The following is a 72089-nucleotide window of genomic DNA, read 5'->3' on the forward strand; positions in this document are numbered from 1 at the left end:
TGATCATAACTTCTCCGCTCCACGTACTCCTCAACAAAATGGGGTTGTGGAGTGTAAAAATCGAATTTTGGAAGAATTGGGAAGAACAATGATCAATGAAAGTGGCTTACCAAAATATTTTTGGGCTGACGCCATTAGTACGGCTTGTTACGTTCTGAATAGGGTGCTCATTCGCCCCATTCTAAACAAAACACCGTATGAACTTTTAAAAGGGCGAAAGCCAAATGTTTCTCACTTACATGTCTCTGGTTGCAAATGTTTTGTATTGAACAATGGAAAGGAAAACTTAGGGAAATTCGATTCCAAGGCCGTCGAAGGTATCTTCCTCGGATACTCTCAATCTAGCAAAGCATATAGAATATACAACAAGCGATTACTTACTGTAGAAGAGTCTGTACATGTCACTTTTGATGAATCCAATCCGAGAAATGTCGGAAAGGGTAGTGTTTTACATGGTGCAGGTACATCTACTGAAGACATACTCAAAGGTGGCGAGCCGGGGATTGATCAACCCGACATAGTCAAAATTGAGGAGGACAAAGATGTACACCATGAGGAAATCGAGGTAGTTCATCCGCCTTCAAACGATGATCTTCCTCAAGCTTGGAAGTCTTCCAAAGACCATCCAATAGGAAACATTCTCGGGGACATATCAAAGGGTGTAACAACTCGATCTAAGCTAAGTAATTTCTGTTATCACTTCGCTTTCGTTTCGCAGATGGAACCTAAAAACCCTAAAGAAGCCCTACTCGATGAACACTGGTTTTTATCAATGCAGGAGGAACTTAATCAGTTCACCAGAAATGAGGTTTGGGACCTCGTCCCTCCTCCGCGAGATCATCGAGTAATCGGCACCCGATGGGTGTTTAGGAACAAGCTGGACGAAAACGGGGTAATAACCCGTAATAAGGCGCGTTTAGTCGCGCAAGGGTATAACCAAGAGGAAGGCATCGACTATGAGGAAACTTATGCGCCGGTGGCCCAACTCGAGGCTATACGCCTTCTTCTTGCTTTCGCTTGTGCGAAAGACTTTAAGTTATTCCAAATGGATGTCAAGAGTGCATTCCTTAACGGTCACATAAATGAAGAGGTTTATGTCGCACAACCTCCGGGTTTCGAATCCCATGAGTATCCTGATCATGTTTATAAACTAAAAAGGGCTTTGTATGGCCTCAAACAAGCTCCTAGAGCTTGGTATGAGCGACTAAGCAAATTTCTACTCGATCAAAGTTACTCAAGAGGAAAGGTTGACACAACCCTCTTCATTAAACGTCAAGGAAAGCACTTGATATTAGTGCAAATTTATGTAGATGATATCATATTTGGATCTACTAACATGAATCTTGTGAGAGAGTTTTCTGACCTTATGCAGGGCGAATTCGAGATGAGTATGATGGGGGAGCTCACATACTTTCTCGGTCTGCAAATCAAACAGCTCAAAGAAGGAACTTTCGTGAGCCAGACAAAGTACTGTTTGGACCTTATCAAGAGACTTGACATGGCAAAAGCTAAGGCCATAGACACCCCCATGCCTACGTGTACAAACTTGAACAAAGATGAAGACGGTAAGGAAGTAGATGTAAAACGGTATAGAGGTATGATTGGTTCACTCCTTTATCTTACTGCTTCTCGTCCCGATATTATGTTTAGCGTATGCATGTGCGCAAGATATCAATCATGTCCCAAGGAATCCCATTTAAAAGCCGTCAAACGAATACTTCGATACCTATCCGGTACTCCGAAGTATGGACTATGGTATTCCAAAGGTAATGACTGTTCATTGGTAGGTTTTTCCGATTCCGACTTTGCCGGTTGCAAATCGGATAGGAAGAGCACCAGTGGCACTTGTCACTTATTTTCAAACTCTTTGGTCAGTTGGCATAGCAAGAAACAGGTTTTTGTTGCTTTGTCAACCGCCGAAGCGGAATACGTTGCCGCTGGTGGTTGTTGTGCCCAAATCCTATGGATTAAGCAACAACTATTGGATTTTAACCTCAAACTTGATCGTATTCCCATTTTTTGTGACAACACAAGTGCCATTAACCTAACCAAGAATCCTGTGCTACATTCTCGCACCAAACATATCGAAATACGACACCACTTTCTTCGGGATCATGTAGAGAAAGGTGACATTGTGTTTGAACATGTCAATACTGAAAATCAACTAGCGGACATTTTCACAAAGCCGCTAGCCACTGAACCTTTCTTTCATATCCGCCGAGAACTTGGCATTCTCGATATTTCGGAACGGGGACTATAATCTGCTGCTTTACCTTATTCCATATAAGACTTTAATCTTGTACCTCTAACCAATATATGTTGTTGTAAGCACAAGTCTACCGTTCACTAAGTCACTCCGGCATTGAGGTGATATTGTTCCTCTCTCTCTCTCTCTCTACAAAATCTCATGACTACAATAGCTATATTTCATAATGATGTTGTTTATATATATATATATATTTATGATCTCTCCCTTTGGATGTTTATTGCTGTATGGTGTGTTAATTATGTATCAAACCTGTCATCGCATGTGGAAAATAGTGAAAAATTGAAATTTGGACTGTATGAGTCGACCGCAGCAGGGCTATGGTCGACGCAAGCAAATAAATTTCTGCATTTTCTCAAAAACCAAACAGTATGCGTCGACGCATACAGGGCTATGGTCGACGCATCGCTCGAAAATTTCGTTTTTCTGCAGAAAAATTCAAATCGTTTTTTCATACATTCCCATCCAAAAATCATCATTAATTGTGCATTTACATTCCATCACCTTTCAAACTACCCACTACTTTGTAACTTGCATCTCCTAGTGGCTATTGTTCTTTGATCTTCCATCTTCCCAAAACCCTAACCTTTCCACTATAAATTGGGAGAACCCTCTATCTAGCAGAATCACTCTCAAAACCCTTCTTAAACCTTCTCTCTATACCCAAACACTCCGTTTCAAACTTGCTCAAATGGCTACCACATCACGCAGACCTTCCGGCAAGAGATCCCGAGAATCATCCGCCGCATCTCTACCCATATCTGCTGTATCACTCGTTCCACCCGCTCGCGTCGAAGTCTTCAACAGAGACATCAGCAAAAGAGGCGTTGTGCAACAACATGCGTTCTACAAACTTACCGCTGAACGCATGCATCTTCCTGAAGTCCTGGCTCTACTGCAGCATCAGGGCTTTATCAACTTCTTGGAATGTAATTCCAAATACAGTGAAGACCTTGTTCGCGTGTTCTATGCTGGCCTTCATGACAACTTTCACGGGCACAAGTTTCACTCTAGAATTGGTCCGACAAAGGTACCGCTTAAATCAAATATCTGGAACCAATATTTTGATATGTCTGTTGATGATGATGGAAACCCTCTACCTGAGGTCACTGACACTCACCACGTAGCTGGCTATGAGTTTAAAAATGCATTGAATGACATGCTGAGACGACCCTATACTGATCAGTTTGTGAACAGTGACGCGTTCCCACGAACTGTCACTGCCGGCAAGCTGAAAGCCGGAGAAAGGATCCTTCAGTGGGTTGTCTCACGAATCCTGCGCCCAAAGAAGGGAGGCCTCTCCAGAGTCGAACCGGCCGAGGTTCATCTGATTTACATTCTGAAAAATAAGATAAAAATCAACTGGCCATACTACATTGCCAGTAGAATGTTTGGGCTACGTGACTCCGGACGAGGAACGACGCTTGCCTACGGATCTTTCATTCAGGAGGTCCTGACTGCAGCTAACGTTCATCATCCGTCTTTCAAGTATACTTCCATCTCATCTGACAAAGAGTTCAGTACAAAAACCATGTCTATGATGGGATATCTCTGGTGCAATGAGCGGAGGATGTATAAGTTTATTCGGAGAGCAAATATTCCTGCAGATGATGATAGTGACGAAAGCGAAGACCAAGAAGATGAAGAAGAAAATGAAGAAGAAGAAGTCAGGCACGATGTGGATCACAATGGTGGAGATGATGATCCTCCACCCGTTGACACTCAAGACTACTCGGACTCCGCTTGGGCTCAGCAGTCGCATTCAAATGAAGAAGATGCTCCACGCTGGGGTGGCTGGGGTGAATGGAAACACAAGGGCTGGTCAACTCAGCGTCAATTTTACCAGCCATATTACCAAGATGAGGAAGAATCTCCTCCGTCCCCTCCACAACAAGCTGATTCTTCAGAACTGTTGGATATGATGCATAATATGCAGATAGCTCAACAGTCCTTCATGCAAGCTCAAGATGAGCGCTATGCTCATATCAACGAGCAAATTCAAGCCCAAAATGCGCGTCTCGACTCCTTCTCTACAAGCATGAATGACCGGTTTGCAACCTTTTCGGCTTCATTTGAACTTCAAGAAAAGTCAATCGACGAGAGTCTCAAGCATCTGAACGGTGTCACCGAATACCTATCATCTCTGGCTGACCCTTACAAAAACCCGGGAATTTGTTATCATCCAGGACACCGCCACTAGGACATAGACATTCACATGCATTATGTAGTTTGACTGTCATTTTGAATGTATCTCTATGTTTTACTTGTTTTCCTTATAAATGACTATTGCTCAGAAATGACATTGGTGTGTTACTATTATCTGTTTATGTTATTTCCTGTGAAATTTCCTTGATATCTTGAAAAATCACTTTGTCTCTCTTTTTGATGTTGTCAAAGGGGGAGAAAGGTGCACAAAGCAGGCAGACAAAAATGCCCACAACTAACAGTAGCTTTCTGCAGATAGCCTTAGATTACAAAAGAAAGGGGGAATGTGGAAAATGTGTCAATATCACATGCTGTTCGTCATGCTGAATTATACAGGTTGTCATCATCAAAAAGGGGGAGTATGTAAAGACAAAGAGTCAGACAACATACGATCGCAAGTTTCGATGATGACAAAAGACCATCATGCACGTCTACAAACAAATGAAACACATCATCCACCATATCCTTTTCTACGTTTGTCTAAATCTATTATAATGATCAAAAACATATGTGGACAAAGTGTAATCATGACGAAATGCATGAAAATCATAAAACACAGTCTTATGCAGATTTGAAGGCTTTGAGTCGACCATAGGGGTCAGCTCAAAGCTCACGGGTCAGCGCGAAGCTCAGCCCAACTGAAGATGGTCAGCGCATGATGCCTTGCGTCGACCATAAGGGTCGGCGCATACCTCACGGGTCAGCGTAAAACTCCTTTGAGTCGACCATAAGTCAGTGCTTAGCATAATGATGCTATCCTGGCTCAGCGCATGGAACAATGGGTCGACCATAGGGGTCGGCGCATCACTCACGGCTCAGCGCACGCCGACCTATGGTCGACCGCTCGCGCGTAAACTCAGTTTTCTGAGTTATTTTCCATGTTTGAAATTCTGTTATTTTTAATTGGTTTTGTCTGTTACTATATATAGAAGTTAAAACACTTTTATTAACCAACATTTGCTAATTTGAGTTCAAGTGTTCAAGGAAACAAGAAAGAGTGAAAAAGGTGTCCAAGACTCATCATTTTCATCTTTAACATTTCACAACACATCAACTGCACACAATTACTTTTGATGTCGTTCGTGATCGATTAAAGGTGATAAGGTTCGAAGCTGTGATCGAAGAATCCAGTTCGGGTTGAAGCTTGTGGCAGTTTCTTTCTTGAATAAAACCATTAGGGTTTTGTCCTCCAATACGGGTTTGTGTTTGGGGGTTTTTGGACGAATTGCTTCATTAACATTCAGCTGAGCGAAGGTGACTGATAAGAGAATGTCTTCATCAGTTTAGTAGCGGATTCGGTGTTTGTGTTGTGAAGGATTCGGGTTTGATTCGTTTGTGTTTGAGATCAGCCGGGCCGAGGGTTTGAAGAACGGAAGATTCTTCAACAAAGGGGCTGGAATCGGAGGTCTAGCATCAACGATCAAAGGTCTTGATTCATCTTGAATCAAGGAGCAAGGATAAGAAGTATCATTCAACACATTGGAAGTTTTGTTGTTTACATACTTTGCAATCCTTGTATAAACGATTAAATCTCACAGGTGATATCTAATTAATCATCTCAATTCTATTTTTAGAATTGAGGGCAGACGTACCCCGAAGCGAGGATGGCGGGGGAACTGCCTCATCAAATCTCTGTCTTCTTTAATTTTCTGCATAATCTGTTTTTCAGCTTAAAATTTAAGTGATTTTAGTTTAAGCAATTTTCACCAAACGTTGATACAAGTTGAGTAAGAGATTAAAACTGCTGTTTGAATACTAAGTACAATAATATATTGTACTAGGCTAAATTGAATTACTTACTCAACTCAAATATCACTTGGAGTGTTTATGCACACAAAGTGTTTGTGAATTTGCATAAGCCAAAGTTGTCTTAAGTTTACACTCAGTTTTATCTGGTATTTTGTATCATTGGAACTAGGCTTGCTAGTTAGTGAAATATATCAATTGAGTGTGCAAATAGTGTAGTAATTAGTATTTCATTTTATCTCTAATCCATTAGCTTAACGCATATCCGGTTTTCCAATAACGGTTCGTTTTAGACTAAAATTTTCCTCGGTTGCTTCCGCACTTAAAACAATTTTTAAAACCAATTTTCTTTTAAATTGGTGGCGCCGACTCAAGTTTTTAATTGGGATCTATTCAACCCCCCTTCTAGATCCGTGCCATAGTCTAACACAAATCATCCCGACCTCTACTAAGTTGACAACTTCCTTCTTTTTTAGCACTCACATCAATCGATTCTCCTCTTTTGTGGACAATGTATTACTAACGACCACCGGTTTAGTGCAGTCATCACCAAGGAACGAATACTTCAAATTTGGCTCTAGTTTTGGCTCTTCCACTTCCTTTGTCATATCCAAGCCTTCGTTTTTGGTCAAAACTTTGTAGACTCCGATAAGAGATTTCTCTGATGGATTAGAAAGATGAACCTGGTCTGCGATATCAACTAGTCCCTCTTTGGTGGCATCGATTCGGAAGGAGTCACACTTACCATTGAAATGCTTTTTGGCTTCAAAAAGATTGAAGGCTACCTCTTCATATTGCACCCTCACTTTCATTAGTCCATCATCAATATAAATCATCATTCGGGCCGTTTTCATGAATGGTCTTCCAAGAATTATAGGAACATCACGATCCTCATCCATGTCTACTATCACAAAATCTACCGGAAACAAGAATTTGTCCACCTTCACTAACATGTCTTGAGCAATTCCATATGGTGAAGTGGTAGACTTATCAGCTAGTTGTAAAGTCATCCTTGTAGATTTGATCTCAATATTTCCCAATCTTTTGACAATGGATAGGGGAATTAAATTGATGCTAGATCCCAAGTCAATCAAGCCATTACCCATGTAGGTGTCTCCAATAGTTACCGGTAAAACGACTCGGCCCGGATCGGATTCTTTCCTTGGGAGAGTCTTTTGGATGATGGCACTACACCGTGCATCAAGCAATATGGTTTCGTCTTCCACATGTCTTCTTTTCTTTGTGAGAATATCCTTCATGAACTTTGCATACCGCGGCATTCGCTCTAATGCATCGGCAAATGGAATATTGATTTGAAGTTGTTTGAATATGTCCATAAACCGTGCATAGTGTCTAGCATTATCCTTCTTTGATGGTGCGTGCGGATATGGTAAATGTTGAACTGGGCTGACCTTCACTCCTTTCTCTCCTTTCTTCTTCTTCCTTGGTTCGATTTCCTTATTCATTTCCGCTTCACACTGCTGCTCTTCCATCAATTGCTGGTTCTGCTGTTTTCGCGGCGCGAAGGGAGATCGCGGCGCGAACTGAGCAGTTTCTGCCACTTTCTTCTTTCCACAAGCCACATACTCATTTTCCAGCATAGCATCCATATCATTCTCAACTGTAATCTCCTCACTTTTTTTACTTGTCAACTCTTTACCGCTTCTAGTAAAAATTGCTTTACAATGCTCCTTTGGATTGGGTTGAGTGTTAGCGGAGAAAGAGGATCCTGCAGTTTGTTCCGACAATTGTTTTGCAAGCTGACCTACTTGATTCTCCAAATTCTTGATTGCTGCCTCGGTGCTCTTCTGATTTGCCATGGAGGTTTGCATGAATTGTTGGAGAGTGTCTTCTAGCGTTGAATTTCCTCCTTGCGATTGTTGTCCTTGAGAATTTGGGTGTTGATAAGGACTTTGTTGCTGAAAATTCTGGTTGTTGAACCTTGATGGTTGATAACCTTGATTGTTCCTTTGATAGCCTTGATTTTGATTGTTCACATAACTCACTTCTTCTAGTGGAGGGCAGAAACCAGTAGGATGATCTCCTTGACATAATTCGCAACATGCTACTTGATGTCGAACTTGAGAACCTTGAATTTCCTTCATTTGTTGTGGAAGCTTGGCCATTTGTTGAGTAAGCAACTCCACTTGTTGAGAGAGTAGCTTATTTTGAGCAAGAATGGCGTCATTGGTATTTAACTCAAGAACTCCCGGTTTACGTTGTGAAGGACTACGGTCATGTTGACTTTGACGATCATTGAGTGCCATCCGGTCAATAATGACTTTAGCTTCTTCCGCATTCTTTGACATAAGAGAGGCACCCGCGGTAGTATCCAAAAGTGTTCTGTGAGTTGATTGGAGCCCATTTAGAAAAATATGGATTTGAGTGAGCTCATCAAAACCATGACCCTTGCATTTTCTCAACATTGACTTGAATCTTTCCCAAGCCTCATTTAAAGACTCGTTGCTTCCTTGAGTGAATACTGCAATAGCCGTTTTGGCTTCCATGAATCGGGATTGAGGGAAATATCTTTCTAAGAACTTTTCTTCTAACAAATTCCAATTCGTCATCACTCTTGATTCTTGATCAAGGTACCACTCTTTTGCCTTTCCCACTAAGGAGTGTGGGAACATCCTCTTGAATAATGTTTCTTCACCCGCTTCGTCTATTCCCGTAGAACCCGCAATCTCATAGAATTTGATGAGATGGGTATACGGATCTTCATGATCCATTCCGGTGAATGGATTTGCATAGAGAAGTTGGAGGATTCCGGTCTTCATCTCCGTATTTCTTCCTTCACGGGCAAATTGAGCATTTCTTCTTGGACTATTAGCGGACATTTCGGTACGATTGTCATCCGCCATGTTTCCGTCACAAGCCTCTACAACCACTTCTTCGATTGGAACAAGTGCGAAAGTAGATGCTTCTTCTCTCCGGTTCCTCTCTTCGGCTAGTTTCCTTCTTCTTCGTGTTTTGCTATTGAGCTTCCGAAGTGTTCTTTCAATTTCAGGATCGAATTGAAGTTGCTCCTCGGTTGCTTTTCCTCGCATGCACTAGAATCTACAAAACTAACAAACCAAGTGAAACAAAAGAGGGATAACAATAAAAGTAACACAACTTAAAACAAAGAATTATTGCAATGCTTGTAATATCGACACCAATCCCCGGCAACGGCGCCCATTTGTTGAAAAGTATAATTTCGGCAAATATTTTTATATCGTATCCACAGAGATTGGTTGATATTACCGCCGTTCTATAATCCAAATGTTGTAAGTTTAGAGAGTAACAAGGTTGTTTTGGTTGGAAAGTTATCTTGTGAGTAAATGTCACTAAAAACAGTAAAATGGTTTTAATCTAATGGAAAAATTTGGCAAGATTGGAGTTCACTATTTCAAATGTTTAAGCTTCCTTATGATAACTATATAGATTTAAGATTATTGATGATGTTCAAGTATCCTCTCAAAGTCATTTATGTCTAAATGATATTGTGATACTCATTATATTGATCCTTAGACGATCTCTCCACCTAACTATCAATATAGCAATCTTTAATGTTTAATACCAAAGAAGAGTAATGAATAAATCTATCTCTACAACTTATTCACTACTTGAAAATCTGTTTTATGTCAAGACTCAAATAATCTCTCTCGACAACTACTCAAATCTGGTTTTCAACTTAGGGCAAAAACAATATTCAATACATCAACAATCTTTATCATATATATAAATCAAATGGAATACATAAACATATGAGAATAGCTACTACCTCCAATCTTGACAAAAGGGGATTTAGCTCCTCATCATCATTGTTCAAAGCAGAAAGTTAAAGAAGAAAAACTCTGTTTTTCTCTCTTACAAAATCTCTCAATATCAATGTGAATAATAGTGAATGAATGCCCTAGAATAATGTATTTTTCTTTACAAAAAGGGTTGACATTTCCCTAATTGGTCATTCTCATCCAAAGCAGAAAAGCTATTCCAAGGCAAACACCAAAATGGCAAAACCAGCTGGCCTTCAAAACAACACTTTTGACCCAAAAATCAGATTGCTGGATTCGCAGGGTTCGCGGGGCGAACTGATGTTGTCTCATTCAGTTCGCGGGGCGAACTTTGTTCGTGGGGCGAACTGAAGCTGCCTCAGTTTCCTTGCTTTGCAAGCTTCATCCAAAATCTTCCAAATTATGATGCTGCAATCCAAAGCTTTCTCATCCAAAAATTCTACAAAACTAATAGAAATGTGAAATAACTATTCAAAACAAAATAAATTAAACGTAATTGCATTTATACGAATTAATAAGTATAAAAAGTGTGTAATTACATCAAAACTTGGTAAAAGGGACCAATAAAATGATATAAAAAGTAGTACTAATTGGTCCCTAACATTTGTATCAATAAACTTTAAAGTGACTACCCCTTTCTGAACATAGTCTCTAGTGAAATGATGTTTTATTTCTATGTGCTTAGCTCTGGAATGCAAAATAGGATTCTTACTTAAATAGATGGCAATAGTATTGTCACAGAAGATAGGAATGTTACTCTCAAAGATTTGAAGATCTTCTAGTTGATTCTTCATCCAGAGCATCTGTGTAGTGCAAAGTGATGCTGAAATATATTCTGCTTCTGCAGTGGACAGAGCTATGGTTGATTGCCTTTTGCTGCCCCAAGATATCAAATTCTTTCCCAAGAGCTGACAGTTCCCAAATGTACTTTTACGTTCCATTCTGTCCCCTGCGTAATCTGCATCACAGTAACCAGAAAGTCTATACTCTGATGTTTTCTCATACATCAGGCCCATGTTAGGGGTTCCTTTCAGATACCTGAGTATTCTTTTAACAAATGTTAAATGATATTCTCTAGGATCTGATTGGAATCTGGCACAGAGACATACACTAAACAGAATATCAGGACGTGTAGCAGTCAGATAGAGAAGGGAGCCTATCATACCACGATAGAGCTTTTGACAAACCTTCTGGCTAACTTCTTCTTTTTCCAGAATGCAAGTTGGGTGCATAGGTGTCTTAGCAGGTTTGCATTCCGCCATTTCGAATTTCTTCAGAATGTCTTTAATGTATTTACTTTGATGAACATAGGTGGCTTCTGAAGCTTGATTGATTTGAATTCCTAGAAAGAACTTTCGTTCTTGCATTAAGCTCATTTCAAATTCTGCCTGCATTAGCTCAGAAAATTCTTGACATACATAAGGGCTAGCTGAACCAAAAATGATGTCATCAACATATATCTGGCATATCTTGAGGTCATTACTAATGTTTTTAAAGAAGAGTGTAGAGTCAACTTTTCCTCTAATAAAGTCATGTTCCAGAAGAAAATTGCTTAGTCTTTCATACCAAGCTCTAGGAGCTTGTTTTAAACCGTACAATGATTTCTTAAGTTTAAAAACATGTTCTGGACAATTTGCGTTTTCAAAACCTGGAGGTTGATTGACATACACTTCTTCTGATATATAGCCATTAAGAAATGCACTCTTGACATCCATTTGATATAGTTTGATTGAGTGATTTACAGCAAATGAAACAAGTAAGCGAATAGATTCTAACCTGGCGATTGGGGCAAAGGTTTCGTTGTAGTGAATGCCTTCTTGTTGACTGTACCCTTGTGCCACCAGTTGAGCTTTATTTCTAACAACTTCGCCTCTTTCTTTCAGTTTGTTTCTGAACACCCATCTGGTTCCAATAATGTGAGTGCCTTTGGGCTTAGGAACAAGATCCCAGACGTCATTCTTTGAGAATTGATCTAGCTCTTCTTGCATGGCTAGAACCCAGTCATTGTCTTGAAGTGCCTCATCACAGGAAGTAGGCTCAATCAGAGATACTAGTCCTAGAGGAATTTCTTCAGGTACCTTGAATGTTGACCTAGTTCGGATAGGTTCATCCTTGTTTCCCAAAATCAAATCTTCAAAGATGTTGGGGTGACTTCTTGATTTCTTTTGGATAGCTGGGGCTTTCGTACCATCTAGACTTTGTTTATCAGATACTTCTAGTGCTTTGGTATTTTCGTCAGAACCTGCAAGAGTAATCTCCAGATCTGCAAGTTTCTCAACTAGCTTTGACTTTTCAGGGTCAAGCTTATCATTAAATCTAACATGAATTGATTCTTCCACAATTTTGGTTTTTGTGTTGTATACTCTGTAGCCTTTAGAGCATTTTGAGTATCCTAACATAATACCTTTTTGTGCTTTTGAATCAAACTTGTTCAAATGTTCTTTAGTATTCAGAATAAAGCAAGAGCATCCGAAAGGATGAAAATAAGAAATGTTGGGTTTTCTTCCCTTACACAGTTCATAGGGAGTCTTCTCCAGAATAGGTCTTATAGAGATTCCATTTTGAATATAACACACTGTATTTACTGCTTCAGCCAAAAAGTGCTTAGCCACATTTGTTTCATTGATCATGGTTCTGGCCATCTCTTGGAGTGTCCTATTCTTCCTTTCTACAACTCCATTTTGTTGTGGAGTTCTACGATAGGAGAAATCATGGGATATTCCATTAGAATCAAATAGTTCCTCAAAAAATTTATTTTCAAATTCTCCACCATGATCACTTCTGACTCTGATGGTTTTAGAGTCAAATTCGTTTTGCACTTTGGAACAGAAGCTAGTGAATACAGAGTGAGACTCACTCTTGTGTTTTAGGAATTTTACCCATGTCCAGCGACTAAAATCATCAACAATAACTAGTCCATATTTCTTTCCATTGACTGATGTTGTTTTAATAGGACCAAACAGATCAATGTGAAGAAGTTCCAGAGGCTTAGAGGTGGAAACAATATTTTTCTTTTTAAAAGATGATTTTGTAAATTTTCCTTTCTGACATGCTTCACATAGAGCATATGAAGAAAACTTCAGCTTGGGTAGACCTCTGACTAACTCAAGTTTATTTAGCTGAGATAGTTTTCTCATGCTAATGTGGCCCAAGCGTTTATGCTATATCCATTGCTCTTCATGAACAAACATCAAACATTTTACATTTTGTTCTTTTAAGTCTGAAAGATTTATTTTGTAAATATTGTTTTTCCTCTTGCCAGTGAATAGGACTGTTCCATTGTTCTGATTAATTGCTTTACATGTTTTTTGATTGAAGATTACATCATAGCCGTTATCACTTAATTGACTTATTGATAACAGGTTATGCATTAATCCTTCTACATAGAGAACATCATATATAGAGGGAAGAGTACCATTACTAATAGTTCCGAATCCTCTGATCCTTCCTTTCTGATTTCCTCTAAAACCTACGAAGCCAACATCTTTAAGTTCCAAGCTTTGGAACATATACTTTCTTCCCGTCATGTGTCGCGAGCATCCAGAGTCCAGGTACCATGACTGGCGTCTTAACTCTGCTGCATAAGATATCTGCAACATAAACAATCTTATCCTTTGGTACCCATAATCTTTTGGGTCCTTTGTGATTAGTTTTAGAGTTTCTTAAAACCATGGGTTTTCTGGCATTATCAAAACATTGTGCTTGTATATGTGTGTAGTGATAAGAAAACGGAGATTTAGGTTTATCATTAGTGGAAGATTTATCTTCACTAGGGTCATACCCAATTCCTCTTCTATTATTCTGACTAACCCCATAAATCATGGATGCCATTCTGCTTCTCTCTATCCCATTCTTCAGAAACTTTTGAAAATATTTTTCATATTCATAAGTTACTGTGTTTGAAGTTTGTGGAGCTTGAGATAACGCTTATTCAAGTTTTAAACATTGTTTATTTGTGGAATCTCTTTCTAATGTCAAAATTCGATTTTCATCTTTTAGATCTGAAACTGTTATCTCAAGTTTACCACATTCTTCGATGGTTTCTTCAAGAACCTCTTTTACAACTTTAAATTTTTGTTTAAGTTTCTGATATGAGTTTAGAGTTTCAGAAAGGAATGATTCGAGGTCAGAGCAAGAAAGATCAGAAAATACCTCTTCAGATTCAGGTTCTCCATCTGATGTATTCCTGGAGGTGGTAGTCATAAGTGCAACATTTGCCTGTTCATCAGAGTCTGATTCTGAGGAATTAGATCCACTGTCATCCCAGGTGGCCATCAGTCCCTTTTTGGTTCTGAAGGAACTTTTCTTGAAATTTTCTCTTCTAGAGCTTTCTTTCTTCAACTTGGGACATTCATTTCTGTAATGACCTGTTTCCTTACATTCATAACATGTTATATCTTTGTTAGATTTACCTCTGGAAGTTGATTCTGATCGATCTCCCTTGGGTCTTGGTCTTCTGAAATTATTATTCCCTTTTCTCCAGAGTTGTTTTACTCTTCTGGTTAAAAGGGATAAATTTTCTTCGTCGTCAGAGTCTTCCTTTTCAGAGTCATCAATGTCTTCTTCTTCAGCCTGGAAGGCTTTGTTTCTATCTGGTTTGCGTCTTTCGGATCTGGACTTTAGTGCTACAAATTTGATCTTCTTTTGAGGTTCATCTTCCTCCAGTTATATCTCGTGGCTTTTGAGTGAACTGACGAGTTCCTCAAGGCTGATACTGTTCAGATCTTTTGATAGCTTTAAAGCTGTGACCATAGGTCTCCATTTCTTTGGCAAGCTTCTAACAATCTTTTTGACATGATCCGCAGTTGTATATCCTTTATCTAGCACTTTGAGTCATGCAATTAAAGTTTAAAATCTAGAAAACATTACCTCTACAGCTTCATCGTCCTCCATTTTGAAGGCTTCATATTTCTGGATTAGAGCCAGAGCCTTTGTTTCTTTGACTTGAGAATTTCCTTCGTGAGTCATCCTCAGGGAGTCAAGTATTTCTTTAGTTGTTTCCCTATTGGTGATCTTTTCATATTCATTGTAGGAAATGGCATTGAGTAGTATCATTCTGGCTTTGTGATGGTTCTTTAATTCACGCTTCTAATCATCTGACATTTTGCTTTTGGGAATAGCAACTCCAGCTTCTGTCACAGGTGGTGTGTAGCCAATTGTGACAATATCCTAGAGATCAGTGTCGTAGCCTAGAAAGAAACTTTCAATTCTGTCTTTCCAATAATCAAATTTCTCTCCATCAAAGATTGGAGGTTTAGCGTTGTAACTATCTCTTTCATTGGTGTTGGCCATAGTTTTTCTCACGCTGGATCTCTCTACACTGTTAAGTGTTTGATTAGAAAATCAATAACAGAGCCGAAGCTCTGATACCAACTGAAGGTTGAGAAAAACAAGAAAGGGGGGTTTGAATTGTTTTGGAAATAAAATCTTTTAAGCAAATAAAAACACACACATAACTTTATACTGGTTCGCTTGAAAATCAAAGCTACTCCAGTCCACCCGGCCAAGGTGATTTCGCCTTCAAAAAGGACTTAATCCACTAATCTTGAAAGATTACACAACCAATCGTCTAAGAGAATGATCTCTTAGCCCTCTCAAGTATTAAGACTGCGCAGAGTCACTTGAGGAAATCGTTTAAGCAAAAGTAAATTGTAATGTAAAGTGCTTCTAGCAGCAAGCAGGTATTACAGAAAAATATGAGTGCAAAAGCTTTTCACGTAAGAGCAGCAACTCGTGAAAAAAGAGAGAGAATGAAAGATGTTTCTGTGTGTCTTAGGTGTGTTTCTCTAGAGAGTAATCCATCCTTTAAATAGTCGTTGCGAAGGACCGTTGGAGTGATGACAAAATCTTGGTCATTGAAGAATAATTAATGTCATTACTTCTGTTGTTTCTTTCTAAAACCATTTTGTCTGTCTCATCATTCCTTTCTTTAAATACTTTCTTTCCATAATGAGATTTCTTTTCAGTTACGCGTTCTGGACTGGTGAGTCTGCGTCAGAGTCTAGATATACCATAGTTTGTTCTTCAAAGGATGATTATGTATGACTTCATCAGAGCTTCTCAGTTCTCTAGACTTGTTAAGTGTCAGAGTCTGAATCCAGTAGTCTTTTGTCGGAGCTTCTGACTTCTTACTATTACGCTGGTATCTGCGTTGATCAGAATTAGAGCCTTCTGGATGTATTCCTTTCTGAGTGGCATTTGATCATCTAATACTTTGTATCTGATGTGATTTTGTATCTGATGTATGGTCAGAATCCTGCGTGTATGTTCAGAGTCCTGCACACTAAGAAAATTTTTCGTTAGAGTTCCATTTTTGGTTTCATCCTTTGTTATCATCAAAATCTTAGAGATATATTATAGAACCAACTTTGTTCTTACACCAAATACGATTGGAATTTGGAGATATGCCAATAAAGATTGGGCTTTGATAGAGGTGCCAACCAAAATTGGGCTTTCAGGGAGATGCCAAGAAAAATTTGGCATTAAATGTACCAATAAGAACTGAGATTTAAAGGTGCCAATATGGATTAGGCTTTGCGAGATGCCAATAAAGATTGGGATTTTGAAAGATACGAATAAGGATTGTGCTTTTAGGGATGCCGATGAGGATTGGTCTTTGGCTTCTCTTGTTTATTTTGCAAGGCTTCATGCTATGCTAGATGAATGATATGCATGAGTGAAGCGACATGATTAATGTACGGTGATGATTTGTGCAATGGTTAACCAGATGCTCATATGGAAGGAGGTGGGAGATTTAAGGCTAGGATAAGGGTGATAAAGACATGATTCTATGACACCTTCTTTAGGCTCAACAGTTGTTACCACACCTTTTCGTTTGCCTTGCAAAAGAGAGATAACTTATTCTTTCATAGTCAGTCTTGCCCTAGTCTGTTGGGTATCTGCATGGATTATCCTAGTCACAAATTATGAAGCAGTCTTGTCATTGGAAGATCTCGATATGACTCTCCCCATCATCTTGAAACTGTATTCCCCGGATTAACCATCTCTTGGAGCGGTTGATTTCTTGTGCTCTTGAGGTGGTTTGTCCCAATATGAGCCTTGAAGTTATTTTGCCCCTGCCTAGCTGATCTTGGAGAGATTTTTCGAATCTCGACGTGATTTTCCCATATTGACTAAGTCTTGAAGCGGCTTACCCTTTTACTCAATAGAGTTTTCAGGCACTTTTCCCCTTGGCGTGATCAAACTTCCCATCATGGACACTTTCTCCATGTCAAGCGCTTATTCGCAAGTAAAAATGTTAATTTTGAAAATGATAATTTTAATGTTATGTTTATGTCAGCTTCGAAATCCAAGTCTATTCACTGAGATTATGACATATAATAAATGAATCACTATTTAGAATGCCATATCGATACCATCACAATTTTTTAATCTTGGATTCTAATGAACGAAACTCACTAGAACTCACTACCACATATTTTACACATCTATATGTATGTTTACTTTTAAGAACTACGTACAAGCCATCATATTTGGAATGTTATATATATGCAATGCAACTTATAATTTATCTCAATCATCAAAAAGTATTCTCTAACCCATATATCAATTTTTGTCTTATTATATTATGTTTATCACACAATGTCATTTGTAATTGTCTTTAACTTCACACATTTAACCAAAATCCTATAATGCGACTAGGGTTGAGTTTAATGCTCTAGAGAAAATAAGAACTTGGGGAATTTTTTATTTACCTTCAAATGTAAAACCAAATGAATGTAGGCGAATATATAAGATTAAATACCCTGTAAATTGATCCATAGAGAGATTTAAGGCTATATTGGTAGCCAATGGTTATAATCAGGTTGAAGGGCTTGACTATTTTGAAACATACTCGCAAGTTTCCAAGCTTACAACTCTCTTGCTAATCATAACTCTAACATCCATTTCTAATTGTAAAATCCACCAAATTGTGATATATATATATATATATATATATATATATATATATATATATATATATATATATATATATATATATATATATATATATATATATATATATATATATATATATATATATATATATATATATATATATATATATATATATATATATATATATATATATATATATATATATATATATATACCACGCGGTATAGAATCTACACAGCCTAATCAAGTTTGTACTATTAACAAGTTCTTATATTTACTTAAATAATCTACTAGGAAGTGGCATGAAAGACTCACTTAATTTCTCACTCAACATCAATACAAATAAGCTACTTCAAATGCCTCTTTGTTCATTAAATTTTTTTAACATATTTTATAATTTTGCTTGTCTATGTGGATGATGTAATCCTAGAAGGTAACACTTTATCATAATTGCAGACCATCACATTTAATAAATTTATGTTTGAACTCATGACAATGTGTTTTTAAGAATGAGAAAGTTGGTCAAAACCAATATGTTTAATGTATCTTAAATCACTAGTTAGAAAGCTTAAAATTAGGTTTTTGGAAGTTTGATTCGAATTAGGCTTACTGCGGACTCGAATCAAACTTCAATATGAAATATGGAATTTGGACCTATCAACGTGATTCGAATCGGGGATGTGTGATTCGAATCACAACATTCCTTAACTCAAATCACAAGGACTTTTGATTAGAATCACGACAATTAAAAACCTTTAAAACTATAAATATGATTCGAATCATGTTTTAGCTTGACTCAAATCATAAATACAAATCATGATTCAAATTAAGAAGGCATATTTCTTATTTTACTACCTTGATTCAAGTCATTCTTTCTGTTGATTTAAATCATAACCTCATGATTTGACTTGAATAATTTTTCTCTTTCCTTCACTTTTTTCTACTTAACCTCTAGCACCTATGTAAACCTTTAAGTGTCAATTTTATAAATAAAAAAACAGTTGTTGATTTTTTAATTGATATGAGTGATGTCAATATGAAAAAGAATTCTCATAATGAGATTATTTTAAAGAGAGATATAATGATATCAAGGACGAATGAGATGAACCACTATATATAATGCTTTATTGTATAATTTAGTTCTATGATGTATCTATTTTATTGATTATTCTATCATTTGATTAGAATTATGAAAACTTTTATTTTTAGATTGAACAACCATTTGATCTAAATCAATTTTGAACTAAGTGTGAAAATTTACTTATGAACATTATTGTGTTTCTTTTCAAACAGATGCATATAACTTGGTTGTTCTTAATTTTTATTGTCTCGTGTAGTTTATTTGTTCGACATTGAAACACATTGTTTTCCAAACTATCCCTTATGCTTTACTTCCACATGTCAAATGTGCATCATTTTTGTTAAACTTTGATTTTACATAAGAAAAGTTTTTGGAAGCGGTTTACAAGGATTAGTCTATTCAACCCCTCTCCCCCTCTACACTACTCCATCCCCATCTGACCAACAAAACATTCTAGATATATATTTTTCTTATATCAAATAAAATATGCTTTGGATCTCCCAGAAGACTCGGACATGATTTGATATAAAATGATATGTACTCTTTTTAATCCATTATCTAAGCTACATCAAGATGCTAGCCTACCTTATCCTAAAATCTCTACATCGCCAAGTTTAGTTGGCAGGTTGGTATATCTTAATTCTACCATACTTGATATCAATTTCTGCACTCAGCAATTGAGCAAACTTCTATTTTCTCCCACCATGAATCACTTCCGTGCTGCAACTCGAGTTCAAAGATACTTGAGAACCTGTCCTGGACATGACATATTCCTTCTAAGAGACTCACAAATCAAATTACAAGGATATTCTGATGCAGATTGAGCTAGTTGTTTGGATTTAAGGAGATGAATTTCAGGGAAATTCTTCTTCCTAGGGAAATCACTCATATTTTGGAGAAAAAAAGAAACAATATCTAGGTCTTCATCTCAACCAGAATATAAGGCATTTAACGCAACCACTTGTGAGCTTCAATGGTTGTTCTACTTGTTTAAAGACTTAATGGTCAACATCATTAATACACCACTCCATTATTGTGATAACCAAAGTGCACTCTTATTGAAACCAATCTAGTATTCCATGAGATAACAAAATAGTTAGAAATTGATTGTCACATAGTTAGGGAGAAATTGACAACATGTATGATGAAGCTCATGTTTGTGTCAAGTAAAGAGCAATTGGCCAACTTTTTCACCAATAAATTACTTCCTCGAACTTTTCATATCTTATTATTCAAGTTGAAAATAGTGAAAATTTACCAACCTTCAACTTGTGGGGATAGTACAAAGTGATGAAGTTCTTTGTGATTCAAGTAATGAAAAGACATTATAGTAACAATTTAATTACCATATAAAGAGAAGTTAGTTGGGGCTGTTAAGTTTGTTAGGAAAGTAGTTAAACATTTTACTATAATATGTGCTAGAACACAATACCATACCAAAAAAATAGTTCATCTATATAAATACTTGTAATAATATTTTTTCGAATGGAAAAATAATATACTAATGATAAAGGTGAAGATCACTAAAGTAGAAATAGTCCCAAAGCACAAGAAGTTCTTAGAGGACAACAAATGAAACAGATGAAAATCTAACAAGAGATAAACAACACAACCAACTGAACAACAACTAAACAAGAAAAAAAAAGTAAGGAAAAGCTCTCATACAGCTAGACATTAACCCCATAGGATCAAGATAGAGCTCATATTGTCAAAACCATTATCCACATATCAGAATCCACCAAGAGAATAACAAAACCACCTATCATAACCTACTTCAAAACCAAATAAAATACTTGATATGTTATTGGTTGAGGTAGATGATAAGGTTCTGAAGCCAGTCAGAGCATGACCATGAGTTCAGCCCTGATCTACCTATAAACCATTTCTCGCCCAAAAAATAAATGTTTTTCCTCCACCTCTTTGGAAGTTTTTGTAATAACTTTAAAGATTATATTATTACGTACTCTCCAAATGGTCCATACTACAACTTGCCAAATCATAACAAAATCACCCCTAGACTTGACCTACCTCCTAAAGAAATGAAAGATTCCAAAAGAAGCTTATGGTCACTAGGGAAAACCATATATCAATCAATCCATTGGAAGATTCTACCCCACATATACAAAAATTAATCACAAGTGGCAAAGAGATAGGAAGGCTGTCAACCGAATCCCCTAAAAAAGGACAAGAGGTCCCACTAGGAACATCAATCACTCATCTCTTATACAAGTTCAATCTATAAGGGAATCTATCATGCAAAATCTATCAGGAAAAGACTAACACTTTGGGAGGAGCCCAACTAACCAAGATAAGAGGAATAATTATATTCTGAGCCAAAATAGAAGAGAAGGAGCCAACAAATTGAACATGATAAGTATAGGCAATAGATAAAATACCTTCTCTTGTATGAATCCAAGATAACTTATCTCTCTCTTGATTCAGAATAACATCCCTGAGCATAGAGAGAAGATTTTAAACCACATTTAATTCTTTAAAAAATAAAGTTCTTCTCCACCCGAGGTCTTAAACCATGTCTTCATTTACTATCCTACCTATCTCTCCTACCAGCCTGTCAGATTAAGTGAAAATAGAAAATAGACAAGGGAACTTATTCATTATCGGAATAAATCATAACTAAAGATCCTTCCAAAAGTAAGTATGAAGGACCAGGCTTATTTTCCTAAGGATATCATTAACAAACCAATCTGAAGGGTCATCCTCTTTGGATCCCAAAAGATTCATACCTTTCCACCAAGTTGAAGTAGACCAGAACCCCATTTTCTGCCTCTCTCAAAAAGAGAAAATGATTGAAGCACCATAGCTAGATACAAAAATATCATACCACAGGCCCAAAACACTTGTAGGAAACCTCTATCTCCATTTACTCAAAGTGGTTAGATTAACTAACTGACGATCCTTTAATCCTACCATTGCTTTAGTTTTAGGCTCACAAACATTTTCCAATGTAATCAAGATGTCTTAGATTCCCCATTCACTCCTCCCCCAAATAAACCTTATAGGCAACCTAACAAGTTTCTTTCAAACCTTTATAGGCATCTTTAAAAAGGACAAGAAGAAGATGAGAATTGTAATACCTCGACTTTAGTTTATTACTTTATTTAAATTATTATACTTAATTGAGTGAATACATATATATATATATATATATATATATATATATATATATATATATATATATATATATATATATATATATATTGCTTGAATATTTGTTATTATTTGTGATTATGTGTTTTATGTGAGTTAAGGGTATTTTAGTAATTCAATAAATGATGAGAATATAGAGTATTGAGAGCGGAGTAATAAAATAGAACTATTTAGTTTATAAATAATTAGATATTTTATTTAATTAGAGGAATTATCATATTAAATAAAAATAAAAATATTTTATAGTTATTATATGATTTAGATTTTTATTCAATAATTATTTAGTGGAATTTTATTAAAATAAAATAAAAAGTATTTTTAATTAAAAATCAGATATTGAGTGTGTGAAAACAATTTGGAACTTTCAATGGTTACATATATACCAACGTCAGGGACTTAGAGAGTTTTAACGTGAAAAAATAGAATTTGGGAAAAGAGGCGGATCTGAATTGGGAAGATAGTAGCTTTAGAGCAATTGTGATAAAAAGAGAATATTTCCATCAACCTTCAAACTTTGAGGTAAGGGAGGAATTTCTTTAATCATGAGTGACTTTAAGCAGTCAGGATGGTGGGGGGTCCTTACCCTCCTATCTCTGCATTCCATTTTAGTATTCATGATTTGTAGTCTTGTTGGCGACCCAATGGGTTTGGCCAAAACCCATGAGGTTACCAATTGATACATAATTGTTGCGGTTTGAATCCTTTGATACTTGTATAAGATTAGGAATAACTATTTACTTTTGGATTTCTGCCTTGCCTTGTTGATTGCATGATAATATTTGATTTGATTGTTTATGGCAAAAGAGGGCTTGGTTAAAACCCTCAGAGGCGATCAATTGATAATATTTTTTTGAGTAATATGATATGTATTCTCATTTGATATGTCTTGATATCTTATTTATGTCTGTTGATTCCTTTTTGATAAGGCGAAGATTGAATTGCAATTTTTGTCATTGCCTTATGATAAGGCGAGAGTTAGAATGTTCAATTTTCAATGGCTATTTTTATCGGTATACTTTTGGGGAGACGGGAACTCAAATAGGCAAAACAGACGAATTTTGAATCGGTTCAATAGGGAGAAAAATGCAAAAAATCGCAGGTAGACATGGAAGGAGATTGATCATCTTATTTCATATAGAACTTGAGTTTCGTAAGTCCTATTAAGGTGAGATCAGTTGAGTTAGAAAGATAACACAATAATGTTTATTTTTAAGTGGGGAAATTAGGTGTAGAAGCACTACAACAGTAGCCGTTTGCTATTTTTCATACCAGAGGCATAGTCAATCTAGTCCTACGTTGGTCATCGTATTTTACGCGTAACATGAGTCTTGTAAGTCCTTTTGAGGTAAGGTTAGTTGAATTATAAAGAGGGTTTAATTATATTTTAAACAAGAGATCTACATAATTTTATAATAAGTATATAATTTTTCATGCTAGTTTGAAGTCATACATTCTATTTTAGAATTTATGAAGGAATTATTGCGACATGGATGAGCTAAAATGAATAAACTAGAATTTGGTAAGTTTGTTGGAGGTGTGATTAAGTGCGTATGTGTAGCGGTAAATTTTTTGAGATTAAGCTATTGATTAACTTAACTCACAAAGCAAGAGACACCACCGCGCTTTTATTATTTCCAAAGGAAAGAGAAAAAGTACGAACAAAACTCAAAGAAGTTTTAAAACAAAGCTAATAAAAAGAGATAAGGGTATGGAGGTTAGTTATGCAAATGAAAGGTATTAGCACCCTAAACATCTATGTTACTCTATAAGAACCTTTTTAAAAGCAAATTCATTTGGCTTTAAAATGGTGTTGTTTGCAAAGGATTGGAGAGATGAGAATAGAAATGTTTTTTTAATGATTTTTTTGTCTTTGCCAAGACTTTCTTGAGTCTTATGCCTACGTACCAACAAAGTGAAATGGAGAATCAAAAACTCGTAGTTCATGGTAAAAATAATAAAAGTATTTGTTTTGATTCATTTTTAATGAAAAGATATTTTGTCATTTTAAGGAGAATACTCAACTAGTCGCCCGCAACTATGAGAACTTTACGTCACCATAGAGAATGGCTTCAACTTGGATAAAGATCAACAAGTATTCCACTAGTTCTCTTAGATTGAAAATAATTATCATTAATACTATGGGGATAGGATAATTACATCTCAACTATGGAAATGCTTATGTCTAATCTTTGAGAAAAAGTTTTTTTAAAAAAATGAACAAAGGGAACAAAATGGTTTGAATAAGTTATCTTTTTTTAGGCTTTTGAAATTGGTTTTGAATATGCTTAAAATGTGTTAGAATTTATCAAGAAAAAGATTTTGAAAATCTCTTGACAAAAATCAAGGTTTTATTGAGAAAGTGATTCAAGTTTAAAACAAGAAGGTTTTGGAAAAGAGAGAAAATTTTGAAAATTAAAGAAGGAGAGGAGAAGAAGAGACTACCCTAGAGCATAAAGTAAAAGCTAGGAAGAAAATATCTAACCAAGATATAGCAAGCTTTATAATATAAGTCAAGCAAAAATTCCCTCAATTGGATTAAGCCTCAAGCAAGCCAAATAAGGAAAGAGTAAACCATGCATCAAATGAAATCAAAGTAACTAAGTCAAGTCTTCAGAAGAAGTCCAAAGGCCAAGGTACCATATGAATCCCAAGGTCTCAAATCACAAGCTTCCAAAGCAAAGGTCAAGGTCCTAATTCTAAGTCCATAGCTCCACAATAATGCTAAGGATAGTAACCACAAGTCCATGAATCAAGAGAACCATTTTAAAGGGTTTTTCCTTTATTAGTGTCTTTTAAAAGGAAAAAGAAATCCAAATGGGCAAAGAGTAAAATAACATAAACATAAACAATATGGTATGAGATGCTAAAATAAAATCATAAAGTAAATAACAAAAGAATAAAGAGTAAAAGATAAATGACATTAAAGTAAAAGTTAATACAAAATAATGTTAGTAATTAAAATAAGGGAAATGCAATTTGTCATTTTTTGGAGAATATTCAACTATTCATCCATAAGCATGAAAATATGGACCTTTACATCACCTATGAGAAGGGCTCCAACCTGGATAAAATAAAAAAATATGTCACTAGCTCTCATAAGTGAAAATGAAGCAATACTTTCACACAATACCATGAGGAGTAGGAGACTTACAATCTCACTTATTAAAATGACTTACTTTCGAGACAATTTTAGTGCTATGTTAAGCAACCGTAATTGGACTTATATAGAAGTCACAACTATCTGAGGCTAGTTAATAATAATGTTTGTATTAATACATGCTAGAGAAATTATATGTAAATCATTCTCCTAAAGTTATGTCACACAAAAAAAGAAAAGAGAATTGATCAAGCACAAAGGCTAGGAGGATGGTCCATTACATCAATCAATATTTCATGGTACTTAGGACAAACTTATGCATTAATCCAAAGTATCTTAAATGATCCATGATCAATTAAGAGGTAGATTTGAAATGATTAAAGTTCATCAAGTACCAATCCACACATCATGAACAAGATGGACACAAACCACCCAATTGATCAAGAGGAAAAGAAAGAGATGAAGAAGAAGAAGAAAAGATATCACACCAAAATTGGATCAAAGGTTTGATCAAGTCATCATTAAAATCAATCTTCCATTTTGGTGGATTAGGGTTTTCACCCCATCAACATCCAAGATCCATTGAGTTTGATGAGACCTATGATCAAAACCATCATGATCCAAGGCCAACAGAAGTCAACAAAGGCCAAACGAATATAAAATGAAATAAAATAAAATAAAATGCATCAAAAATATTTTTAGAATGAATTTTAAAAGGGAAATAAAAGAGAAAATCCATAAAGTACTTCAAAACAACAAATAAATGGCCAAAAAAGTTAAGGAATGTTGGAAATAAAATAAGAAGCATATAATAAAATTTTCAGAATTTTAAAATGCATAAAAGTATTTTTAAACCAATTAAAACAGAGGAGAAAAGAGAAAATTCAATAAAAATAGAAAATAAAAAAAATGTTGAAAAAAAATCAGATGAAGAAAAATAAAAGAGAATTTTAGAAATTATTTTGGTATTTTTTGGATGTAAAATGATTTTTTTATGAATTTTCAAAGAAAAATCAATTTAAAATGAAAAAAGAAAAATAAATAAAATCATAATTGATGTGGCAAATCCAACAATCACTAGGCTGAGGCGCACAATGAAAATTAGCCAAAATAAAACACGAGATCTAATTCAAATTGGACCAATCAAAACATTTCAAATGTCCAGCGTGTCTCCAAACTCATATGACCTGCGATAAACTCCGATTGTCTTCCCCGATGGTCCCTCACCGGAGTTTCATCATTTGGTAAGTTCAGAACACGAGACCACCACTAATGTGATTGCCTCCTCATCACAAATCCAATCTCATGCTTCAAATTCATTGATCTAAACTGAGCATGGGGAATTTCATAGAAGTTTTAGAAGCAAGAAAGCCACGAAAAATTAAATTAAATGATGAACACGATCAATCAACACTAGATAGGTTAGAGGAAAACATCAGAGAGAGAAAGACTACATTGTGGTAACTTGTTTGAGTTTAAACGATGCTCAGAACTACCTAATCCAAATGTTGATCAGAAGTTGATGAAACTCAATCTGGTTAGAGCACTTCAGAAGGTCTTGGATCTTGAGAATTGTTGCAAAATCTACAAAGGAGACGAAGATACTAATGGAATTAAGAAATTGGATTGAAACAAGTTGGAATTCAAAACACGATAGTTTAATTTTCTGGAAAAAATTCAGAGTGAAGTAGGGATTTCTTGGATCTCAAACGCTTGGAAATGAATGCAGTAGTTTTCTCTATTTATAGGGATTGTGTTTGGATCCGAATACTATGGAATCAAGGTTAATTCGTGCAAAACGAATTTGATCAGAATGTGTGAAAAGTGTTACTTGCAATCCATCAAAACTCAGTCAAATGATGCGTTTTAAGGGTCAATTAACTCTTGGAGACTTGATTAAACATGTTTAGGTCCAAAACACGTGGTAATTTGGCTTGTAATTGATAATTAGTGAAGTTCAAATTCGGACCATGGTGATTTCTTTAGTTTCAAGTCACCATGTTCAACTCAATGGGGCATTTTGCTCAGGAGGCTTTTTGATCCCATTCTTTTTGTAATGTGTTGATATCACACCAAATAGTACAATGTGCCAAGAAAGGTTGCATTTGTATGCTTGAGCACAAAATTATTGCATGTTGAAAATGGCATGAAAAACTGGTCATGTAACTTAGAAAATTCTAAGTCCCAAATGGTTGAAAATGACTTGTAATGTCTCAATGAATTCCATGGCCTTCCAAGCATATTTTGACTTTGATCCTTGAAGAAAAATTATAGAGGGAATCACAAATCATATTTTGAAAAATGGATCAGCCTCAAATGTTAAAAATTGAAGAAGTTGTAGATCTTGAAAGTGGAGAAAAAGTCACTTGAAAATAGGTCAAATTTCACTAAGTCCACAAATGACTTATAATGTCTCCAAACATTTGATGATCCTCCAAGTATAAATAAATCTTGTCATGTAAAGATAAGTTGTAGAGGATATTTATAAGAGTCATATGAAAGAAGAAGAATTTGAAAATGTTGAGAATTGAAGGAGTTGTGATCCTTGGAACTTTGACTTCAAATGTTGACTTTTTTGGTCAAACCTCTTGGAATAAACTAGTGCACTTGGACTTTTCTTTCATTTCAAAGCACATGGATGATCATATGAACTCAAAACAAGATGTACTTGAATTTATCTTGATTAGATTGCTTAAAGTTTGAAGTAACTTGTTGAAGAAGGCATATAAATAAACACATGGACCTTTGACTTTTCTTGAGAAACAAACAACAAAACTTTGAGATGCTCTTGATCCAAATGAGATTGAAATGTGCTTGAGAACCTTAGAGATCATGCTTCAGAGGTAACCCCTTTAAGAACCAATGGTTGAGCACAATTTGTTGAGGAATAAAAAACAAACCTTAGCTGAGGAGCCATGCTTGATGTTCTTGATTGAAAAGCTCTACCTGGCACAATAAACTTATAGAAAACAAAGCATATTTTTCTATTTTGATTAGTTGTTAGATAAGAAATTAACATATAAACACAAAAGATAAAACACCAAAAATAGGTGCTTGATGATCCCTGCAAAAGGCAAGCCCCAAAGATGAGAGGGAAAGGAACAAGATGTGATCTTGTTTGTATGTAAGGATGCAAATGGTATGTGAGATCTTAGTGTTAATAATTAGGGTATGACAGTATAAAAGAGAGTTTAAAGGACTTTTATACTGAAGAGTTTCATAATTTTATCATAAGTCTCTAATATTTGGTGCTATTTTGAAGTGAGGCAATTTTAATGTTAGATCTATAGTTTTGAGCAATTTTGAGTTTGGTGACCTTTCATTGCCTTGTTGATAAGTTTAAGAGTCAGATTTGTTATGTGAGAGCTTGTTAGAGTTGTTATAGAGTTGTCAGTGTTATTTCGAGTTGTTTAGAGTTAATTCTGATGATCTTTACAGTTGAAGTAAAAATATTTGACTCTTTAGAGTTATTTTGAATTATATTATTACTTGAGTCATACCGCCAACCAATAAAGTTCATAAGCGTTACCTTTATATGAAAGAGTTGTCAACTGAGTACTTTAGAGTCATTTTGAGAGTTGAGAGTTGTTGTTGAGCTGTTTTTGAGCTTTTTGGGAACTTTATTGAATTATAAAAGAATATATAAAATTTTGAGACTTTCTGATTAATTTGGTTGATTTTAGAGTTGTTTAGTATTAACATACCTTTACTCTATTTGAGGTGTAAAATATTTGTCTTTAAATTATATTTTTGAGATTTGTAATCTGATGGAATTACAATGAGACCTGTTTATTGGTAAAATTATATTTTTTAAATTGGTAATCTGATGGGATTACAATGAGACATGTTTATTGATAAAATTATATTTTGAGATTAGTAATCTGATGGGATTACAGTGAGACCTGTGATTGACAACCTTATGATTCAAGAGTGGAACCAAATATTTGATGATGATTTTTTAGGTTATTTTTTTATGATGATTTGTGATTATTATTTGAGTTTCATGCTTGCTTTATTACATGATCATCCATGCATATATTTTAGATTTATGTAGAACTTCAGTCCAGGGATGGTCAGGTTTAGAGAGGAACCATGACTGTCTTATGTCCAGAGAGGGACACAGTTCAAGAGGAACTAGACACACGTGCAATCAGTAATAAACCTTTGACCCCAAAAAAAACTGGTACCACATGAATATTGATGAAGGAGTTTATAACATTAGCATTTGCATTATAAATTGGGTTGCGATTGTGTTATGTGAGAATATCATACTTGTTGTTAATTTTTCACCATTAACATTTGTAAGGTGTATTCTCACCCCTTTTGTTGTTGTGGCGTTTGTACTCCTTTGGAGTACAGATAATCAGGTACAAGAGTAGTTGCTTGAGTTGGAAGATGGCTTTGGAGCCCTTCTTCGTTTATTTTATCACATATCGCTATTAGTTGATGAATATGCTCTGATATGTAACATCGGAAATGAGGCGTATTAGTTGTTTTGAGTGATGCTGGAGTTTTTTTTTTGAGTAATTTTTTTAAAATAATTATTTGATGTCATGAGATATTATGAGTTCCGCTGTGAGATTTTTAAAAATACTCATGAATTTGCATGTTGTGTTTTGAGTAGCATCCTAAAAATGTTAATTTCTCTTTTATATTAAAAGAAGAGGTTTAGGGTGTTACAAGAATAACATCAAGCATAGAATTGAGAAGACCATCATACCTCACAAACTAACATATATGTGCTTCCAAGAGTGGAGCCTTATACTAATCAAATTGATTAAAGCATCCCAAACATATTACAACCTAGGACTAGCCCCTATCGGAAATCTGACGCACTTAAAGGGAGGGGTTTTAATCTCACAGTTGAGGAAATAACAATCAAAAGTTAGGAAAACAGGTTCCATTTTAACTCCTATAAGCTACTCTTAAAGAAATAAACCTAAAGATCCGAAGCCATCTCAAACCCTCTAAGTATTTCCTTAATACTCCAAAGATTTTCTAGTGTAGGATCCTCTAGAATAAGTGTATCATATGCATACTGAAGATGAGATACCACCAATTTAGACAATCCCACCCTAAATCTTGAGTAAATTGAAATCTCCGCGACCTTAGCAATTAAGCCACTAAGCTCTTTAGCCATAAGCAGAAAAAGGAAAGGAGCTAGTGGATCCTCTTGATTCAAAATCTTTTGGATGCTAATTTGTTGAGTTAGACACCCATTAACCATCACCGCAAGGCTACTAGTTAACATACAAGCTCTCATCCAAGTCCCTCACTTATCATTAAAACCAAATATTATAAGCATATAATCCATAAAAATCGAACTAATTGAAATATATACTTTCTCAAAATCCACTTTAAAAATAAGACAAGCTTTTTTATATCTTTTGGCCAAATATATCACCTCACTGACTGCCACCACTCCATCAACCAACATTCTCCCTTTTAAAGAAGTTGATTGATTATGGGAGATAATTATCTTATCCATCGTCATCCCAAGTCTATTGGCTAACACTTTATCTACCATCTTATATAAATATATCACAAAGAAATCAATCTAAAATCACCTAAATGAGAGGAAGATTCAACCTTAGGGATAAAAGTAACAAATTAGGATGTAAAACTATGAGGTAGAGATGCAAAACAATGTAATTGGTAAACATGATCCTCAAATATTCTCTAATTAGATTGCTAAACCTAGGAAGGAAAGATTGAACTCATCTAGACATGTACTCTTATTACAATCACAATGAGACACAACGTTATCTAACTCCTGGAGACTAAAGGGAGACATCAAAATAAGATTATCATCTTCCAAAAGAGAGTAGAAGACAACACCATCAATATGGGGTCTATGAACATTCAACTCCCTAAAAATATAAAAAAAATGGTTAACTATGTCTTGATTGATTTCACATACCCCTTCAACCTAATTTTTGTTTACCTTCATGATATGGTAGTATTTCTTCTACTTCTACTTTTAACTGAAGCGCTAAAGTAGCCAGAATTAATGTCATCTTTATTAAGCCACTTAGAACTAGACCTTTGGAACACTTGAGAATCTTTATTCCTTAGCAAGGACCACATATTCTTAGTCGTTCTAGATCTAGTCTCAACCTCCTCAACATATAAATCACTAAGGCCCTTAAGCAATCCATGTTACTCACCACCTCTTTTAAATTGTCAATCTAAGAGTCAAGATAACAAAACACTTATTTATTCCAAGTAATAAGGACCAATTTTAGAGATCTTAAATTCTCCATCAAAATAAAAGCTTTCTAGTCATGGATCTCCATACCAACCTAGGTTGAGTGAAATAGCTCAAGAAGGATATTGTGGGATAACTAATTGTTATTGAATTAAAAAGGTTTAGGATCTTACACCTAATTAGCATACTTAAGGATAATATAATTATGATCAGAAACATCTATAGGAAGTACCAATTGGGACATCTCACCCCAGTTGTTCCACCATCCATTAAAAACCAAAATACGATCAAGCCTACTAGCTGCCCCATTGTTGAATTGGAACCAATCGAACTTCTTGTCTAAAAGAGGTAAATTAATAAGCTTCAGGGAAATAGAATTAAAGAACTCTATGATTTCCACTTTCATAGAGGAACTAGAAGGACCACCCATCATACCCTTTCTTCAGAAGCACAAATGGAATTAAAATCACCCAAAACACACAAATTGAACCTGTTAACTTCTCTTTACGAGAGAATTGTTTAGCCCATATGGTTGTCTTATTGGCCATGGTATACTTAGAGAAAACATTAACTACATAAAAAACAGTATTACAAGATGCCCACTCAAAATAAACACAAAAAATAACTAGGATGAGAGAAGGAGCGTTGGTGCACGAGGTTGAAGATGAATAAGATGAAGATGGAAGAGTGAGAGTGTAAATCTATAACTAAATTTTCTACTGAAACTTGAAATTTTGTTATGACTGATTCACACACTCTAATTGAACAGAAGTTTAGTATTTATACACACTCAGAAGCTGAGTTGTCAAACTAAAATGCATCTCAAATTAAACTCTTAAATGAAACTTAAACGAAATGCTAATTGAATTAGGATTACACTTAAATACCATCCCTTAATCCACATTCAGAAATAAAGTCAACAACACCAATCCCATCCCTTAAATGGATAAAGTGTTCAGTCTTGATTGCTTTGGTCAAAACATATGATAGCTGCTTCTGAGTGCTATAGTGAACAACTTCAAGCACTCCATTCTGAACCTGTTTCTTAAAAAATAGAACTTTGTGTCAATGTGCTTGCTCATTCCATGAAACATTATATTCTTGGCAAGTATTATAGTTGAACTTTTTTTCAATCATTGATCCGCTTTCGCACATGGGTGAAAAACGAGTTTAAAAGTGTAGTAAAACTGAAGCGACACTCGAATGTCGTATCACAAGGACTCTTGAATGTTATAACCAAACAAATGAAAAGAATGAGTTTTTTTAAGGTTCAAAACTTAAATAGAAGATGATTAAAGGTAAAAGCAAAATTGATAAATAAGTTAATCTATTGTATCGATTTCCGACTTATCATCGATTCTTGTAATTTCAATTCCCTAGTGGATTCAATCTCATTCGATTACAATATCCACTGACAAGCGCACATTGATATTATATGATGTATGTTCCTAACTTCCGAATTAAGCAAACGGATTTAAGCAGACGCAAATTAAGCAAACGCGACTTAACCAAACATGATAACGAAAAAGCTACGCTAACGTGATTATAGTTAAGGATCATACAAACAATCAAATTTAATCAACTCTTTCCTATAAGAAATGATCGAATTAAGCAAACTAAAGTAGTCAGATTAAGCAAACGAGTTTATAAGAAGAATTGAAAACAAATTGAAATTAAATTGAAATTAATAAAAACCTCAAAGTGGAATTTGAATACAACAAATCAGCTCTTTGGGAATTAGCTCTCCATGAAATCTTCTAAGCAATATTGTATCATTAAAATATAGAATTAGGATTACTATAGTAGTGAAAGACCTAATAAAATAAAAGACAAATTCGGGCCCTTATATGATCCGGCCCAAAAATTACAAAAACTGGCCCAAACTAACTATTTTAATTAAGTCTGGAACTTCAATGAATTATTCTATCCTCCTTCACTTAGAACCAGATTTTGACTTCAACATGAAACTTGTATCTCTTTCTCTTATCTTTCCAACTTATATTAGAACGCGTCAATCTGACTCCTATAGCCCATGTTATGATTTGTATGGTGATAAGGTATCAAATAACTATTTATGCTGAAAATAAAGTACGAAGATAAAATAAAGCCAAAAATAAACTTAAATATTAAAACACACTAAAATATTAAAAATAATATAATAAACTATATATTTGTCTAAATACAATAATATAAGAAAGTGCCTCAAAATGCACTGATCAAATTCCCCCATACTTGAACTTTTGTACTCCGAGCAAAATTATAAATTCAAAACTCAAAATAGAAAAACAAGAACAAACAAAACATACAATTCCAAAGATTATCAAGATATAAGTTGCAAGCAAAGTTCTAAGTCTAAGCTTTAAGAATATGGTGTTAGTAAGCAACTTTTTGTGACATTCAAAGCAGATAGGAAAACAGGTTACCAAAGAGTACATCCAAAAGCAGTAAGATCCTCACAAGATATAATTCACTCAACTCTCAAGTGTTTAGATTAACTATTTACACTCAAAGCACAACATGAAAGTTAGTACTACCATAAGCTTGAAAAGACTCTAACATCCACAATTGAAATACATGCACACAAAGATCAAAATAACTTTTATTTGGTTGTAACATGGTCAAGGTAGGGGTGAGATAAATCCTAAGGGACTAGGATAAAATTCAAAGAGATAAAAGATACTTGAAAGAAACCGTGGGAGTTGAATTTACAAAATATTTCATTTACTTGAACAACTCTATAGAAATTATTTTCTCTTCTCCTTTCTCTTTTTATTCTTTTTTTTTCTTTTTCAGAAGGAGTATGTATTGATTGACATCCTTCTATTTTTTTTATTCATTTTTTTTCTTTTCTATTTTTCTTTTCTTTTTCTACCAACTTCTGAAATATTACAAATATAATTATTCAACCCCACACAACTCCAAACAAGACTCTTCCAACCCTTTGAATAAGGTGATAACATTGTTTTTCACTTCTCGGTTTGTAATGAGTTTTAAACAAAAAAAGGATAATAGGCTCAAGGGGGTTTCAAACAAGGGATGATATTATTTTAGGGTTGACTTTTTGACTAACTGGATGAAAAAATTGTCTTTATCATATCAGTGTGCACAAGTAAACAACAACATCAACAAGATTCAATTCAAGTTCTAGAGACTAACTGACATGAGTGAATCACACAAGAAAGAAAGAGATGGATTTTTGTATGTTATCCATATAAGGCTCAAAATCTCACAAGGTTAATTAATCTACCACAAATGATGTACAATTTAGAGTTTAGTCCTACCTATCATACTAAAAATGCATAACAAATTTTTCATATCACACCACAAGACTTTAGTCAAGAGAACTAAGAAAAATACTCATAATTGTAACTCAAAAAACAAAAGAAAAAGCATGCAATTTTTATTTTATTTTTGAAGAAATCAAACAAAAACCAAAACACAGAAAAACTGAAAACAAAACAAATAAATGGTTCCCTCCCCCACACTTAAAACATACATTGTCCTTAATGAAAGAGCATAAATATAAAATAAGAGTGAGAGAAAAGAAAGAACACACCCGAGGAGTCAAGGCGGATAAATGATTGCATAAGAAGCCTTTCCCAAAGAGATCTCTTCTACAGTCTCTTCATCCAAAGTCGGGTTCTCATGGAGTAGCTTTAGGGAGTGTCCATTGACCTTGAAAATTCGATTAGTGAATTTGGCTTGTATTCCAAGATTAAAGAATAATCTTCTATAAGTAAGAGTGTTGAATGGAAACGTGAAAGTGATCTCCTTTTTCACAACATCAAGAATCAAAGGATTACGGGATTATCTCACTACTTTTATTTCATCTTTAAGTGAGATCCTATGCATATATATATATATATATATATATATATATATATATATATGGATGGGCTAATATCACGAGTGTCAGCCAAAGTCCATTCAATTCCCTTCTTATGTTTCTGCTCAAGTTGAAGCTTTAATGAATAATATGAATCCTCAGGAAGTGGTTTAGGCTCTACAGAATATGGTTGTTCAATGGATGATATATTTGGGGCAGCTGGGATGTCAAAAGCTTCAGCTACATAAATAACTTCATTTACACTGTCACCCTGTAAGGCAACATCAATCTCAACACAAACAGCACAAAGTTTAATGTTAGTACAATCATCACATGAGTAAATATAATCAAAACCAGATAAAGATGGAAAATCAGCTGAAAACAAATCAGAATAAGCTTCATCAACAACTTTAGAAAGCAACTATATCTGAAAAACAAAATGCTCTTCCTCGTCAATCTTCTTATTTTTCAGTACTCTTTGTGGGAAAGGGATTGGTGATACATACTTTTTTTCAACCTCAACAACAATAGAAGGTTCAGGTTTATTTTCAGGTGTTACACTAATAATTTTTTTATTTTTTTCTGGGGTTGATTATGTAACTTTTTCGGATCTCAAGGAAATTTCACTCACATTAGAGCCTTTTGGATTAACTACTGTTTGGGCATGTAGTTGGTTTGATCCTTGAGCTTGTTGCATGGAATTCATTGAAGTGGCAAGTTGTCCAATTTATGTTTGCAAAGTATGAATACTATAATCTGTTCGCTGCTGAAATTGGAGACTATTTACAACCATTTGCTTGACAAGTTCCTCTAGTGAAGGTTCAGAAGGTGAAAAGGTGTTTACTTGTGGAGGGGTATATGGTGGTGGTGGTGGAAGGGGTAACATCAATTGTTTCACTAAAGAGATAAGTTCATCAATTCTGGTTTCTAGAGCCTTGTTGGAAGAAGAAACTTGAAAATCATTCACACATTTTGCTTGGACCATAAAAGTATCCCTTGTTGTGAACTGTTGGGAGTTAAGTGACATGTTCCAATCAAGGATTTAGCAAAAACAGGATATTCAATACACAAAGCATTATAATCAACATCAGAGGAAACAAGTTCTCTCAGAGTTCTTTGGTCATCCATGTCAAACTCAATAGAAAAAAAATCAACAAACAATAAGAAAACACAACTAATTCAGCAATGCAGTAACAAATAGGAAAATACCGACAATGTCCATATTAGAAAAAAAAACAATTCAAATATGAAAAAAAAACTATTAAAATAAAAGGAGAAAAATACAAAAAAAACAAAAACTAATCTAATAACGTCAATTAAAAATTTTGAGAATTTTTTCGGAAATTTCTGAAACTACCAATACAGAATCGACAAAGAATCAGAATAATCTGAGACGATTTTCTTAAAAACAGAATTTTGTTTTATCCTAAACTTCAAAAAGACCAAAACGCAAGAAAGTTAGGGAAAAAAATGCTAAAACACAACACCTATGACTATAATAATGGTTAGACTATAATAATGGTTAAAATCTACAAGAGTCCCCGACAACGGCGCCAATTTGGTTCGTTGTCGCACACGGGTCAAAAACGAGTTTAAAAGTGTAGTAAAACGGAAGCGACACTCAAATGTCGTATCACAAGGACTCTTGAATGTTATAGCCAAACAAATGAAAAGAATGGGTTTTTTTAAGGTTCAAAACTTAAATCGAAGATGATTAAAGGTAAAAGCAAAATTGATAAATAAGCTAATCTATTGTATCGATTTCCGACTTATCATCGATTCTTACACTACGCCAAAAAGGTTTTTTAACAGCGCATCTTAGACAGCGCTTTTAAAAGAAAGCGCTGTCTAAGGTTAAAATAAAAATAAAACACGGAAACTGTTCTAAAAAATAATGAAAGCGCTGTCTAAGGGGGGGTCTTAGACAGCGCTTTTAGAAAGCGCTGTCTAAGACCCCCCCTTAGAGAGCGCTTTTAGAAAGCGCTTTTAGAAAGCGCTTTTAAATGTAGACCTTAGTCAGCGCTTTTGAGAAAGCGCTGTTTAAAGTCTTTCAATTAAAAAAATCTATTCATTTCTTCATTTAGTTGCGGCTGCTTCTTCATTTCGCCGTGTGAAACCCTATTTCCCCTAAAACCTCTCCACAATGCCTCCCAAGCTCGACCCATCCCAAGTCGTCGAAGTTTACGTCCGCGTCACCGGAGGTGAAGTCGGAGCGGCGAGTTCCCTCGCTCCCAAGATCGGTCCCCTCGGTCTCTCCCCGAAAAAGACCGGAAATTGCCTATGGCGGAGGCGGGAGAGCCAAACAATATAAAACCTATATCATTTGTCTTGTTCCAAAGTCCTCTATCCGACTTCACCATCAATTTCATCTAATTCCTAACCAATCAACCAAATCGAGCCTAATGTCACAAGAACCCTAAATCAATCTTCCAGAAATTAAACGCAAGGGAAAGGAAGTTGATGCCAACTCATTTAGGGATTCAATTCCCTAGGCTAAGGTCTACATCTTGGCACAGGTTGAAGATGAACTGAAGGAGAAATGCAAAAGAGCTTATTGGCCGGAGTAGCTCTGACGTCTCTTCAAAGCGATTGACAATAAGCTCGAATATTCAAACTCCTATGTTACTTCAGGTAACTTCTACCAAAAACATCTCTTCAAGATTAAATTAATATCCTTATTCTTCTTCACTATGATCTCTTCTTCTACTATGAACTCTTGTTGTTGCTTTGAGAGGATTGAGAGGCTCTGCTTGAAGGAGATAGAGTGATTGAGAGAGAACTATGAGTTGGGAGAGAACTGTGAGGGATTGAATCTTCGCGTGAATGAATTGGAGAGGGAAGGTGTTTGTGTGTGAGGTTAAGAGGGAAACAAATAAGAGAGGCTGAGAGTATTTCTGGAAAAACGTGAACCCCCTTAAATGTGAAGTGTGAAGATGAATTTAAAGGGCTTTGAATCTGTTACGAAATGATACGTGAATTCAAATGAAATTCCATTTTCAGTTAGAAATGAAATGGTTTGTTAGTCACCAAATTCAAATTCAAATTCAAATTCAAGTGAAATGTGAACGAAGATACATATACTGTTAGTTTGAAAATGAGTTGTTAAGTGTTAATTACGTTATGATGTTGCCCTGCTATATTCTGTTACAAACTGTTAGTTAACTTTGGATGGGTTCTTGTTAGTTTAGTGTTTTTATGTTGAATGATAGCTCTTTTATGATTGTTACTTCTATGAACAGATGTATTTATTGTTGTTATTGTTTTATCCATGACTGCCAAATGATTCTTGATATTGCACTGTTGTTTTCTAATTTGCTCGGTTATGTTGATGCACTGTTGATGAATGGAATGTTGAGCTTGCTGCAATTGTTGAATGATATGGTTGTTGCTTGAGGTGGGACTATTATGATGTATCGATGAATGCTTGATGTTTATTTGCAGGCCCAAAGGGAATTTAACATGGCATGGCAAGTGGATAGGTGGAGCATGGAAGAATCATTAGGTTAAGGCTGCCATTCAAAGCGAGATACCCTTTTTTATCTTTTGATCAAAACCATGTAACCATGTAACCATGTGATGGGATAGGATGTAGCATGGTGCTATGATGTAATAACATTTATGGATGGATTAGTTAATTTATAAATGATCCATGCACCATTAATAACATTGTTTTTCATGGATATGTGTTAATGAAAAACAATGTTTATGGATTTACTTATCTAATATGCGTGTGTCTCGGTTGGATGCACTGTTGATGGAAAGGATCCGAAGGATTTGCAGCAGGAAATCAATGATGGGGAAGAGGTGCAGCTCAAAATATAATTCCAAGTTCTACCGGTGCTGCAAAGGTAAGAGATGGATGGCCATAAGAGTTTCTGTGCTTACCAATTACATTTATTAAATTAGTTTTGCACTTTGTGAAATTCCAGGCTGTTGGAAAAGTTCTTCCCGAGCTAAATGGAAAACTCACTGGAATGGCCTTTCGTGTTCCTACTCCTAATGTTTCTGTTGTGGACTTAACCTGTCGGCTTCAAAAGAATGCCTCCTATGAAGATGTTAAAGCAGCAATAAAGTATGTCTCTTACTTTTCTGACCCGGCTTATATTCTCTCATGTCGAGTTGTTTTGTACTAACCATTCGTTGGTTTTCTATTACTTTGCTACTGAAAAAAAATGAAGGCACGCTTCAGAGGGACAATTGAAGGGAATTCTTGGATACACAGATGAGGATGTTGTCTCTAATGACTTTGTTGGTGATTCAAGGTAAAGTAAATGTTGCTGTATTTCAAATTTAGATCACTATCAGCATCTTTAAGAGGACAGACTCTTGTGCCTTTTATCTAGTATACATGCTAAAATCTGGTATTATGCACATTTTGAATTTTCATTTACATATGCTCAAAGCAGATTTTTATTTGTCTTAAAACTAAACTTTATTTATCTCGCTCTTTTATGATATTAGTCGCAGTTTTTTCTGTTGTGTTAGGATATGTTTGTTTGCCAAGTAAGCGTTTTAATTTAAATGTATTTCTTATTAACAGGTCGAGTAAATGTTTGCCAGTTAGTTATATGCATAACAGCACCTCTGAAGAACAATCCAGTAAAAAAAAACAATTCAGTTCTTAATTATTTATAAAGTAATTACAGAACGATTGTTTTATTAATTCTCTATGTTCTGTTCACTTTCTAGTTTCAGCTTTCTACAACCATTGTTTGGGAAGTTTCTAATTTTAGCTTCATCTGGGTTTACTAACGATAATCTTTTATTTCTAATCATACATGTTTCATTCTAAATTAATCTTGTAAAATCCTTACTAACATGTGATTTTTTATCAAATTGTTGCAGATTTTTTTTACTCTGTGGGTTTAGGGCTTGGAAAGACTGATTCTCCCAAAGCAAAGTTTTCAGAAAAGTATCAGCAATGAAAGGACATTTTCTACCACTGAGGACGAAGTGCTGTTGCAGAAAAAACTGGGTATATGTCTTGTCAATTATTGTTCATTTTTCAGGGAATTTTGATTTCAAATTTTAAATGTTGTCATCATAATTGTAGTTGATCAGTTTGAATTTGTGGAGATCCTCTTAAGTTTAAACTCCATTGTCATGAGATTCCTTCAGTTTAGGTTACAGTTTTGTTACACATGCTAATGACACTATGAGATGCTGAGTTTTTGAATTAGATAAGTGTTTAGTTATATTGAATCATAAAAAAAGATGAGCCATGCAAGCTTATGTTTGCAGTGGAGCTTGCTGAAATGCTGTCCACAGACATGCAGAAAGAGGGCCTTCATGGGCGAACGTTGACTCTTAAACTGAAAACTACTTCTTTTGAGGTACTTGTGATTTCTTGACTCTGTTTCTTTCTAAACAATTTTCTGTTTATGATAGAGGTCAATTCTCTGGCTTGGGTTCTTACCTCTGGACAAAGCTTTGTTAAAAGAAAAGTTGTTAATATTGTTCAAGTTCCTTTAAGGATTTGTCATGATCACCATGCATTTTACTATCTTACTATATTTCTCTTGCAAGTACTAAAAAAATGCTCAATCTATAGGTTCGGAATAGAGCTGTGACTTTACAAAACTACATCAACTCAAGTGAGGATATTCTGAAGCATGCATCAAAATTGCTGAAAGCTGAACTTCCCGTTTCAGTAAGATTAATAGGTATATGTTTCTGTTAACTTGCTTTATTGTTGACCAATTATTCAGATGGTGCTCAAGGCCAATATAAGAGGGTGCTTTCTGCTTATAGATATAGTCTATGAGCAAGTTCACATTAGTTCCTTGTATAAGTCAGTGCATAACAGATTTTTCTTCTCCTCTTAGGTCTTAGAGTATCACAGTTTAACGGAGATAAAAGTGGTAGTGGTGCTACCCCTGATCGTACACAGAAGACTATTACCAATTTCATTACTTCAGGAGAAGCCAATAGGAAAAAGGACCCTTTTTCAGATGTTACAGATCATGACTTTATCAGTGATATAGAAACTGATCCTTCGATTGATGTTGGGCACACAAGCCAGCTTGATAGCAGAGATCCTTTTGATGGTAATCATTCATTAGATGTAAATCACCAAAGCTGCACTCTCTGGAAAAATGATGGTGCAGAGAAGGTATATCTCCTTTTCTCTCTTTATTTTTCGAAGTAGCTGACATATATTGATATAGGTCAGTTTCCGCAATCGAATAATTGCTTTGGCGGATTGAGGAGCATGTTGATGTTTTTTAGCGCTACTATTTATCATCTCTGCCGTATTTACCAGGTACAAACTTCTGGTAATTATGCTGCAAGTTCTCACCACAGTGCATGTACAGAGATGCTTGGATCAACTTCATTCCAGGGGAAGTTTGAGGGGAAAAATGTGAATGATGGGTCTAATCTTCTGGAGGAGGATAGACTTAATTCTTGTCAGGAAACAACAATGTTGTGGTTGAATGACTATAAATGTTCACTCTGTGGAATAGAACTTCCTCCAAGTTTTGTTGAGGAAAGATTAGAGCATTCTGATTTCCATTTTGCTGAGAAGCTTCAAAAGGAAGAATCAAGTATTCGCCAAACATCTATTCCGATTCAAAGGTAAATTATTGAACTAGACAGTGATTCCACATTTCTGTTTAAATTGTTTGATGTGATAGGTCTATGTTTTTTCAGTCAGGATCAAAAGCACCGAATCAATAGACAAAGCAAATCCAAGAAGCAAAAGTTGTCGCAGAGAGAGGGCCGATATACGCCCATTGATTATTTTTTTGTTAAGGAGTAATCAAAGCTTTAAGTTATTATTGTATAATTTGTATCTTATTTTGCCTCACATCAATAATTTCTAAGTCTCTAGGAATGTCTTTTCTCCACATAAGATAAAATATGTATAGTTGTATTATGAATCTTGATATGATTAATAAAATAGTCTCATTCATTCACCGTGTGTTTAATTTTTCTTAGTTTATGTGAATTGTTCTAATTGCTTCATTTTTATTTTATTAGCGTGGAAAAAATCTAGTTGAAAACAGGTAGAAATTCTGGTTTATAAACCTGGAAAAAATGTGGTTTAAAACAAAAGCTTCAAAAATTTTCGTATACCTTAGACAGCGCTTTTGTAAAAAGCGCTGTCTAAGGGGGGGGCTTAGACAGCGCTTTTTGAAAAGCGCTGTCTAAGGTATACCTAAAAAAATTAAAATAGGAGGGTCTTAGAAAGCGCTTTTGGCCAAAGCGCTGTCTAAGGGGGTGGGGCTTAGACAGCGCTTTTCAAAAGCGCTGTCTAAGGTATACCTAAAAAATTTAAAATAAGAGGGTCTTATAAAGCGCTTTTGGCCAAAGCGCTGTCTAAGGGGGGGGCTTAGACAGCGCTTTTAAGATTTAAAAAAGCGCTGTCTAAACCTTTAGCAGCGGAGGTTTAGACAGCGCTTTAAAGCGCTGTCTAAGGCTAAAAAAAGCGCTGTCTAAGGTCTTGTTTGTTGTAGTGTTATAATTTCAATTCCCTAGCGGATTCAATCTCATTCAATTACAATATCCACTGACAAGCGCAAATTGATATTATATGATATATGTTCCTAATTTCCGAATTAAGCAAACGGATTTAAGCATACGCGAATTAAGCAAACACGACTTAATCAAACACGATAACGAAAAAGCTACGCTAACGTGATTATAGTTAAGGATCATACAAAGAATCAAATTTAATCAACTCTTTCCTATAAGAAACAATCAAATTAAGCAAACGAAAGTAATTGAATTAAGCAAACGAGTTTATAGGAAGAATTGAAAAAAAATTGAAATAAAACTGAAATTAATAAAAACCTCAAAGTGGAATTCGAATACAACAGATCAGCTCTTTGGAATTAGCTCTCCATGAAATCTTCTAAGCAATATTGTATCATTAAAATTCAGAATTAGGATTACTATAGTAGTGAAAGACCTAATATAATAAAAGGCAAATTCGGGGCCTTATAGGATCCGGCCCGAAAATTACAAAAACTGGCTCAAACTAACTATTTTAATTAAGTCTGGAACTTAAATGAATTATTCTACCCTTCTTCACTTAGAATCAGCTTTTGACTTCAACATGAAACTTGTATCTCTTTCTCTTAGCTTTCCAACTCATATTAGAATGCACCAATCCGACTCCTATGGCCCAAGTTATGATCTGCATAGTGATAAGGTATCAAATAAGTATTTATGCTGAAAATAAAGTACGAAAATAAAATAAAGCCAAAAATAAACTTAAATATTAAAACACACTAAAATATTAAAAATAATATAATAAACTATAGATTTTCCTAAGTACAATAGTAGAAGAAAGTGCATCAAAATGCACTGATCAATCATCAGCTTCACAGGCTAGCTCATCTTGATATCCAGATTCTGTAACAAGTTCAGAATCCAAACAACTTAACAAGCAGAAAAAGCATCTGCAATCTACTCATCTTCACATGTTGAAAATGCAACCATTGGTTTCTTCTTAGAGCACTGAGAAATGGGACATCCCAAATACTTAAATAAATATCCATAAGTACTTATTATGTCAACTTTGTCTCCATACACACCAGAGTCTGAATAGCATATCAACTCTGAATCAGATTCAACACTAGAAGTGAACAAAACTCCATACTTCATAGTCCCCTTAATATACCTCAGTATCCTAATAACAACTTGGTAATGTGACCACTTTGGTTTGTTCATAAACCTACTCACCATTCTAATTGCATAACAATTGTCAGATATGGTATTGCAGAGATATCTCAATGAGCCTACCAACTATTTAAAAATTGTAGAATCTATATTATCACCCTCAACATCATAATCCAAATTGTGATTTGTTTTAGCAGATGTAATTGAAGACCTGCAATTTATTAGCTCATATCTCATCAGAATCTCAAGTTCATACTTCAGTTGATGCATGATTATACCCTCACCATAGTAAAATGTAACCATCCCTAGAAAATATACCATATTTCCTAGATCAGTCATCTCAAACCCATTCATCAACACCTTCTTGAACTTAGATATCTCATATGAACATCTCCTTGTTAGCAATATGTCATCAACATAGAGATGCACTAGATTCATATTTCTATCAGATGTATGCTAAACATAAACGCCATACTAGATCTCATATTTTCTGAATCCTTGAAGCTTGAAAAATGAATCAGTTTTTCAGATTCCAAGCTCTAGGAGCTTGTTTCAGTTCGTACAAGGCTTTATGTAGCTTGTACACTATCCCTTCCTGATTCTTTTTCACAACTCTAGGAGGTTGTGACACATAAACTTCCTCTGGTAAATGACCATTCAGAAATGCACATTTCACATCTAAATGTATCAGAGGCCAATTTCTATTAGCAGTTGTATCAATAACTAGTCTGGTTGTTTCATGTAGAGATCTATAGGTGCAAACACATCAAAGTAATATAGTCCATATTTATGTATAAATCCTTTAGCTACTAACCTTGCTTTGTGTTTTCCAATTGATCCATCTTGCTTCAATTTCAACTTGTAAACTCATCTCACACTAATGAATTTCTTGTCCTTTTAAAGCTCAGTCAACTCCCAAGTCTTGTTTCCTTCTATTGACTCGAATTCTTCTTTTATGGAATTTAACCATACTTTCTTCTTGAGAGCTTCTTCAATACTCACTAGTTCAGAGTCTACCAACATGGAACACTTAATGACTTCCCCTTTAGATTATATCTCATTATCTTACAACATGTCAAACTCTGAAAATCTTCTTGGTATTTGTCAGATTCTTTGTGGTCCTTTGAACTTGTTCAAAATCTTCTTTAGATGATGAAACAATATCATATGTCGGACTACCTTTAGAGGTAGGACCACCTTCAGAGGCATGATTACCACCAGAGTCTATATCATCATCAAAGTTTGGATCAAAATCAAATTCAACTTCAGAGTCAGACTCAACTTTAGAGTCAGACTCGTCTTCAGACACAACTTCAGCATCAAAGTCACCTTCAGGCTATGACTCATCTTCAGAGGCAGAATATCCTTTAGAGGAAGATTCTCCTTCAGAGTCTGAAATATCTTCAGAAGTTAAATCAAGTGTTAACATTGCACCAGAGTTGGATTGAGACTTGTTCCCATTCCACGCTTCTGATTCTTTCATAATGACATCTTTATTGAATTCAACTTTGTTAGTGACAGGACAATATAGCTTATAAACACCTATATTATGGTACCCTACAAGCAACATAACTCTACTTCTATCATCCAACTTCCTTCTCTTAGTATCTATAACATGTTTATAATAAACATAACCAAACACCTTCAGATGGCTCACACTTTGATTATCTCTAGTTCACTTCTAAAAAGGAACAATTTCCTTCAGGTTCTTAGTTAGACAGTTGTTGAGCACATATGTTATAGTGGAAACTGTTTCTCCGTACAAGGTGTCAGGGAGCTTCTTCTCATTCAACATGCTCCTTGTCATATCAAGTGAAGTTCTGTTTCTTCTTTCAGCAACACCATTATGCTGAGAAGTGTATAGAGCAGTAACCTCATGCTCAATTTTGTTCTCCTCATAGTATCTCTTGAACTCTATAGAGTTTTGCTCACCTCAACCATCAATTTTGAGAATTTTCATCTTCTGACCACTTTGTTTTTCAACCTTCACCTTGAACTTCTGAAACTTAGAAAACACCTCATGCTTAAACTTGATGATTGATACCCATGTCATTCTTGTGAACTCATTCACAAATGACACAAAATACTTATTTCCTCCAAGTGAAGGTACTTTAAATGGTCCATATACATCAAATACACTAATCATAAATCATGTTTTTCATTTGGAGACACTTCTGATGCAAATCGCAATCTAGGTTGCTTTCCTTTCATGCATATCTCACATGACTTCTTAGGCTTTAGAATCTTAGGAATTACATGCACCATATTCTTAGAACTCAAATGACCTAAGCTTCTAAAGTTCATATGCCCCAATCTCTTGTGCCATATCTCACTGCCACTTTCAGCACCTTCTGCACTAAAGCATTTAGTGTTAGTTGTTTCCAAATTCACCTTGAATGTTATTTTGCTTCCCTATTCAGACTGCATAATTAGCTTCTGATCAGAATCATACAACTTCAACAGATTTTCCTTCATAGTAATTGAGAAACCTTTCTCAATTAGCTGACATACACTCATCAGATTACTCTTCATGCCAGGAACATACCAAACATCCTTGATCAGAACAATTTTTCCATTCTTCACTCTGACCTTGATATTTCACATTCCTTCAGCATTCAGATACTTATCATCATCACATCTAATTTTCCCCCTCTTTCTAGAGTCAAAATTAATCAGCCATTGTTTGTTTCCAATAAAGTGATTTGAGCAGCCAGTGTCCATTTATCGGTCACCATTTGCACTTAGTTTTCATCATCCATCCAACATGAATCTTCAAGAATGGGTAACACTTTGTTCTTTCTTTTAGTTGATTTCTTAAGTTTATCACATTTTATGAATTTCTGCTTGTTTTATGTTGTATTAGTGGTTCATCTCTTTTTGTCGCATTTTATGCATTTCCGTGGTAGTGCTATTTGGTTTCCAGGTCTAACAATAAGCCTGAAAGATGCGTATCGGAAGAATGGAAGTCAAGGACATCGTGCAAAGCGAGATAAGGCAAAAACAGGGGGCTGACACGGGTGCCCGTGTCAGCATGTGCAAAGCGGAGATTGTGGAATCCAGAAAATAGGGGGCTGACACGGGTGCCCGTGTCAGCAAGGGCTAAAGGATTTGAGTTGACAGAGAGCCAACACGGGCGCCCGTGTCAGATGACACGGGCGCCCGTGTTGGCCAATTCGCCCAGTTTGCTGATTTTTATTGTTGTGGTCTCTTTGTAAGTCCGGAGGGCAGTTTTGGTATTTCACGAGGTTTTTAGATGATTGGGAACTATTTAGTATGCATTTTGGAAAAGAGAAAGACACTTTTGATCTTACGAAGAAGAAACAGAAAAAAGAAGAAAGCTTGCAAGGTGTGGAGAAGAAGAGATTTTCAAGATCGGAAGAGATTAAAGATCAACCTTCATCACCAAATATTTGTAATGTCTCTATTTTGTAATTTGTTTTCTTTGAATATTATGAGAAGCTAAACCCCCAAATGCTAGGGGGTGTCCCTGAATTGCTATTGTATGAACACTTTTTCTATGTTTTTATGATTATCTACATTTTCTTAATTCAAATTATTATACAACGTTCTTAATGCTTTATTTTATCGGACAAATGCAATTTTGATCTATGGTTAAGGTTTAGGTCGGAAAAACCACCTTATCGCTTGTTGTATAATAATACTTCGGTTTAATCACTTAGGAATAAGGATCAAACCATAGTAGCCATTAATTCTTGATCAATTACATATTTCGTAACGTCATTTTGAATAAGTTAAGGAATTAGGATTGAAATTGACTGTTAATGGTTTTCGGATAAGGAATTAGAGAAAACAATTCTTGAGAATCGGTTTTGAATAACTACAACGTAGATGTTATATAATATGGAAGTAGTGTAGCACAAAGCAATTCACACATCTTGCCTTAGCATGCTTTCTCATATCGTTCATCAGTTTTTCATACGCTTGTGTAATTTATTTTCGTTCTTATCATTTTTAAAACAATCAACAAACCCCCTATGATCTTTTGTTCAATGGAATTATTATAAAGATTTGTACTTATTACGGACTCCTCGAGATCGATACTCGGGATAACTCTCATTTCATTACTACATCGGTGCAAATAGTACACTTGCTATTTTACCGATCATCCATATTCCACCAGTCTACCAAATATCCATCATCAAATTCAGAAGCCATCAATATCACAAGTTCATCGTCAGACTCTCCTCTGACAATATTTGGTTCTTCTGATATTCTTTCCTTGTTTGACCAACAGTCAGTAACAAAGTGGCCAAACTTCTTACAACAGTAGCATTAATCTTTTTGTCAAACTTCTCCTCTCCCTTTTGATGTTTCTTCTCATCAGAGTTGGAGACTTATGAATTATGATAACCACCACCATGTCTCTTCTTGGCCTCTGACCAAGAATGCTTCTAATTCTTCTTACCATAAGATACTTTCAGAGCCTGCTTTACCTCTCTTTCAGAGTTTCTCTCACTCAGACACAACTCTTGTGCCTCTAAACTGCTCTACAACTCTTCAATTCTCATGGTTCTAAGGTCCTTAGAGTGTTCAATTGCTACAACAATGTAATCAAACTTAGGAGTAACTGACCACGGTACCTTTTCAATGATTACTTGTTTAGAGAGAGACTCACCATAAGATTTTATCTCATTTGTGATTTGAATCACTCTGGAGGTGTAATCTGGTACCTTCTCATTGTTCTTAATGTTGATATTCTCATACTACTTATGTAGATACCAAAGTTTCACCTTCTTCACTGATGCATCACCTCCATAGAAACGTATCAGTATGTCTCATGCATCCTTCTACGTCGTTGAATCAACGATCTTTTCAAACACATTCACATCCACACACTGATGGTTGTAAAACAAGGCCTTTTGAACCTTCTTCCTCATTTCTTTATGTGTGTTTCTTTTTTCTTCAGTTGCATCTGCTGCAACCGCTGTGTAATCATCATTGACCAGATCAAGAACATCTTGAGCGCTAAATAACACATGCATCTAAATCATCCATCGATTCCAATTCTTTCCATCAAAGACTCGAAGCTTCGTGTTCAAGCTGCCATTTCCACAGTTTATCTTCGTTCTTGTGCAAATTCACTAAAAAAACCACCAATACTCGTGTTTCTCAATCCCTCAAAATCAATAAATTTGATTTTGGTTCAATTTCGAACTTCAATTCACTGTGAACACTACTACAAAAAGCACATACAATGACGCCACTATTACCACGGCGCTTCGAAGGACCAAATTCAGGCGCATATATATTTTTTAATTAAATTTTGTTAATTTATTACCATAGTTTTTTAAAACAACCATAGTGATATCAGTTGACGTTTCATGAGTTTGATTCTCAGCGCCTGCTAATTCGTCATTTCTTTAGTATTTTATCATCGCCTTTCATTTTTATTTAAAAAAAGAAAGTTATATCACAACTGTTAATAAACTAACCATTGTGATATATTTTTAATTATTTTTTTAAAATTTCAATTGCTTAATTTCTAGCGCTTTTTTTTTATAAAATATCATTAATGTAAATCTTATATCACCATGGTTGTCTAAACAAACCGTTATAATATATATTTTTTATTATTTTAAAAAAAAATTAATTGCTTAAAACCTGTAGTTTTTTTTTATAAAATATCATTAATGTAAATCTTATATCACCATGGTTGTCTAAAAACATCGTTATAATATAGTTTTTATTATTTTTAAAAAACATTAATTGCTTAAAATCTGACCTTTTTTTTAATATAAAATTTCATCATATATCACAACGATTTTGATAACAAAAATATGATGGTATGGTTTACTCACTTTAAACAAAGTTAGCTAACTTGTATCTTCAATTCCATAATTTCATTTCCACCTAAAAACAACCCCTAACGAAACAACGCGATTTCCAATCCTAACCTAACCAAACAACACCATTTTCAACCCTTATGAAACAAAAACAATTTCAACCCTAACGAAATGTACAACACTATCTTCAAACCTGAAGAAAAAATAACATTTTCAACCAACGTCCGTGCTTTCGTACCTTCGAGGAAGGAGCTGACATCATGTTCTTTGTTCTTGATGAGCCTTCAATTTAGCTGTCGAGGAGGAACTCAAAGATTCTGACAACATTTTTTTACTTATTCATCACGTTTCTTGTACGTAAATTTTCCCCCCATGCATCTACAGTATCGTCATTTTTCATTGGTGTTTATGTACTTGTTGTTTTCGATGTTATTGTTAATGATGTTTGTGTCTTGACGCCACTGTTGTTGTTGATGATGTTTGTTGATATTGATATTGTTGATGATATTTGTTGATGATGTTATTGTTGATGCTATTGTTGATGATGATATTGTTGATGATGCTTTTGTTGATGATGTTATTGTCAATCATGCTATTGTTGATGATGTTTGTTGATGATCCTATTGTTGATGATGTTTGTGTCTTGATTCCACTGTTGTTATTGATGATGTTTGTTGATTATGCTATTGTTGGTGATGCTATTTTTGATGATGTTTGTTGATTGTTTCATGTCTTGTTAGATGGCATATTCTTTATCTAGTAGCATCGAAGCTACGCATACAAATGAAACCAGTTCAAATGATTCTCAATTTGTAGTAGGACAACATAAACAAACATCAAAGAGGTTCCACAATGATGGCTAAATTAGAAAAAGTCCGCAACTCGGTCGTCGAACTTCCAGTCGAGTTTAGTGTTGCTTATACTATTCTTGATGGTCCTCATTCAACGTTTTTTAAGAGTTATATTATGTTCCTTGGATGATTAGAAAGATGTAGCAGATGAGGTGAAAAATATAATATGTATAGACGTTTAGGTATATTAGTTTTAATTTTTATCGATTCGATATTACTTTTTATAAACACTAATACATACTTATTGATCTAAATGTGTAGTGGATGTTTAAGTTTAGTGATGATTCGAAATTGAAAATAAAGTGGATCACTTATGCTGGTACGTTTTGGAGAAGTTTTAAGTCACGACTCACTAGTGACTATATTACGAAGCCTAAGCCTAATATTGAGCGCCCGTGGATGAAATATCATTTTATTGACAAGAAAGTTTGGAAAAAATTGTGAAGTCCCGTAGTTCTGAGGAGTTCATGGTTAGTACCGGTCGTATTTTCTGATGATTTTATGGATACAACTATGGACGTTAATATTTTTCCTATGTTTAAAACAGATTAAAAGTGAAGTAGGAAAGCTGAACAAGTCTAAAATCAAAGACCCCTCATAGATTATCTGATGGGGAATTTAGGAAAGTCGAGAAAATAATGATTGCTGGAAAAAAATAACAACTAGGAGATGGGAACTCCATTAGTCGTGATTGGGAACCATTTCCACCACCACGACATGAGAAGTGGAAGAGGGCTCGACAAATACCAAATAGAGAGTACACTTCAGATGCCTCAAGAGCAGTCGCTGAGAAAGTTGTAAGTAGGATTTGTTGTTTGTTGTGTGTATGTTATGTGTTATTTAAATCCCTTTGGTAATAAACAATGTATATCTTATCATGTTGTGTAGAATGTGTTGGTTAACTTAGCCCGTGAAGGTTCCTTTGTTGCAGAACCACGAGATAATATATTAGTAGCAGCAATCAGAACAAAGGAGCATGGTGGACGTATCCGTGGGGTTGGAGATGGCATCATCCTGACAATGTTTTTTGGTATGTCTAAAAAAATCACCTGATAGATGCGAAAAGAAACGTTAGAAGAGCTTCAGAGGAAGATAAATACTCAAAAGCAAGAGTTTGAAGAGAAGTTAGAAGCGGAGCAACAAACTCGCAGGAAATAATTGGAAGAAATAAAAGAGTTATATGCGGTTTTTGACAGTGAGAATATTGTGATATCGAAAATGTATGATATATATTTTGTTAATTATGTTTCACGCTCTTATGCTTTTTATGATGTAGAGAATCAGTGGAATCGCCCCCACAATGTACAAATGAAGATGATGATGCTGATGATAAATTTCCTGATAGAAAAGTTGTACAAGGTGAAAGCACAAAAGACAGTTGTTCAGCCTCCCCCACCGATAGAGAGATCCATAACGGGTTATTGGATTCCTCTGAAGAATCATATTCTGAAATTTTATGTTATGTTATGCACAACGAAGATGAGGTGTTTACTCTTGCGCTAAAACATGATCTTAAAATTATGGTTTCTCTATTTAGCACTATTCCTCAATAAGTGAGTAATTTTAAAATTATGGTTTCTCTAATATAGTAATATTTTCTTTAACTTTGTAATTATCTTAGCGTGTAATATTTTTAAATCATTTTCAATATACAAGATTGTGGAGAGACATTAGAGGTTTAACAAGTCTAGAAAAAAGCTCGTATTTTGTAAGCCCAAGGTAAGTGGATTAATTGTGACATTCACTTATATATATTCATGAAATGTGTGGTTATATATTCAGGAAATGATTAAATTTATAGACTAAGAAACAAACATCGGGATACGAGTGTGGGTAATATGTAATGAAACAAATGTTTAACATCCTCTCTGTCAGCATTGTTGATTTGTGGGATCAGGTATATATAATGCATGAAATGTTTTCAATAACATATTAATGTTAAAGCAATTTGTTATTATAATTCTAATCAGGTGATATTAAATTCTTTCACTTGTTTACGTAGACGCTTAACATAAGCCTAATATTGAGCGCCCGTGGATGAAATATCATTTTATTGACAAGAAACTTTGGAAAAAATTGTGAAGTCCCGTAGTTCTGAGGAGTTCATGGTTAGTATCGGTTGTATTTTCTAATGATTTTATGGATACAACTATGGACGTTAATATTTTTCCTATGTTTAAAATAGATTAAAAGTGAAGTAGGAAAGCTGAACAAGTCTAAAATCAAAGACCCCCCATAGATTATCTGATGGGGAATTTAGGAAAGTTAAGAAAATAATGATTGCTGGAAAAAAAATAACAACTAGGAGATTGGAACTCCATTAGTCGTGATTGGGAACCATTTCCACCACCACGACATGAGAAGTGGAAGAGGGCTCGACAAATACCAAATAGAGAGTACACTTCAGATGCCTCTGAAGGAGAATTGCCATCCAAGGCGCAGCGGAATTTAAAAATTTCTCCATTTAGTAATCCTTACGAATGGGCATGATCAGTGATAGAATCGTTACCTCTTGTGGCGATTCAAGCCTTTGGTGCAGATCTCTTGTAACGATAAAAACCGTGGATACAAATCCACGGAGCGATCACGAACGTTGAACGATGACAACGTCTCTACTCAGTCCACACGAACGGGTTCCTTCAATCTCAGTGCTAGCTGGTACGAATGAAGGCTTTGAGTGAGAGAGAGAGAGAGGGAAACGAAATTCCAAGTCTTCACTTTTGTTACAATGCTTCTACCCAAGGGTTCTATTTATAGAACCACATGTGTGGGCTTCAAGCTAAAAAGCCCACTTAAGTGTATTTTGGCCCATATCTTATAATATGCCCAAAATCACTTAAGCGTGTGGTACCTTACCATATTTCATATTCCACTTAAGTGCATCATACCTTACGATGTTCCTTAGTTACTCTATCTCTCATCCATCCGTCCTTTGTGTGTGACCCTGTAGGTTTTCGCGACGTTGGGAATTATATTAAATCATGCATTTAACATAATAAACAGTGAGCGGTATCTAGCAACACATCACTGATACCCAAGTCACAAAAATGTCATGTGATCTAACAAGTCCTTCTGTGATAATAATTATGTGTATAATTACATCTTTGCCCTTATGTCTATATTGAAAACAAGGTATAGACCGTGTAATCCTTGTCCAGTTCAATATTGGGCCCGTAGACATTTATCCTGTTATGCAGGATGGGCAAATTCCATCTAGGTCACTCATGTCCCTTAGCATGCTTCGTGGAGTACTCATCAACTATCTTTATGGTTATCCAGTTACGGACAACGTTGGATCAACAATAAAGCACTCGACTCTACATCTAGGATCCATAGTGGTTTCAGGTCGAAGAGTGGTATACACCATTATCACCATGAGAATAACTTATGACACTTTGCATAACTTTCTATATAGTATTCTCATAGCGGGTCAATCCGGTATAAATATTACTCTTAATATTCATACCTATGTTTAAGACTTGATAACTCTTTATCCATGATCCATGAGATGTGATCATCACTCTACAAACATAATAGTCTTAATGCTTTAATGTTATCCCACTTCACAATAAAGCTCGACTACGGATACTTTAAGAATAGTGTCCTTATGTTTAATGTGATCTCATGATTAAGTCATACTTGATACATTAAACGGACTAGCTATTCTAGGGACTTTATTAAACAATCATAATAAAGAAAAAACCTTAAATAATTCGATACAAGTACCAAAAGTATTGGCCTCTAGGGCTTACACCAACAATCTCCCACTAGCACTAGAGCCAATCAGGCATACCCCTAATGCCCATTGATCTAGTATGGCCATCATGATTCTGCTGCGCAAGATGCTTTGTAAGTGGGTCAGCAATATTGTCAAGTGTCGGTACTCTACATATTTTCACATCTCCTCTATCTATTATCTCTTGAATGAGGTGATAACGCCTAAGTATGTGTTTGGATCGTTGGTGAGATCTAGGCTCCTTAGCTTGTGCGATAGCACCATTGTTATCATAATAGATACCAATGGGATCCACAATGCTAGGAACTATGCCAAGTTCACTAAGGAACTTTTGATCCAAACAACTGTCTTTGCTGCACTTGAGGCAGCAATATACTCGACCTCGGTTGTAGAATCAGCAATTGTATCTTGCTTTGAACTTTTCTAGCTCACAGCGCCACCATTTAAGCAAAACACATAACCATTGGAATCATTCATATTAAAGCGTCTCAGCACTTTGTCTATGTACTCTGACTTAGGCCAAGCAGTTTTGTGATCTATCTCTATAGATTCTGATTCCTAATATATAGGCTGCTTCACCTAGGTCCTTCATAGAAAAGCATTTCCCCAACCAAGAATTTACTTGTTGCAGGGTAGGGATATCGTTTCTAATGAGTAATATGTCATCTACATATAATACCAGGAAAACGATCATGCTCCCACTAACCTTCTTGTAGACACAGGGCTCATGTTCGTACTTGATCCATGAGTAATACATCACCTTGATCAGTTATGAGATATCAATATCTCTTAGGTAGGTGACGTATCCTGCCTGACCTACGTTGGTCTTGTTCTACTTTAGCAGGTTACTCTTACACAACTATTTGTGTTTCCTGCTCTAATTCCTCCATAGGTGTATCAATGCTTTGTGATTCTTGAATTTCTTCAAGCTCTACTTTCCTCCCACTGATTCCTTTGGAAATAAAATCCCTTTCCAGGAAAACTCCAGTTCGAGCGACAAACACTTTGCCCTCTGAAGGATTGTAGAAGTAATACCCTCTTGTTTCTTTAGGATACCCCATAAATAAGCATTTGTCAGATTTGGGCTCAAGCTTAGTTGAAATTTGTCGTTTCACATAAACTTCGCAACCCCAAATCTTCATGTAAGACATATATGGTTTCTTACCACTCCATATCTCATATGGTGTCTTCTCAACTCTTTTTGGATGGAACACGGTTAAGTGTGTAAGCTGCTGTCAATAGTGCATGTCCCCAAAAGGAGTTTGGAAGATCAACGTGACTCATCATGGATCGGACCATGTCTAACAGGGTTCAATTTCTTCTCTCAGATACACCATTCCATTGGGGTGTTCCAGGAGGAGTAAGTTGGGATAGGATCCCATACTCTTTCAGATGGTCATCAAACTCTAGGCTTAAATACTCACCACCTCGATCTGATCGAAGAGTTTTAATATTCTTACCTAGTTGGTTTTGTACTTCATTCTTGAATTCCTTGAACTTTTCAAAGGACTCTGATTTGTGTTTCATTAAATACACATAACCATATCTACTGAAATCATCAGTAAATGTGATGAAGTACTGAAAACCTCCTCTGGCTGGTATGTTCAGTGGTCCACATACATCAGTATGTATGAGGGCCAAAAGATCATTAGCTCTTTCACCTTTTCCTGTGAATGGAGACTTTGTCATCTTTCCAATTAAACAAGATCTGCATGTCTCATATGATTCATAATCAAAAGAGTTCAAGAGTCCATCTTTATGGAGTTTGGAAATGCGTTTCTCATTTATGTGGCCTAATCGACAATGCCAAAGGTAAGTTTGGATTTAACTCGTTAGGTTTCATCCTTTTAGTATTAATGTTATAAATAGGTATTTCAAGATCAAGGACATATAGTCCATTGTTCATTTGTGCAGTAGCATAGAATATTTCATTCAAATAAATTGAGCAACAATTGTTCTTTATTGTAAATGAAAAACCAAACTTGTCCAAACAAGAAACGGAATTAATATTCCTGTTAATTGCAGGTACATAATAACAGTTCTCTAACTGAATTATTAAACCACTAGGTAAAGTCAATACATAAGTTCATACGGCTAAGGCAGCAACCTTTGCTCCATTGCCAATTCGTAGGTTGACTTCACCTTTTGCCAAATCTCTACTCCTTTTTAGTCCCTGCACATTTGTACAAATGTGAGAACCTCATCCAGTATCTAATACCCATGATGCAGAAGTAGATAAGTTAATTTCAATAACAAAAATACCTGAAGTTGAAGTCTCTACTCCATTCTTCTTATCTTCAGGGTACTTTGGGCAGTTTCTCTTCCAATTTCCGGTCTTACCGCAATGGAGGCAGGTGCCTTCTTTTGCTATACCTCCACTAGGCTTTAAAGCAGTAACGGTGGGTTTGGGTTTGACAACTTCCTTGCCTTTCCCTTTATCACCCTACTTAGTGGGTCTTTTGTTCTGTCTCTTTCTATTTCTGATCATCAGAGTGGACTTCCCTTTTGACTTCAGATTCTGCTCAGCAGTTCTTAATATGGCGAGTAGTTCAGGAAGAGATTTGTCCGTATCATTCATATTGAAATTTAGGACAAATTGACTGAATCCATCTGGCAATGATTGCAAGATCAAGTCAGTCGCAAGTTCCTTTTCGAGGGGAAAACCGAATCTCTCAAGGTTTTCCACATACCCAATCATCTTGAGCACATGGGGACCTACAGGGGCTCCCTCAGCTAACTTGCCTTGAAAAAGGGCTTTTGAAACTTCAAACCTCTCATGCCTTGCTTGCTCTTGATAGAGCATCTTCAGGTGTTCGATCATATCGAACGCTGACATGTTCTCATGTTGCTTTTGCAATTCTGAGTTCATGGTAGCTAACATGAGACAAGAAGTTTCATTGGCATCATCGACATGCTTCTTATAAGCATCTCTTTCTGCCTTAGGTGCAGAACTAGGAGGTTCCTCTTCAGGAACAGGTGTCTCCAAGACATACAGCTTTTTATCATGTTTGAGGACAATCCTCAGGTTTCGGTGCCAATCCAGAAAATTTGTCCCAGACAATTTTTTCTTATCAAGGATTGATCGCAAAATGTTGTTAGAGGTGTTTGCTGTCATGATAATCTACATAAGCATTAATGAAAATATAAGTATCATTGACATATTTAATTAGGCCTGTAATTAAATATGCTCCCACTATTTTACTCAAAACAAATGACCCTCATCATTTGATTCGGAAAATCCCGTTGGAAGATTTTCTAGTGGGTCGAGATCCATATTTCACTTCGTTCTAAGTCCGCATAGGCGGATTACACAAAACTAGGTTATTTAGGTAGGAACTCCTTCCAATTGTATCTCATACAACTCTCGAAAATTTCAGTTGGGTGAATAACTCCTTATTCCAATCCATCATATGGATCATTCCCAACTCTTGCTTCTAAACATATATAATATTATTATAATTAAGTTTGACCCATCGTTTTAGCAGTTGGATATTACAATTATCCCATCGCACCTTACCAATATAGAAAATGCACCTCACGTAGGCGAAACCCACGTTGTCCAATACTAGTCTTGATGAGTGCTAAAACTTGGAAAGCAAACATATATAATATTGTTATAATTTGTTTAGTTAAGTTTGACCCATTGTTTTAACAGTTGGATATTACAATTATCCCATCGCACCTTACTAATATAGAACATGCACCTCGCATAGGCGAAACCTACATTATCCGATACTAGTCTTGATGAGTGTTAAAACTTGGAAAGCATAAACTTAATATTTAATTTGAGGGAATTGCAATTTTTCTGATCTCACCGGCTTATTTATCATATAAATCTCCTCTCACATGCATCAACATACATACATACATACATAATGAAGCAGTTATGGCCCCTAGCGCAATTGTTCTCCCAAGCCAATGAGAGAACCTAAGCTAACCTAACAACGATCTAAGCTTCTCCAAGCAAGATCTTCAAGGTTGTCCTCCTTTGGCACTGACTTCTTTGCTTTCTTCATATCATTACATTACATAAAAGAAACTCGTTTTACATACGAGGGAGTGAGATGAGAAAAGAAGTTACATTGAGAGAGTAAAAGAGAGGCACGACACGCAGGTCGTATTTTAAAAACCAAAACAAAATAAAGGAAAACTAAGGCCATAACCGATCACCACAAGACAATAATAAACACATTATTATTATTATAAATTTTAATTCTTTTAATTAATTAAAATCAAATTAAATTTCGACGACCGATCACACTACGCAGAGTTAGCCGGGGGTCCGCTGCCCGGTCAGGGGGAACGGGTGTTCAAGGGGGCAGCGCCCCTGGCCGAAATTTTTAATGAACAATTCATTTAAAATCGACGTCGTTTTTCGCATCAACACTTGATACTTTAAAGCACTGAGTTAGCCGAACGGGTGAATTTTGCCTTGCGTTAACCGGTTAACCAAATGCGTTAACCGGTTAACACTGTTTGAAAATCTCTTGGAAAACTGTTTTCGTCTTGCGTTAACCGGTTAACCAAATGCGTTAACCGGTTAACACTGTTTGAAAAACTTAAAAATTTTATTTCGTATTGCGTTAACCGGTTAACCATATGCGTTAACCGGTTAACACTGTTCCAAAAAGAGTTTAGAAAGCACAACTCTTGTGCAGTCATAACCCCAATCGCATAACTCTCTGACAACACAACCCTTGTGCCATCACTAACCCTGATACACTAATTTCAGACCGTCAAACACATCTCGATTGTTGATTCAGTATGATTGATCAACATGTCATTGCTTCACCATACTAATGTCGGATCAAGAAGCAAACGACCATTGATCGCTCAAAGGAAAACAACCATTAAGTGTTTGAATGAACGAAACGAGAACACTATATCATATATAATGTATTTTGCATCAGGATTACATATATCATATATATATAACTTGATCGATCTCAATTTAATCTTTGATCCATTCTGTCTTTAATCATATTAATACAGAACAAAAACAGTTATCAGATTCATGGTTTCGTAAGTGGCTCTGATACCACTAAAGGAGAATTGCCATCCAAGGCGCAGCGGAATTTAAAAATTTCTCCATTTAGTGATCCTTACGAATGGGCATGATCAGTGATAGAATCGTTACCTCTTGTGGCGATTCAAGCCTTTGGTGCAGATCTCTTGTAAAGATCAAAACCTTGGATACAAATCCACGGAGAGATCACGAATGTTGAACGATGACAACGTCTCTACTCAGTCCACACGAACGGGTTCCTTCAATCTCAGTGCTAGCTGGTACGAATGAAGGCTTTGAGTGAGAGAGAGAGGGAAACGAAATTCCAAGTCTTCACTTTTGTTACAATGCTTCTACCCAAGGGTTCTATTTATAGAACCACATGTGTGGGCTTCAAGCTAAAAAGCCCACTTAAGTGTATTTTGGCCCATATCTTATAATATGCCCCAAATCACTTAAGTGTGTGGTACCTTACCATATTTCGTATTCCACTTAAGTGCACCGTACCTTACGATGTTCCTTAGTTACTCTATCTCTCATCAATCAGTCCTTTGTGCGTGACCCTGTAGGTTTTCTTGACGTTGGCAATTATATTAAATCACGCATTTAACATAATAAACAGTGAGTGGTATCTAGCAACACATCATTGCTACCCAAGTCACGAAAATGTCATGTGATCTGACAAGTCCTTCTGTGATAATAATTATGTGTATAATTACCCCTTTGCCCTTATGTCTATATTGAACACAAGGTATAGACCGTGTCATCCTTGTCCAGTTCAATATTGGGCCCATAGACATTTATCCTGTTACGCAGGATGGGCAAATTCCATCTAGGTCACTCATGTCCCTCAGCATGCTTCGTGGAGTACCCATCAACTGTCTTTATGGTTATCCAGTTATGGACAATGTTGGATCAGCAATAAAGCACTCGACTCTACATCTAGGATCCATAGTGGTTTCAGGTCGAAGAGTGGTATACACCATTATCACCATGAGAATAACTTATGACACTTTGCATAACTTTCTATATAGTATTCTCATAGCGGGTCAATCTGGTATAAATATTACTCTTAATATTCATACCTATGTTTAAGACTTGATAACTCTTTATCCATGATCCATGAGATGTGATCATCACTCTACAAACATAATAGTCTTAATGCTTTAATGTTATCCCACTTCACAATAAAGCTCGACTACGGATACTTTAAGAATAGTGTCCTTATGTTTAATGTGATCTCATGATTAAGTCATACTTGATACATTAAACGGACTAGCTATTCTAGGGACTTTATTAAACAACCATAATAAAGAAAAAGCCTTAAATAATTCGATACAAGTACCAAAAGTATTGGCCTCTAGGGCTTACACCAACAACCTCAAGAGCAGTCGCTGAGAAAGTTGTAAGTAGGATTTGTTGTGTGTATGTTATGTGTTATTTAAATCCCTTTGGTAATAAACAATGTATATCTTATCATGTTGGGTAGAATTTGTTGGTTAACTCATCCCGTGAAGGTTCCTTTGTTGCAGAACCACGAGATAATAGATTAGTAGCAGCAATCAGAACAAAGGAGCATGGTGGACGTGTCCGTGGGGTTGGAGATGGCATCATCCTGACAATGTTTTTTGGTATGTCTAAAAAAATCACCTGATAGATGCGAAAAGAAACGTTAGAAGAGCTTCAGAGGAAGATAAATACTCAAAAGCAAGAGTTTGAAGAGAAGTTAGAAGCGGAGCAACAAACTCACAAGAAATAATTGGAAGAAATAAAAGAGTTATATGCGGTTTTTGACAGTGAGAATATTGTGATATCGAAAATGTATGATATATATTTTGTTAATTATGTTTTGCATTCTTGTGCTTTTTATGATGTAGAGAATCAGTGGAATCGCCCCCACAATGTACAAATTAACATGATGATGCTGATGATAAATTTCCTGATAGAAAAGTTGTACAAGGTGAAAGCACAAAAGACAGTTGTTCAACCTCCCCCACCGATAGAGAGATCCATAACGGGTTATTGGATTCCTCTGAAGAATCATATTCCGAAATTTTATGTTATGTTATGCACAACGAAGATGAGGTGTTTACTCTTGCGCTAAAACATGACCTTAAAATTATGGTTTCTCTATTTAGCATTATTCCTCAATAAGTGAGTAATTTTAAAATTATGGTTTCTCTATTATAATAATATTTTCTTTAACTTTGTAATTATCTTAGCATGTAATATTTTTAAATCATTTTCAATATACAAGATTGTGGAGAGACATAAGAGGTTTAACAACTCTAGAAAAAAGCTCGTATTTTGTAAGCCCAAGGTAAGTGGATTAATTGTGACATTCACTTATATATATTCATGAAATGTGTGGTTATATATTCAGGAAATGATTAAATTTATAGACTAAGAAACAAACAGCGGGATACGAGTGTGGGTAATATGTAATGAAACAAATGTTTAACATCGTTTTTGTCAGCATTGTTGATTTGTGGGATCAGGTATATATAATGCATGAAATGTTTTCAATAACATATTAATGTTAAAGTAATTTGTTATTATAATTCAAATCAAGTGATATTAAATTCTTTCACTTGTTTACGTAGACGCTTAACATAAGCCTAATATTGAGCGCCTGTGGATGAAATATCATTTTATTGACAAGAAAGTTTGGAAAAAATTGTGAAGTCCCGTAGTTCTGAGGAGTTCATGGTTAGTACCGGTTGTATTTTTTAATGATTTTATGGATACAACTATGGACGTTAATATTTTTCCTATGTTTAAAATAGATTAAAAGGGAAGTAGGAAAGCTGAACAAGTCTAAAATCAAAGACCCCCCGTAGATTATCTGATGGGGAATTTAGGAAAGTTGAGAAAATAATGATTGCTGGAAAAAAATAACAACTAGGAGATGGGAACTCCATTAGTCGTGATTGGGAACCATTTCCACCACCACGACATGAGAAGTGGAAGAGGGCTCGACAAATACCAAATAGAGAGTACACTTCAGATGCCTCAAGAGCAGTCGCTGAGAAAGTTGTAAGTAGGATTTGTTGTGTGTATGTTATGTGTTATTTAAATCCCTTTGGTAATAAACAATGTATATCTTATCATGTTTTGTAGAATTTGTTGGTTAACTCAGCCCATGAAGGTTACTTTGTTGTAGAACCACGAGATAATATATTAGTAGCAGCAATCAGAACAAAGGAGCACGGTGGACGTGTCCGTGGGGTTGGAGATAGCATCATCCTGACAATGTTTTTTGGTATGTCTAAAAAAATCACCTGATAGATGCGAAAAGAAACGTTAGAAGAGATTCAGAGGAAGATAAATACTCAAAAGCAAGAGTCTGAAGAAAAGTTAGAAGCGGAGCAACAAACTCACAGGAAATAATTGGAAGAAATAAAAGAGTTATATGCGGTTTTTGACAGTGAGAATATTGTGATATCGAAAATGTATGAAATATATTTTGTTAATTATGTTTTGCGCTCTTGTGCTTTTTATGATGTAGAGAATCAGTGGAACCGCCCCTACAATGTACAAATGAACATGATGATGTTGATGATAAATTTCCTGATAGAAAAGTTGTACAAGGTTAAAGCACAAAAGGCAGTTGTTCAGCCTCCCCCACCGATAGAGAGATCCATAACGGGTTATTGGATTCCTCTGAAGAATCATATTCCGAAATTTTATGTTATGTTATGCACAACGAAGATGAGGTGTTTACTCTTGCGCTAAAATATGATCTTAAAATTATGGTTTCTCTATTTAGCACTATTCCTCAATAAGTGAGTAATTTTAAAATTATGGTTTCTCTATTATAATAATATTTTCTTTAACTTTGTAATTATCTTAGCATGTAATATTTTTAAATCATTTTCAATATACAAGATTGTGGAGAGACATAAGAGGTTTAACAACTCTAGAAAAAAGCTCGTATTTTGTAAGCCCAAGGTAAGTGGATTAATTGTGACATTCACTTATATATATTCATGAAATGTATGGTTATATATTCAGGAAATGATTAAATTTATAGACTAAGAAACAGACAGCGGGATACGAGTGTGGGTAATATGTAATGAAACAAATGTTTAACATCGTCTCTGTCAGCATTATTGATTTGTGGGATCAGGTATATATAATGCATGAAATGTTTTCAATAACATATTAATGTTAAAGTAATTTGTTATTATAATTCAAATCAAGTGATATTAAATTCTTTCACTTGTTTACGTAGACGCTTAACATAAGCCTAATATTGAGCGCCTGTGGATGAAATATCATTTTATTGACAAGAAACTTTGGAAAAAAATTGTGAAGTCTCATAGTTCTGAGGAGTTCATGGTTAGTACCGGTTGTATTTCCTGATGATTTTATGGATACAACTATGGATGTTAATATTTTTCCTATGTTTAAAATAGATTAAAAGTGAAGTAGGAAAGCTGAACAAGTCTAAAATCAAAGACCCCCAATAGATTATCTGATGGGGAATTTAGGAAAGTTGAGAAAATAATTATTGCTGGAAAAAAATAACAACTAGGAGATGGGAACTCAATTATGTAGCGGGGTATTTGTTACCATTAGAGATATTGACTAAATCCAAGGTAAACCATACAAGTCGAGTCGCCACCGCACTTCTATTTATCCAAAGGAATGGTTAGAAAGCGAACAAAAACCTAAAAGTTTTATCGAATAAAAAACTAGTAAAAATGTCAGAGATCTGGGTAAGGGGGTTGGTTATGCAATGGGAAGGTTTTAAGCACCCAAAACATCCTAGGTACTCCTAGGGAGCCCTTTTCATAAGTGTTGTTCTAGTCTAAAGGGTGTAGGTATATCTAAAGTACTATTTACTAAAAGGAAGGTTAAAAGAAAATGACTCGCAAGGATGTCACATCCATTGCCTACGTATCTCATCTGAGTATGAGAATCAGAGTCTTCGTAGCTCAGCTACCTATGGGGTAAAGAGAAGTGTGCTCGGTAAGACGTCGCGTCTTATGCCTACGTATCTCATCTGGAATGAGAATCAGAGCAAAACGTAGTTCGTCTAACTAAGGGTTAACGATTGCCATCTGAACATGGACTTACAAAAGAGGACACCAGCTGTGTCAAAGGAGGGTGGGCAGTGTGTTCAACGTCCTAGCAGTAGGTGTCGCAGCTCGCTGAATCGAGTCTTAGGCAGTTACCTCTTTGCAATAGAACGGACTGACATGCCACAAGATCGGAGACGTACGGAAGGTCTAAAAGTGGGGAAGCTCTGCTCTAGAGTTGTCATGCAATATGGACCTATGTGTTAGGATTTACAAAGGGGAACATCTATCTAATGTTAGCATGCAAAGAATAAGGGGATTCTACCTATGTTATCATACAAAGGGTTCTACCTAATGGGTGCTACCTAAACGGAACAAGAGTCGACGGATGGAGCGTGGAGAGGAGTTACGGATAAGGGTAGATGGCGATGCCGGAGGCAATCGACTTACAGGTAGATGGCGATGCCTGAGGCAGTCGACTTACAAGAGGATGGATGAATGCGTGCTAGTTTTGTTAAGTTTTGAAAATGATTACTCGACGTTGGATCGAGCTTTTGATCTTATTTTGAAATGATTGTCAGAAGTTCGTTTTAATTCTTGTATTAACAGGTGACTAAATAAATAAAGAAATAAATATTATACACTTTATGGGAGAGGGGTACATTTGTTATGAATGGGGATTGTTCATGGCAAACAAACAATAAGAATATATGCCTCATACATCATACAAGTAGGCAACAGTTATAAATCAAATCGGATAAATAAACAATATATAATCGAACCAAAGAATCAAATAATGGAGCATTTAAACAATTCATGGGAGTCTGAACATATTAAATAATCAAGCAATAGAAAGCATGAATGAGAGAAACAAGTATAAAAGATAACAGATGAATCAAACAGATGAAAATATGCACACGAAGGGTCCACTGAATAATTTAATCAGGAAATGAGGTAAGGACCAAATAAAATCAAGGTAAAAGGCCTCTAATACATGGCATATGAGATGAACGAGGGAGTATCAAAAGATATCTTCAATTGCCATTATCAATCCCTAAGTAAAACATCGATCATAAAGAAGTCAACTGAAAATTCAAGTCAACTTAAAAAATAACAAATAAATAGAAAATTAATTAAGAAAATTATGAAAAGTTAAAATAAATAAGGTAGGGTCAGGACATCATCATCCCCGAAAGAGATTTTAAAAATTATGAAAATTGGCACGTGAATTAATTAAAACAAAACATAGGTCAAATCAAAAGTCAATTAATAAGACTAGGTTAGAAATAAATCAAGAATAAATAGTAAATTAATCAAGAAAATTATGAAAAATTAAACTAAATAAGGTGGGGTCAGACATCATCATCCCCCAAAAAGATTTTAAAAATAATGAAAATTGGTACGTGAATTAATTAAAATAAAACAAAAGTCAAATTAAAAGTCAACCAACCAAACTAGGTCAAAAATAAATCCAAAATAAATTGAAAATGTGAAATAAAATTTCAAGAAAAGGTCAGGTTTACCATGAGACAGTGGTCAACCTTCATCCCAAAAATAAAATGCTAATAATAATTTTAAGTCATAAAAATAGAATCAATAAAAAAAAGTGTGTTAAAATGGACCATTTAGAATAAATAATTAAAATAAAATATTGATATTTAAAAAAAACGAAAATAAAAATTATATAAAATTAAATAAAACGTTAAGAAAAGTGAAAAATATTTTTGGGTAATTTTATGGATGAAGAAAATATTTTAAATAAGAAAAAGAAATATGAAAATGGAAGGATTAATGGTAATGAACATGGTAAGCAAACGTAGATATATCAAAATATGGTCATGGAAGAGATGATTACCTAATGGACAATAGAAGTGGAATGGAATCTGATATGTGATGAAGCTTTGCCTCCTTTCCACGAAATTTTAATGCTCCTTTAGGGTTAGGGTTTCAGCTTCTTAAATAGGGTGGATTAGGTGTTCTCATGGGCTTTTTAATAAGTGATTTATCCATAAGAATAAAAGTGTGAAGTGAGGTGTAAAATGTTGTTATTTTGGGCCAAACTTAAGTGAATGGATGTCCAAAAGAGGTAAAAAAAAAACGTGACTGGTTTGTGCAGCATGCTTAGAAAATCTGATTGGGCCAGCCAGGACAAAAATCTGCCTAGAAAATCAAGTCATGGTGCCCACTTTAAATGAATGTATCTCTCAAACCATGGATCCAAATGAGATGATTCCAAAAGGATGTGAAAGAGGACATGGCAACATACAATTATTGTGAAGAAAGTATTTTCAAATAATGCCTTGAAGTGCAAGCAAACTGGCCAAGAAGTCTTGACAAATATTGAAGCAAACTTTATATCTCTAGAAAGCGTGGAACAAGAGGAACAACTTTCATGTTGGAGAAATGTTCAAATGGAGATTTTTTCTTGATGCAAAACGGGCTTAAAGTGAGTGCAACGATCATAAAAACTTGCCCTAAATGGAAAGTCAATCATTTCCAAATTAAGTAACTTTTCCAATTCCTGATTAAATGATGAATCCATGATCCAACCTTGATCAAATTTCACATGTAGGATCCCCTAGGTATGGATTTTGAGATTCCACTCTCAAAATGTCAGGAGTTGACTTTTCTGGCCCCACAGTTGACTTTTCCCAAACTGTCTGATTCCCGATTCCATTGATCAATTGAAGCACTTCTAGCTCAAATAAAGAGCTGATTTTTTGTATGTAGACCTTTGTGGACATATGGAGGGCCATGGAAAATAGTTTCACCCAAAGAATCAGAAATAAACTGATTTTATACCAAACCCTAGTTTTAGGGCAAAATGATCAGAAACTGATTGCACTGATTGCCAATGGATCTTTCTGAGATAATTGTGAATCTTCCTAGGCCAAGTTGCCTCTCTAATCATGACATGGATGAGCTTCTCTACTTCCAGCCAAACATTGCCTGTTGCAGGTAGCCATGAAACCCTAATTTCTGGTTAAATCCAGATGAACACTCTGATAGCTTTGAATCCTTCACTGATGAACTGAGGACCATAATAAGATACTTGGACCCCCCTGAGACCCTTGAGACTTGTATACTTAGAAAATGAAGTCCAATTCTCAATCTTGCTTTGTGTGGGCTCCTTCTATTAAGGAGTGATCGATCAAAACCTGATCTCTATGTCACTAATGCATTATGCAATGAGTATGACCTAATATGATGCTAATGAAGTGTAAAACATAATCCCATGCTTCCAGGAAAAATGAAGGGTAAATTTTGGGGTATTACAGTTACCCCTATTCAATCAACTGGAAACCCGAAAGGAAGAGAGCAATGGCTTTCGCACTTTCGAGGTATCAAGTGATTGAATACGATAAAAGCCCGAAAATTTACACTGAAGTGAAAAAATGAAGTAACAATGCCTGTCAGAATCGGGCAAGAGGTGGTCTTGAAAAAGAATCCGTCTGGTACGGTGAGAGTCGGTCTGAACACCGAAACAAGGAATGTTAGCCTGAATACCAAAATAAATGGTAACACAGAAACAACCATGGCGTGAATGCCGCTCATCAATCTGAATACTGGAAATGACTTCGATCTGAGCATCGGACGATACTTGATTATCAAACATCGGTCTGAACATCGGAAAACTGGCCTAAATGCCACTTCGGTCTGAATACCGGAAAACTGGCATGAATGCCACAAGTTGCATCTACCTGAATGTCGGAAACTTCTTCAATCTGAACATCGGAAAACTGGCCTAAATGCCACTTCGGTCTGAATACCGGAAAACTGGCCTGAATGCCACAAGTTGCATCGACCTGAATGTCGGAAACTTCTTCGATCTGAACATCGGAAAACTGGCCTGAATGCCACTTCGGTCTGAATACCGGAAACTTGGCATGAATGCCACAAGTTGCGTCGACCTGAACATCGGAAACTTCTTTGATCTGAACATCGAAAAACTAGCCTGGATGCCACTTCGGTCTGAATACCGGAAACTTTCATGCCTGTCAGCATCGGCAGAAATAGGGAAAATGATAATTGAGGCGGCGCGTGGGCCAACGACCCCTGCTCGGAATAATAAAGATAAGTCATGAACAATCTTCAGTTTGAGTACTGGAAACAACTTCTGGCTTATCACTTGGGATACCAAGAATGCCTTATGCTTTACATGCATATGTTTGAATTTTTCAATGGTGTAATGCTCCATGAAAATGGAAATGCTACGCAATTTGGAAGGATGCAATGCAATATGATTCTACATGCAAGGATGTGAAATGCTTGATTAGAGAGAACGCCGAGCTGAGGCAAGGAATTCTGCTGGGGAAATGATCACCATCTTCTGGACCCTGGCAAGGCTGTTGGAGATGCATAGCACAAAGAACTTTGTGGGGAAATGACCCGCCACACGGTGTTCTGGAAAATAACAAAATACCGAAGCTCTGACTGGGGAGAGAATGGCACTGAAAACTTGCTGCTGAGGAAAACGACAGTGGTTCTGGCAACCATAATCTGCGAGAGAGACGACTCAGCAGGGGAAGCAAACACCGATACGGTGCCGAGATTCTGCTTCAAGGAAAGAGACCATGGGTCTAGCATCGAGATCATCGATCTGGCATCGAACTCTGAGGAGCAGCCGCTTCTGCTGGGAAGATATAGTCTGGCACTGTCAACTCCGCTGGGGATATACAGTCAGACACTGTCAACTCCGTTGGGGATATACAGTCAGACACTATCGACTCTACTGGTGAATGTATAATCTGAAACAAATGCTTGGGGAAGTACAACAGTGAGAACCTGCTGGGGGTTGAAGAATCCAACGCTCGGACTAGCTCTGCAGGGATAAGATACCAAATTCCAACTGTTGAGGAAAAACATCCGCGATCATTTGATGGGGACCTTAAGGAAATGCCCTAAGTGTACCTGTTCTGAATAGACGATCCAAAGCACTTAAAATTTACAACAATTTTCAATGTTTATTAAGCATGTACCTGTAAAGCTCTTATGTTTCATGATGCAATGTTTATCAAAAATTCGGACGTCATTTTTACAAACAAAACAGTAAAATGAAAATGAACACAGAGATGTACTGAATAACATGATTTTATTGATTGAGTGGCCTCTAAATAGGTATTTACATCAGGAAGCAATCCTTGGAAAGAGGTAATTGCACAACAGATAAAAACAGAAATTAATCTAATGGCAATGTGAAATGGATTTCTATCGGGTTCCAATTCTGCTATGATTCGCTCGTCTTCAAGATCCTCCAGATGATCAGCTTTCCGAAAAAGGTGATTGGACTGTTTCCTATCCTTCGGAAGTTTCCGGTTATCGACACGAGATGATATTCAGAACTACTCAAAACGCAGCCATTCGCTTAATCCCTAACTTTTGCCTGGATCGCCCTTTCGGGTTTTCAATCCACCGGGATACCCATTTTTGCCTAAGTTGCCCTTTCAGGTTTTCAACTTACCGGGTGTACATTCTTTTCATTTTTTAATCCCTAACTTTTGCCCGAACCTTTTTCATTTTCTTGGTTCGCCAGGATGCCCATTTTTTTGCCTAGACTGTTCTTTTTATCGTCCAGCGGGTCTATTTTATGCGAAGTATTTTTTAACTGCGTCTGAGTTCATAGGGGAAGTGAAGTTTTCACCATCCATAGTTGCAAGCATTAAGGCTCCACCATCAAAAACCTTGGTGACAATATACGGTCCATCATAGTTAGGAGTCCACTTGCCCCTGTGATCTGTCTGAGGAGGGAGGATCCTTTTCAACACCAAATCTCCGACTTGGAAGCATCGAGGATGCACTTTCTGATCAAAGGCTCTCTTCATCCGAATCTGATACAATTGCCCATGACAAATGGCTGCCATTCGTTTCTCTTCGATAAGACTCAACTCATTGAACCTTGTCTGAATCCATTCAGCTTCGTCTAACTTGACATCCAACATGACTCTTAGAGAAGGAATCTCCACTTCAACAGGTAGGACTGCTTCCATACCATACATAAGGGAATAAGGGGTTGCCCCGACCGATGTACGTACTGAAGTACGATACCCATGCAAGGCGAAGGGTAGCATCTCATGCCAATCTCTGTACGTAACGACCATCTTCTGCACAATCTTCTTTATGTTCTTATTTGTTGCCTCAACAGCACCGTTCATCTTAGGACGATAAGGGGAAGCGTTGTGATGTTGAATGTTGAAGTTCTTGCACAACTCTTTCATCATTTTGTTATTGAGATTAGAACCATTATCAGTAATGATTCTTTTGGGAATCCCATAACGACAAATGATTTCTTTCTTGATGAATCAGGCAACCACATGTCTGGTGACCTTCGCAAATGACGTTGCTTCGACCCACTTGGTGAAATAGTCGATGGCAACAAGGATGAAGTGATGCCCATTGGAAGCAGTCAGCTCAATCTTTCCAATCATATCAATGCCCCACATAGCAAACGGCCACGGCGAAGACATCACATTCAGAGGATTTGGCGGCACATGCACCTTATCAGCATAAATCTGGCATTTATGACACTTCCGAGCATATTTGAAACAATCAGATTCCATGGTCATCCAGTAATAACCTGCTCTCAACAATTTCTTAGCCATTGCATGTCCGCCGTCATGAGTACCGAAGGAGCCTTCATGAACTTCCTGCATTAACATGTCTGCTTCGTGTCTATCCACGCATCTGAGCAAAACCATGTCGAAGTTCCTCTTATACAGCACATCGTCTTTGTTCAAGAAGAAACTGCCTGCCAATCTTCTCAAAGTCTTTCTATCATTGTTGGATGCCCCTGCAGGGTACTCTTGATTCTTCAGAAAGCACTTGATGTCGTGGTACCAGGGCTTGTCATCAACTACCACTTCAGCAGCAAACACATACGCGGCCCTATCAAGGCGCATAACATCAATCCTGGGAACATGGTTCCACCGAATCACCTTGATCATGGAGGATAGAGTAGCAAGAGCATCAACCATCTGGTTCTCATCACGAGGTATATGATACAGCTTTACTGTTGTGAAGAAAGTCAACAGTCTTCTCGTGTAATCTCTGTAAGGGACCAGATTAGGCTGGAGAGTATTCCAATCACCATTCACTTGATTGATCACTAGAGCTGAATCTCCGAAGATGTCCATAGTCTTGATTCTCAAATCAATGGCTTGCTCAATACCCAAGATACAAGCCTCATACTCAGCTTCATTATTGGTGCACTCAAAAGTCAGACGAGCGGTGAAAGGCATGTGGGCACCTTTCGAAGTGGTAATGACAGCACCAATTCCACTTCCTTTGGCATTGACGGCCCCATCAAACATTAAAGTCCACTTTTCATCTGGATCAGGTCCCTCCTCAACAACTGGCTCTTCACAGTCTTTCATCTTGATGAACATGATGTCTTCATCCAGAAAATCAAACTTCATCGGCTCATAATCATCAATCGGCTGCTGAGCAAGATAGTCTGACAGAATACTCCCTTTGATGGCTTTCTGGGATGTATACTGGATGTCGTACTCTGTCAGTACCATTTGCCAACGAGCAACCCTTTCGGTGAGAGCTGGCTTCTCAAATATATACTTGATTGGATCCATTTTGGAGATCAGTAAGGTTGTGTGAGTCAGCATGTATTGTCTCAATCGCTTAGCAGCCCATGCAAGTGCACAACATGTCTTTTCAAGCATTGAGTATCTCGACTCGTAATCTGTGAATTTTTTACTCAGGTAGTAGATGGCATGCTCTTTCCTACCTGTCTCGTCGTGTTGACCGAGAATACAACCCAT

The 72089-nt window shown here is 35.8% G+C and overlaps 3 protein-coding genes across 3 annotated transcripts; all 3 read left to right on the forward strand.

Moving 5' to 3' along the window:
* Nucleotides 1–3797: 3797 nt before the first annotated feature.
* LOC127105560 (glyceraldehyde-3-phosphate dehydrogenase GAPCP1, chloroplastic) lies at nt 3798–39812 on the forward strand. Its single transcript, XM_051042750.1, has 4 exons — nt 3798–4065; nt 39068–39123; nt 39205–39347; nt 39454–39812. Exons 1-4 carry the CDS (start codon nt 3798–3800, stop codon nt 39539–39541), a joined length of 555 nt encoding a protein of 184 aa, XP_050898707.1. The 3' UTR covers nt 39542–39812.
* A 676-nt stretch (nt 39813–40488) lies between these two features.
* Nucleotides 40489–41423, forward strand: LOC127115724 (DNA polymerase kappa-like). Its single transcript, XM_051047194.1, has 3 exons — nt 40489–40608; nt 40827–40938; nt 41101–41423. The coding sequence occupies exons 1-3, from the start codon at nt 40507–40509 to the stop codon at nt 41421–41423; spliced, it is 537 nt and encodes a 178-aa protein (XP_050903151.1). The 5' UTR covers nt 40489–40506.
* Nucleotides 41424–41562: 139 nt separating this feature from the next.
* On the forward strand, nt 41563–42192 carry LOC127115725 (DNA polymerase kappa-like). The gene is made up of 2 exons (XM_051047196.1): nt 41563–41851; nt 41927–42192. Exons 1-2 carry the CDS (start codon nt 41592–41594, stop codon nt 42033–42035), a joined length of 369 nt encoding a protein of 122 aa, XP_050903153.1. The 5' UTR covers nt 41563–41591; the 3' UTR covers nt 42036–42192.
* The last annotated feature ends 29897 nt before the right edge of the window (nt 42193–72089 follow it).

This window comes from Lathyrus oleraceus, chromosome 1, assembly GCF_024323335.1.
Source record: "Lathyrus oleraceus cultivar Zhongwan6 chromosome 1, CAAS_Psat_ZW6_1.0, whole genome shotgun sequence".
Classification (NCBI taxonomy): Eukaryota; Viridiplantae; Streptophyta; class Magnoliopsida; order Fabales; family Fabaceae; genus Lathyrus; species Lathyrus oleraceus.

Bases quoted from the DNA above. Each gene is read 5' to 3' on its own strand.
- LOC127105560 (XM_051042750.1), top strand. From the start codon at position 3,798: ATGTCTATGATGGGATATCTCTGGTGCAATGAGCGGAGGATGTATAAG. The intron at 39,124-39,204 runs GTAAGAGATGGA...GTGAAATTCCAG, and splicing joins GTTCTACCGGTGCTGCAAAG to GCTGTTGGAAAAGTTCTTCC. The intron at 39,348-39,453 runs GTATGTCTCTTA...AAAAAAATGAAG, and splicing joins GATGTTAAAGCAGCAATAAA to GCACGCTTCAGAGGGACAAT.
- LOC127115724 (XM_051047194.1), top strand. From the start codon at position 40,507: ATGTTTGCAGTGGAGCTTGCTGAAATGCTGTCCACAGACATGCAGAAA. The intron at 40,609-40,826 runs GTACTTGTGATT...CTCAATCTATAG, and splicing joins TGAAAACTACTTCTTTTGAG to GTTCGGAATAGAGCTGTGAC. The intron at 40,939-41,100 runs GTATATGTTTCT...TTCTCCTCTTAG, and splicing joins CGTTTCAGTAAGATTAATAG to GTCTTAGAGTATCACAGTTT.
- LOC127115725 (XM_051047196.1), top strand. From the start codon at position 41,592: ATGCTTGGATCAACTTCATTCCAGGGGAAGTTTGAGGGGAAAAATGTG. The intron at 41,852-41,926 runs GTAAATTATTGA...ATGTTTTTTCAG, and splicing joins ACATCTATTCCGATTCAAAG to TCAGGATCAAAAGCACCGAA.